Source organism: Falco biarmicus, chromosome 3, assembly GCF_023638135.1.
Source record: "Falco biarmicus isolate bFalBia1 chromosome 3, bFalBia1.pri, whole genome shotgun sequence".
Taxonomy (NCBI): domain Eukaryota; kingdom Metazoa; phylum Chordata; class Aves; order Falconiformes; family Falconidae; genus Falco; species Falco biarmicus.
In genome coordinates, this window is record NC_079290.1 from 109,098,711 (window position 1) to 109,169,748 (window position 71,038).

At 50.1% G+C, this 71,038-nt stretch overlaps 1 protein-coding gene across 7 annotated transcripts; it reads right to left on the reverse strand.

Annotated features, from left to right (window-relative positions):
- Positions 1–11,842: 11,842 nt before the first annotated feature.
- Positions 11,843–56,939, reverse strand: ZBTB40 (zinc finger and BTB domain containing 40). Of its 7 annotated transcripts, none has more exons than XM_056331440.1 (18): positions 56,797–56,939; positions 48,652–49,442; positions 47,908–48,038; positions 40,777–40,972; positions 40,100–40,242; positions 34,530–34,722; positions 31,482–31,618; positions 30,839–31,028; positions 29,780–29,913; positions 28,740–28,908; positions 24,065–24,469; positions 23,378–23,584; positions 22,415–22,579; positions 21,739–21,953; positions 21,002–21,164; positions 20,612–20,698; positions 19,425–19,645; positions 11,843–18,682 (listed from the first exon to the last, which is right to left on the reverse strand). In XM_056331440.1, the coding sequence occupies exons 2-18, from the start codon at positions 49,379–49,381 to the stop codon at positions 18,491–18,493; spliced, it is 3,678 nt and encodes a 1,225-aa protein (XP_056187415.1). In that variant the 5' UTR covers positions 49,382–49,442; positions 56,797–56,939; the 3' UTR covers positions 11,843–18,490. The 7 variants fall into 7 exon arrangements, 6 of the variants coding, with proteins under 6 accessions (XP_056187415.1, XP_056187413.1, XP_056187414.1 ...); XM_056331438.1 differs by having other exon boundaries at positions 47,908–48,041; XM_056331439.1 differs by lacking the exon at positions 56,797–56,939 and adding an exon at positions 56,420–56,564 and having other exon boundaries at positions 47,908–48,041.
- Positions 56,940–71,038: the final 14,099 nt, after the last annotated feature.

Genomic DNA, 71,038 nt, shown 5'->3' on the forward strand with positions numbered 1-71,038 from the left:
TACCCAGCCCTCCTCCACCCAAAACCCCTGCGTGCACTAAGCTGTGCTGGTCCAGGGATGTAGCTCCAGGGGCATGGACCGTAGCTAGCAGCATCGTCCTGAGGGACCACGCGTGGCCAAGGGGAGCCCGAGCTGCCCAGCAATCCTGCCGCTGCTCTGCCCCTGGGGCTCCCGTGGGCAATATCCTCAAAGGGACCTAGGGAAGAAAGGAGAGGAAAGATCTCCTGCTGCCATCAGAGGTCCCACTGGAGCAAAGGACCAAGGGTTTGACACAGAGTCTGCGGGGCTGGCAGCACACTCAGACAACTGCTTGTGAAGTGGAGACGAGCCAGGGAAGGCAGCCAAGCCTGTCCCAGGAGAGCCCATTCCTGCTCAAGAGCAGAAGCACGTCGGAGCCTCTTTGTTGTCTGCTGATGGGAAGGGAGAGTGACAGCCCGGTAGAGGTGCCACTGCCAGTTCAGAGCCTGCCAGGGTGCAACGCAGAGCTGCACAGTGGCACCACATGGGCACAGTGATGCAGGGCCAAGGTGACTGGTATGGTCAGGACAGCAGTGGGAGCTTGCAAAGATGGGGTTTTCACCCGTGTGGGGCAAACGTTGCAGCACTGAGACAGAGCATCAAGAAGGTGGGGTCTCCAACCAAGTGAAAGCTTCTTCCTTGGTGGGAGACACAGGGATGAGATGGGGTAGAAGGTGAACCAAAGCAATGGGACCAGCTCTGGAGACTTGGAGAAACACCTGCAGATGCTAAATGTTGAAACGCATCTCTCAGTCTGAGCCAAAGCAGTGCCAACGTGTAACAGAACATACACTCTTGCCATTGCTGCTGCTGCTGGGTGCAGGCAGGGAGCAACAGCCACAGCACAAAGTGGTGCCCTGAGCAGGCCCTGCCGAGGAACAGGCTTCAGACAGATAAGAGGCTGCAAATAATGCCTGAGAGCTCTTCTGTCGCTCTTAGCAATGACAAAGTTGTTGTTATTATTTTGCAAATATCCCTCAGATGTCACAGACCATCCTGGTACTCGTACAAGGGATCTGCTGCTGCAGACCTGCTTCCCTGGAGAGGTGTCAAGTGAAAATCCCATCAGACAGGACAGGGAAACTGCACCTACAGGCTCCCCCCAGCATCCTTGAGCAGCCAGAAACAAAATATGTTGATTCTGCTGAAACTGCAAAAAATAGTTTAAATGCAACATAAGTCCCTTGCACAACCCAAGCCAGAAGAGATGGGTTTGGACACCAGGTTTCCAGGCCACCTTCTGCTAGAGAAAGAGAGGCAGCTTCCCGATCCAGAGCAGTGCTTGGCTCCAGAGAAAGCCCTGGGAGCCCTGTCCCATGATCTCAGCCCCTCTGGGCTGTCTGTGAAAGCAGGGAAGAGGGAAAGCAAGGTCTATTAAGCAGATTAACTTTGTGCCAGGGCAGAAAGGCCACTGAAACAGCTGCTGTGCCACAGCTGGAGCAGGGACCCTGCCCTGAGCAAGGCAGACCTTGCTACCATGCAGCAGGTATCATTTGACCCTCACTAGCTGGGTACTGCCTCTCCCCCCATCGTTTCAAAGAGACAAAGAGAGGAGACTGTCTCTTCCTTCTGAAAGATAAATGCCTCCAGATTGTAGCCACTCGACAGGTCCACTGAAATTCATCAGTTCTGACTTGAAATGAAAGCTGTAATAAATCTCCCCGTTGAATAGGAGATCAAAGGCAGATCATTAGAGCTCTTGGATTACCCAGTGAGAGTGCACCTCCATCAGCTGCTGTGATGCTGGTTCCCCCGTGTCCAGAGCGACCCCTTCGACGGCGGAGCTTTGACTCTAATGAAAAGGACAGTTTCCCTCAGAAGAGGTCTGGGCTGTGCCCTCTCCCCTGCCCACCCCTTCCCTGATGCTGTCAGGCAGTTCTGCATGCCTCGTGGCCATGTCCTTGGCAGCCACGCTGGTACAAGCTGCCACACAGCACAGAGGGGGACATTACTCCACATGTTACACCACAGAAGACACAGCAGAAGAGTCAGTGTTGGCCCAGCCCTCAGGGAAAGCTCTTCACCACATTACAAACCTCCTGCAGCTTCTTCCCAGGAAAGGAAAATCCCCCCCAAGCCCTGGGAGCTATCCCTTGCTCTCCTTTAATTAAAGGCAGAGCTCAAGCTGCGAGGTAGAGCCCCTCAACACCTGGCTCTGTAGAGATGTGTAAGGACATTGGGCTGATTTTCCACTCCACTCTTGCTGTAAGCCTCAGTGAAGAGTTTGCTGACCTGTGCCCACCAGGGATCAGAAACAATCCTGGTCTCATCCCCTCCAAACCCATCTGTTGGTAGCCTATGACACAGCCGTGGTCTTCATGGGCCGCACAGGGAAAGTCATCCTCCTTCCCTAAATCCATGGGCTAACCCCTTCTCTCTGCTTGGACCATGAGATCCCAAACCCCACCAGTCCCCTGGGCTTCCTCCTTCCCTCATTTCAGCCTCATTAGCCATCTTCTCAGTGACACATTCAGGTTGGCATCTGCTTGTGGGTGCAGGGGAAGGTTGTGTAGCAGGAGCAGAAGGTAAAGGAAGCTTCAGACCGCAGGTGGTGACATTCTATCAGCCATACAGCTGCTTGGCCACCCTTCCTGGCTCCTTGGTCCTGCTGGGGATGATCTTCTCCCAGCCTAATGCTGATGTGGTGAGACAGTTGTGCCTGAGCCAGCTGGAGGGATGCTGGAGAGCAGACACATCAGGGTTAACCCTGTTTCTCTACATCATTTTATTTCTCTAACAGCATAAGGCGAGATGGTCTTTCCCAGTGCCCTGGCCAGAACAAGCTGGCGAGCAGCATCTGCTGTCCCTTGCTCAGCACAGGGGGGACACACCAGTTTGCTCCAGGTCTGGGTGCTGCAGAACTGGAACTGGGCTGGCAGGCTGCGTGCCCAGCAGTGCCTGGAGAGACGAGGAGCACAGCTGAGGGACAGGTCCATGCAGAGACCACACAGAGGGCTGAGGTTTATCTCCGTGCAAAACATGTTGCACGTGACAGAGTGAATTTCGTTCCTGGAGAGATTTTTTTTTTTCCCTACTGAGACCAGGTTTGCTGAGCTTAGCTCTGAAATGAGGGACCATAGTAAGTCCATTAGCTTCAGAGGAGTTATCCTGAGCACACAGTTCAGCCTGTGATCCCTCATGTTACAAAGGGCTCAATGTGGAGAGGATGTAGCGGTGGAAGGGAGACACCCTCTGCCACGCTGCACACAGGAGGACATGGCTGTGATGTGACAATCAGTACTAGGGGAGAAAGTGGGGTTGTGTGGGGCTTGTTTCACCGTCTGAAATGCTTGGTCCCGGCAATCAAGCTTCTCATGTCATAGTTGCCCTTCTGTACTGCAGGGTGGGGTATGGGGTGTCCTACACTAGCAGGTGTCTGGAAACACGGGGTACACATGTTGGGGGTGCCCTGTGATGTGGGGAGTCCTGCAGCTGGGTGCCCTGTGCCATACCCAACAACACAAGGTGTCCTCAGATACTGGGTACCCCACAGCACAGGATGTCCCAAGGATGCGGGTCTTGATACAGGACACCCAGCACCCTGAAAAGAGGCACTTGGGCTTGATTTTTCCTAGGGACAAGCCTGGCTGGCTGCAGGGAAAAGTCTGCAGCTGGGAAGCAAGCAACAAAAATCATCCTGATAATGGAGAAGTGACCCTGCAATTTGTAGCGGAGCTCACAGTTTTGGAAGCCCATCTCACCGCTTTTGAAGTGCAAACCGGCAAAACACACACACACACACACCCCATTGACCAGCTCACCCCCAAGAAAAGCCCACAGCCCTTTGTGTCACCTCCATCGCAGGAGGTTCCCTGGACCCCCGAGCAAAGCCCGCCCGACGAACAGTTGTGAAGATGAAACTGCTGAGCAAGATCAAACGCAACCCATTCCCCAGGCTCCCTCCCACCTCCTCCAGCTGTCCGGATAATCCCCCAGACTGAAAGGGAACCTGAACCCTCAGTGGTTTCATGCAACGGGAAATGGAGCTGAGCCCCCGAACCCCCTTTGTGCGGGGATAATGGTCACGGTGCCTTACATCCTCGCCTTCCCACTCCCCGCCGCCACCGGCCAGGAAGATGAGCTCCAGAGCTGTCACCGCTCGGAGCTTCAATCCAGCATAAACCAAACTTTTTGTTTAAGGTAGTAGTTAAAAAAAAAAAAAAAAAAAGAAAGAAAGAAAAAGAAAAAAAAAAGAAAAAGGCAAAAAGCAGCATATGTCTTTGATCTTGAATAAAGCTTTTATCACAGAGCCTTCAGTCCCGGTGAGCAAAGGGGATTATCTTTCTCTTGCACAAAAGTTCACCTCCTGGTGCAGGTCACGGGAGGAAGATTTCGCTGGAGTGGGAGGCGTTTTCTCCGGGGCATTCACCCCAAGTCCGGCAGGCAGCCGCTCCCAGGGAAAGCTTTTTATGAGCTAACCTACTGCCTCAAATCCTTTCAGATGCAAAGGGAAGAGAAAAACAAAACCAAAAAAAAAAAGCCCTCTGAAAGAAAGAAGCGGGTGCAAACTCCCTGACAATCGCTGCCAACCTCATTTAGCAGGAGAGACCCCAGCCCAGCATCCTGCCAGCTATCCTACAAACAGCCAGGACTCCGAGAAGTCACTTGAGGCTCTATCCTGACCCAAACCCCAGCCTGTGTGCAGCCAGAGCACGGGCTGAGTTCAGTCTTGCGTGGGGTACGGTCCGGGTTTGCCCGCCGGCTGTCCCCATGAAGCTGCTCCTGATGCTGGGCAGGCTGGAGCCACGAGGGTCATCTCTGTCCCCATCGATGGCTTCATGCAAAAGGTGCTGGCTGCCCACACCACGGGGAATTATTCTCCTTACCGACGCACTGGGCAGCCCCCCGCCTTCACCTCCCCTGCCCATGCAGCAGGCAGGCAGCGCCGTACAACCGGCCGCATTGCCAGTGCCTGGAAGCTGCTGCCTGCTCCCAGGATACAGCAAGAGGTGGGAGCAGGAGGCAGCATCACCGGGATGCTGTAGCCTGCCCCAGGAGAGCACCCATGCACGGCAGGGCTGCCTGAGGCGCAGCACCCACCGCACGTCGGGAGCCGCAGGGAGCCGGGCGCTGCTGGCCGCATCCGTGGCTGCAGCAGGGAAGGAAGGGTCGGGGGGGGTGGGAGTGCCGGGCTCCCCGCTCCCAGGACATTAATCCAAGTGACAAATACGCCTTGACATCAATTATGTTGCTTTCTTGTTCAGCCAAGAAGTAATTAACTTAAGTGAAGCAATTAGGTAAACTTCTCAAGTGAGGTTTGCAGTACCTTAAGCAAACAGCTAATTGGGCTGCGATGGGAACGGAGATAAAAAGGGGATGGGATGACATACCCAAAGGGGACCGGGGGGTCCCCAGGGGCTGAGGCCGCTGCAGCCATCAGTCCGAGGGGCAGATCCTGCACTGAGAATGTCTGCGGTGAAACATCCCCCCTCTCCTTCGTACCTCTGCGACACCCCACGCCAGAGCAGGTCGCACCCCCCTCCTCGCCGCCCCTCCTGCCCGTCTCAAGATGCAGGCAAGAGGAAAAGACACAGCCCCAGGGGTCTCCTAGGAGCAGAGGTAAGAGCCGAAGCGATTGATGGGGAACCCCGCCGTGTACAAGAGATTCGGACCATCAGGTCTCTAAGTGTTTGCTGATAATAGCAGGTGAGGCAGAGGATGGAAATGGATGCTCAGGGATGCTGGATTGCCCGCAGGGGCAGCAATGACAGGACTCTGCCTCTATCCCAGCCTCCTATACCAGAGGAGCAAGAGAAAGGGTTGGGATGGTCTGATGGGACAGACGGTCCCAGGGCAGTGTCCCATGGGAAGGTGGGATGGCAGAACAGACAGAGGTGCTGGGCTAGTGGCCCCCATGGCTCAGAAATGCTCCTGGACGTCGCCTTCTCCCAGGACCCATCATATTGCAAAAGAATGAAAACTCTGCAAAAGCTGCCTCGAGAAAGAGGGTCAGAGCAGCCAAGACACGTGCCAGCCTGCTGTCACCTGTGGAGACGGATGCCACCCCCCCTGGCCAGCACTGCCACGCTCAGGCAGTGGGTGCATCCACACACCAGCCTGGGTTATGGTACCTTTTCAAAGACTCTTTCAGATATTTCTTTTTTTTTTCTCCATGGTGCATCCAGCCCCATCTTCCCATCTTTCAAGCCACTGAACAACTCCATTTCCAGACTGAATTTCCAGATTTCAGCACAAGCCATGGCATGAGCCGCTTTTAAAGTTTGCTAAGGTGTTGAATCAAAATGCAACGCTATAAATGATTAATGCACCCCCATGTCACAATGAAGCTGGAATATTTTAATTGGTGAATAATTAAGTCAATACTCACAAATCTCAGCTGTCATTAAAAGATCTGCGTGCCTCTGTGTGCCCAGCAGGAGAGGAAATCTTGCAAGTGGACTGGATTTGTCTGCTGGATGTGCAGCCTGGAGTCCCGCAGCAGCAGCGGGACATGAGGGGCTGGATTTTGCAGCCCCGTTTTGTGATGGGCAGTGATGCAGCACCCTTTCCATGCTCCTTAAGCAGCATTACTGCTTAAGAAATAAGAAAAAAAAAGAAATAAAACCAAGCTAACCCGCTGCGTGGCTCCTGGGTAGGAATAACGGTGACCTGAGTACATTACAGCTTGGGTAAGCAACAGGTTGTCAAAGCCAATGCTACCAGGCTGCTTGCCTTGGTGCCACAGTTTTCCCCAGCCCCACTGAGGCCAGGCTAGTGCTAGCCCAGGTGGGAATGCCCTGCATGCGAGGCCAGGGAGCATCCCAGAGCTGGGGAGGCCCTAGAGAAAATCAGAAAGGGCAGATCTGGAAGGCAGTGAACAGAAGGCAGAAGGGCAAAGTTAAAACAACTCTGCAAATGCTGGGACGTGCCTGCAGGCAGCGAGTGCTGCCGCGTCCCCAGCACAGATGGAGCGTGTGGCTTGAAGCCGCAGCAGCAGCACTGGGGGGAGGATGGTCGGCTCTGCCATGGGAAAGGGGCACAGGTGACAAGCATTACCAAACAAGACCAGCTTCCTCAAAGAAAGGAAAGCCCTGGAAGGACAGCATCAGGCTGGCAAACAGCCACAGCCAGCACAGAGGCTGGACACAAAGAGAAGTGCCGGTATCTCCGCCTGCCCCCAGTTAGGATGTTCACCGTGATGCGCTGCTCGGGTGTGCAGTCCCACTGCCTGTAGGACCTACCTTGTGCCTTGCTCCCCATCAGGCTGGTGCTCCGGCCCCTTCCCCAGCCCCATTGCCCATCTCTGGACATGCTCCAGCCCCTCCGCATCCCTCTTCTAGCGAGGGGCCCAAAACTGAACCCAGGATTTGAGGTGCACTTCCCCAGCACCAAGTACAGGGGGACTATCACTGCCCTGGTCCTGCTGGCCACACTGGTTTGGATACAAGCCAGGATGCTGTTGGCCTCCTTGGCCACCTGGGCACACTGCCAGCTTGTGCTCAGCTGGCTGTCGGCCAGCAGTGTGCCCAGGTTCTTTTCCTGCCCTCCAGCAGGTCAACTCTCCCTCCAACTTGGTGTCACCTGCAAATGTTCTGAGGGTGCACTCGATCCCCTCACCTAGACTGTTGATAAAGATATCAAACAGGACCGGCCCCAGCACTGAGCCCTGGGGGACACCCCGTGTGACCAGCCATCAGTGGGATGTGACTCCATCCACCACCACTTTGGGCTTGGCCACCCAGCCACCTTTAGCCCAGCGCAGAGCACACCCAGCCCAACCGTGAGCAGCCGGTTCCTCCAGGAGATGCTGTGGGAGACAGGTCAAAGGTTTTCCTAAGGTCCAGGTAGACACCAGGTCCACAGCCTCTCCCTCAGCCACGAGGCAGGTCATCTGGTCGTAGGAGATGAGGTTCATCAAGCAGGACCTGCTTTATCCCCCGGCTGTCCTGCACGTGCCGCATGATGGCACTTGGGATGAGCTGCTCCAGAGCCTTCCCCGGCACCGAGGTCAGCCTGGCCGCCTGTAGTTCCCTGGATCCTCCTTCCAGCCCTTCTTGTACGTGGGTGTCCCACTGGCTGCCCGCAACCTGCTGGGAGCTCCCTGGTGAGCCAGGGCTGCTGAGGAACAATGGAGAGCAGCTTGGCGAGCACCTCCACCAGCTCCCTCCATACCCCGGGGTGGATCCCACCCAGCCTTATCGATTCATGCACATCCAAGTGGAGCAGCAGGTCACTAACTGCTTCTTCCTGGGCTGTGGGGACCTCATCCTGCTCCTCCTCGCCCCTGTCTTGCAGCTCAGGGGGCTAAGTACCCAGAGGGAAGCTGGTCTTGCTATTAATGCTTTCTTGGCCTCAGTCTTTAAATACCTCAGCCTCTTCGGCAATGTCCCCCCCCTGCATCCAATGAAGGATGAAGACTATCCTTGGCCTTCCTTTTTAAATGTATTTGTAAAAACACTTTTTATCTTTCACACAGGGGCCAGCCTGAGCTCTAGCTGGGCTTTTTCCTCTCTGATCTTTGCCCTGTATAACCTCGTGATATCCTTACAGTCCTGCTGAGTTGCTTGCTCCTGCTTCATAAAGAAGAAAAATGCCCCTTCTTCATACAGGGCTGGTCCCCTGAACCACAGGGGACCTCCCTGACTCTGGAAAGAGATCCAAGTGCCACACACCAGTTCTGGATCAGCGGCATAACTGGGAGGCAGACATTGCTCCCCCAGGGGCCTGGTGAGACAAACTGTCCACCTCGACTTGCCCTGCTCCGTCCTGCCTTGGCACTAGGATCACACTGAAGCACACACCAAAGGCCTCGTGCATTTGGTCCACTTTTTTCTCCAGCAGGAAAATGAAAGCAATGCTCTTGAGTTTAGGGTTTGCTGGATACTGCCCTGTGCCGCAGTAGGGAAGCCCAGCCAAAGCCACGGCCTCAATCCTTGGGGGAAAAACTGGAGAGCTGCAAAAAAAATTGCAATCAGAAAACTATGGAGTAATTAAAGTTGGAGGGGACCTCTGGAGATCGTCTAGTTCAACACCCCCCCCCCCCCCCCTCAAATCATTGCTGTGCTTTTTTCTCTCAACGTCACAAGGCACTTGGAGATGCCAGGCTGGTGTAGATGATTCATGCTGCAGGGCTTAACATCACGGAGGCACAGCAGGGCTCTGCAGCCAGCATTCTTCTGTGGGGCATCATCAACAGCGTCCATTTGATAGGACTTCTGCTTCACCATGTCTGAGGCCATGATTTCACAGGTGGAGCATCCCCGAGTATGGATGTCCAGAGCTGGCACCCTGGACACAAGGGGCCTGGAGCACCAACCAACCCCTAAATTCATTTCAACCTGGACCATACTCATAGGCTTTGCAGCAGCATAAACAGGGTTTGGCCCTCCAACAAGGATGACCAAACCACTTCCTTAAAAGCTGAGGGGGCTACAGTGCTCCCAAGGGAATTCTTTCCCCATCAGGCTGCTGCAGGAGTGTTTGTGTGGATGGCAGAGGATTTTCACCTTTGGAGCATGAGAGCAGTTGTTTCTGAAGACAGGACCCTGAGTGAGCTGGACCAGCGTGGCAAATCCCGTTTCCTCATCGATTTTCTTGAAGGATGCTCTGGAGGAAGCTGGGTGTATGTATTCGTGTGAGCAAGGGATATTAGAGACTCGTGCAGTGAGATTATAACTGACACCAAAGGTCGTTTTCTCCTAAACCCCTCTTTTCAGGCATTAACAACTTACAAAAAAAAAAAAAAAAATTCTTTGTGCTGGAGATGTCTCAGACTTCATCACAGACTAAAGAGTTTTTTTGGGAAAACTGAGACGAAATCTCCATGGATGTGTTCTGCATTATCTGAGCTTGGAGGGGAAAAAAAAAAAAAAAAAAAAAAAAAAAAAAGGGGAAAAATAAAAGCGGGGGTGGGGGGAAGCACTCCCTGGTAATACTGTTTGTCATAATCCTCTTCTTCCATCATCCTGCCCAGCAACAGCCGTTCTGCTCTGCCACTGCTCCTCCTACAAGATGGGCTGTGGATACAGCCCTGTGTGAGCATCCCCTGCACTCCCCTTTCCCGGCTGGAGCAGCCAGAGCGCGGAGCAGGGGGCTGGACCATGGCACCCGTGCATGCCGGTGGGATGCTCTTCCAGACCATCCCTCGGGCAGGCAGCTGGAAGGCTCTGCCCCCCTCCCCAGCCCACCTCCCTGCTGCCTCCGGGGACAGTTTCCAGGCCGGTTCCCCTGTGCTCAGCACCAAGGAGGCCAGCCAGCCATGCCAGGACAAGGCAGGAGGCACTCGGTCTCAGCAGGCAATTCTCCTGGCCACGCTTCCACGGGTCCAGGTCTGCCCAGCCCACGCACCCTGCGCGCAGAGCGTGAAGACCCACTAAAAGAGCTCACCGAAGGCAGGGAGGGACAGAATAAAAAAGAGGAAGCAACTGATGAGCGGAGACCTGCTCCAAACAAATGAGACCAGAGGATGGGGATGGCTCCCTGCAATGTGGGGTGGGAGACACCCCTGACCCCGGGCCTCATGACAGGGACCCTGAGCCAAACAGTTTTTCAGGTTAAACCGCCAGGCTCCAGCCCCCAAAGGCTTTCTGGGGGCTCCAGAGCATCAGGTACGGGTGTCCCCCCCCCCCCAGATGCTACCCGTCAGCTCTGCATCGCGGTGTGGTGGGCTCAGGGAGGGCTAAGGGCCAAACCAGTAGAGCTGCTCTGGGGGATCAGAGTGCTGGAGATACTGGTGTCAGCCCCAGGGGCCCAGCCAGTGTCCCCAGGGGTCAGACAGCCCCTGCAGCAACCCATCACAAGCTAAGGGCTGCATTCACCCCCCTGACCTGCAGCCACTGATCCCAACTGCTTTCAGATTCTTTCTCCTTCCCATTGCAGAAGACAGGCCAGCTGCTTTCACATTTAAACCAACACCAGTTAGATCCCCGCTTCAAATTACTGGTCCCAGTAATCCCCAGCACAGCCCAGGGGAAGGGATTGTTCCCAACAGGAGCCCTCTCCTGCAAGCACCTGGCCTGAGCACAGCCCCGGAATGGGCTTGGACATGGGAAAAGGAAATTGTGGTCGATGGCTTTGGCAAGGTCAGGTGCCAGCTCCCTGGGGGGGGAAGGGGAACTCAGGATCCCTGCTGAGGCTGCAGAGCTTTGGCCAGGGAAAAGCAGCCAGGCAGGCTGCAGAGGCAGAGATGCAGCAGTCAGCAGCACACCAGGCTGCCCCAGGGATGCTCGGGCACCCGGCTGGTCCATGGAGAAGCACAAGGACCCTGATCACCCCATCGCTTCCCAGAGCTGCTCCAAGCTGCTCAAAATAATCTCTCAGGCATTTGTAATTCTCTGCCAAGTGCTGAATCATCCTTCTGCAATGTTTGCATTAGGCATGCAGGAGTGGTAGAGCCTTCTGCAGTGAGAAACAGGAAAAGGGGGGGACGGACACACAGGTACTGACACATAAGCAATGAGCAGTATCAGCAGTAACGCGCTCTCTGTGCTCCCTGCTCTGCTGGCCCTCCTAAGACTTAAGTGGAGGAGGGGACCGAGCCTGGCAAAGCTTGGCAGTCACCTGTGTGTATCCCAGAGGGACACATGCAAAAAGAGTTTGGGCACCCAGCAGGGCTGATGGTTTGGTTTCTTCAGCATTGAAAGTAAGTTACTGTGAACCCCCGAAACAAGTGCTACCTGTCCTCATCCTCTGCTAGAGCTGTAGGCAGACCCACCCCCACCTGTGCAAAGCTCCTGGGATCCCATATCCAACCCCCTACCACAGGGTCCCACCAGCAGCACCAGCTCCTGGTCAGCTGTATCACCCATAACCTGAACCAGCCCGGCAAGTGAACGGCAACATCTCACCTCCAAAACAGAAAAGCCCTTCTCAAACCACTGAGAAATGGATTTTAAAAGTGGTTTGTTTATTTAGATTTTCAATAAAACTGACAGTATCCTGCACTGGGGGATTCAAAATCTTGTAACCTACCCTGGTTACGCACAAGGAAACCAGAACTTTGTGTGTTTAATAGATCTACTGAGATGTGGCAGATAGCAGAGGATTATCTGGGTTAGTCGATGAGAGAGGCTGTGGGGAGCTGCAGAGGGAATTCACTGCTAACAGAGACCAGTTTCGCTGCAAGGGAAACGCAGTGTTGATAAATGGGAGTTCAAGCATGCCATAGGGATCATCTGACCTACTCCTGTGTATCGCCACATTCACTATCATCTACAACCACGCTGGAAAAAGCTGTGTGTCGCTGGACAGCTCAGCAGCGACAGCTATTAAATGTTCAGAGACAAAAGCAACAACTTAAGGTTTGAAGTGCAATGGGCTAAACCAGTGCAGTATTATTATGGCATTAAGTATCAACTGACAGGGCTGCTCTGCTCTAAATACCGTCTCAACTGTAGCCGCTGAGCTAGAAGAAATGAAAATACAAGTTGGATAAAGAAAACAACCCACATGCTTGTAATTGCCAAGGGGGTCCTTCTGGTCATCCCCCCCATCTTTCACCCGGCACAGAGCCATCCTTGTGACTCCTGCAGAAGGCCAGAATGGGAGTTATTTATCGGCAACTGGAGATTTTCCAGATGTGCATCCATATGTAGTCTCTACAGACAGCAAAGCCCTGCACGGGGATCAGCTCGTGGCAAGTGTATATCAAAGATGCACCATCTCCACGGGATAAGCTTTGGGGAAGATACTCTGGGTGATGAGAGGCCAGGTGAGGGTGGGTGGAAGGCTGGGGTGAACCTACAGGGAGACCTTGTCCAGGTGAAGCACAGCAAAGTCAAGGAGTGAGGGTGGCTGGCAAGGACTGGAGCTCAACTCTTCCCTACCAAAGTGCTGGCCGAGAAGGCCGCCGCCACAGAGTAGGTGGCATATGGCCTTGGCCTCCTTGGGCAGAGAAAGCCAGATTCACATGTCAGGGAAAGCCATCGTCATACCCGTTAGCAGGTTCGGCACAGCTGGAGGGACGGATTATCTCCACAGGCAGTTTGAAACCTGAGGCAGAGCTCTGCTCACCTTATTACAGCCAAGAGGAGGAGAGCAAACTCCATCTCTGGCAGGAAGGCCCCAGTGGCTGCAAGACCTGTGGGCCAATGTGATTTTGCACAGCACCAAACTAGATCTAATCTGTCTGGACAGACCCATTTGTTGGTAGCTCCTTTGTGCTCCAAGCAAGGATGGGTACAACAGAGCCATCCTGCCCAGCCCTCCCCATCTGCAAGGGGTGCTGGGGCCAGTGGGAGAAGGTGTGGGAAGCACAAAAGAAGAACACAAGCAGCCAGCCGGCCCAGACCAGGTTTCCCATATGCTGCCGGGCTCTAAATATCCTTGATTCAGGGAATGAAGGAAATATCGGCCAACAAACCTGACCCTGAGCACCCCAGGAACAAGACAGGGAATGACTGCTCCTGTTAGAAGTGAAAAGGTCACTGTCTGGACTGCCCTCAATGCTGGCTATCTCAAGGGTATCCGAGAGGGGAAGGAAAATAAGGCAAATTAAGCATTTGTGCTCTGTACAGATGGACCCTTACTAGCAAGGATGCCCTTCAGCACTTTGCTAAAGTACAGAGATGGGAGTGAGCACAGTCCCCTGGCACTGGGGGGGTGACGGCTGCTACCAGCTCACTCCTTAGCCACATGGAGCAATTAAAGCTCCTTCACTCTCATGCAATAAGGCAGATTTTCCAGCTTGTGCTGGCAGTTGTTTCCTACACAGCCTTCAGTTTGTCATTGACTTGCCACACACTGCCGTAGATGAGCAGCTGTAGGGGAATGACATCTAGTTGCAGCAATGCTCAGAGCAGGGGGCAGCAGTAAACACCTTCCAACTTCTGCCAAGAGCAGCTACTAAAGCCCCCAAACATCACTCACGGCTCCGCACGCCTCCGGTTACAACTGGCACACCTCAGGATGCTCTCAGACAGCCTGACCACAGTCCTCTCTCCACATCAGCATCGCCTCTTCCCAGTGTCTCTAAATGTCAGGCTGGGTATCTAACTAAGATGCACACAGTTCGACACAGCCCACGTGCCAGGCGATGCAGATCCCCGCTGCTCCTTATCATTTCTCCAGGCTCTGTCTCACCTGCACACTTTGCCAGCAAGGACTTTCTGTTTCCTTGCAGGTCACAGAAACAGGTGCCATGGTGGGACCCTTGGGTGCTTCCCAGCCCCACTCCCTTTGGTAGATGAGAGCTATATATAGCAGCCTAACAGCAGGTGCTACACAGCATCCATGTGTCTCGTATTAAATGGACTAAGAGCTACACTTTATCAGGTTTGCTTAAATATGATTAGAAACCTGGGCAGATTTCCTGCTTTGAGGGATCATAAATGGTGCAGGGAAGCAAAGAGAGAGCTTCAGCTTGCACTCTCAGCGTGTGCGAAAGGCTGGGTGCAGACCCGATAAAAGGAATTACTGTTTTAAGACAGGAAATTAGGAATTGCGGGGACTTACTGCAACGAGGCACAGTACAGCTGACTGTGCTGGGGGATTAGATGCATTAACCGATGCTGGAGAGGCAGCCGAGCCCCCTCCATTAGCCAGCCTGCTCCTCCCCATTACAAAAGGTTCCCAAGCCCATATCCCAGGGAAGCACCTCTGCTCTCCCCGTCCACAGCAAACCACTGATAATCGGGAGAGGGAATTCCCTCTGGCTGCTGCAGCTTCTAATCTCTGCCCTGCGAAATGCTGCTTGGTGTTTGCTGAGCTGGAGGCCATTGGAAACATCGCTTCCCTTTTCCAGTGCTTGGAATCGCTGGGGACGTGCTGGCAGCCTACCAGCCCAGTAATGCAATCTGCCAAGACATCAGCATCAGCCGGGGTGCAGGGGCTGCCAGGGCTTGCCCAACTCACACAGGTTTCAGACCACAGGGACCTGCCCTCCTCCTCCTCTCCCTCAGGAGAGGCTTCAAGCAACATCTGAGCTCCCACCACCACCTCCATCCCTTGTTCCTGGGTAAGGCAGCATCATCTTTGCACCTAATCATAGATGGGTTGGATTCAGAAAAAAAACCCAAACAAACAAACAAAGCCCAGAGCATGGAATTTGCATATACTGTGCTGAAATAACACCTTGGGGCTCCAAAACTACACCTGCATTGGGAAATGCCAAGTGAGGGCTGCTGACAGTCGTTGCCGTATCCAGCGGCACCCTGCCTTTTCCAAAGGATCCTTCAGCGAACAGGACAGACACCAGGTCAGAATGAAATTCGTGCAGAAAACAGACATTTCCTAATAGTCACAAGCTTAGTCCTGCACTCTAAATGGCACCAATTAATGCAAAGAGATATATAATCATTAACTGATCTAATGGGATGCTACTCCCCAGGCTTCTGTTACAGGCACTCTGCTCATTTTCCAAAAGCATCTGGCACTTTCAACAGCGGGACAGCGAAGGGCAGGACAGTGCCATGCACCAGCCTGACATGACAGCACCTTCACTTCCCTACAGAGGATGGCACCAAGGTCAAGAGGGGCACAGGACCCTGCAAAACCCAACGGGTCACCCAGCACCTGGAGGTAGACCTGCAAAAATCATCTTTTCAGAAACAAGGATTTTTCCTTCCAGTCAATTTCTTCACATGACACTCTGTAGCTACATCTTTCAATCTCCACGTTTTATTTTTACAGAGAAAAAGATAATATGCAGCATAGCAAGAAATTGCTAGTGATCAGCACCTTCAGCGTTGTGCACACCAAGCCAGAATGTGCCCTGGGAAACACATCTTCCTCCCAGGTAGGACATAGGTGTTGCTAACACTGCAGTTTGCACTGACGTGCATATTTCATCCATCAAGAAGGAACTGAAACAGGGGGATCTGAGTTGTTACCTCCTCATAATGATACAGGAGATGCTTGATGGTCTCTGTACAGCTGCAGAGCTCTCACTGGGTGTATACTGCTGGCAAGGACTCTGCCAAGAATACATCCATGCAGGCTCTTGCTGGGCACAAAGGCAGGAGAGATGGCCCTAAACAGGAGACACGAGCCTGAACCATGCCTGGTGTGCGATCCACACTGTCCTCCTTCAACTGTGACAACACCTGGTAAACAGGGACCAAATGGATCAAAGCCAAAACACATCACTTATAGGCTCTTCCCTAGCTAAGCTCCCTCTGCCTTACGGGAGGGCTATAAATAAGGCCACTTCTCCACAAACCCTGCTAAATCTTTACTCTTCCTCCAGAGTTTTTCAGGGAGATGAGCTTCACCTGCAATGCTCCCTGCAGATATTGGTTCCCAAAGGGAGGCTAGGACATCTGCAAAGCATCACCTGGACAATTCATCCCCTGCTCCAGAACACTGACACAGCCTGTGCAGGACTTCCAGCCCCGCCAGAGCCAGAAAAGGGGGAACAGCTTCCGTCTCTACCAGCCTGTGAGACAAAATCCACTGCTTCCCTCCCAACACATCTGCTCTGAGACCATCTGACAAAAGACATACTGGCTTGTTCTGTCATTATCCCCATGCTCATTCTAATCACACACAGCTCTTTTGTGTCCAGGCAGGCATGAGATGGTCTCCAGCAGCTCCCCTCCTCCTCTCCTCCTGGCCAAGGCAGGTCCCAGGCTTTTTCACCACTTCACTAACAGATGTTTTTTACCCTCTCCACAGGTGGCCACAGCCTAGTTTCAGGCTCTTCTTTAAGCAGTGGTATCCAGGATTTGGAGGTGTCCTGTCCAGGGCTTGGAGTTGTCCTTCAGCTTTGCAGTGGCTCAAGGGCAATGCACCTTCCAGCCCCGGAGCTGGGGAAGGCCTGGGAAGGCTGAAAGAAGCTCCAGCAAAGGTGAAGAGGCACCTGGCCAACAGCACTAATCCTCAAGACCTTGAGCACCATCTCCTGGTCATTCCTGGATTCAGTGACAACCTCGGCTTCCTCCATTTCACCATCACCACAAAGCCTGGGGGACAAGCCGTGCATGCAACCGAAGAGGAGAAAGGTGAGAGCCCTTCAAGCCATGTGCAACACCTCAACAGGGTCGTACCCTTGCTGCCACACACACACGCAATGCCATGCAGAACATCAGCTGCACCAAGCCCCTCTCCTGGGAGCACCCCTTGCTGTTTGCTTCTTCTCTTCAAGTTGTAACGGGAACAACAAACTCTCACTGGCACAAATGCCTCGGCAGGCTCCTGTGCAACCCATTTCTGCCTGGAGGCTGGGAGCAGCCAGCACAAGATGCTGCTGGAAAACTCCAATCTGTTCATCTCCTGCGCTCCTGTGGCTCTGGGCAGCATGATAAAATGGGCACTGCTCACCACAGGGTCTCGGGCTGCAAGATGCAGCAGGGATCACTGCTCAGTATGTAAATATCGCAGTGGCAGGGCTCAACCTTTTGGCATGAGGGAAAGGAAGATAAATGCTACCAGTCCCCTCAGAGCCACAGGAACCCCGCATCTATCTAATTGCACTTCATAATGGATTCAGCAAACCATTAATTATCAGATTATATTTTAGGAAACTGCAGATAAAAAGCTTTATGAAATTTAGCCTTAAAGGGGCCAGCGTGCTGCAATGAAGCTGCTGCATCATGCTGGCACCAGAGAAGCAAACTTTACAGTAGGTATTTGAATGCATTTTACAAAGTAATGCCCTGTGTGCCACCGGGAACATCTATGTGCAGTCACAGCAGCTATTGCACACTCAAATACCTTCATCAGTGCCAAGCCACTGATAACAGTGACGAGGGGCCCTGAGATGCTGGCACAGCTTCTTTCTCAGATGTGGCAGCTTCAGCATGTCCTCAGTGGATTAGAGAAGGGGTGGGAGATCTCAGGGCTGTTTGCTCACAGAGGGGACATGGATGCCCAGACCTGCCTGTGACCCTTATTTGTAATGGACAGCCGCGGCAAAAGCATGGATGGGATCAGACCTGTGCTACACAAAATACTATCTAAACAGCCATGAAGCCATTCAGCACAACTCCCAAGAAGTCTCTGCTGGAGCAGAGAGGTCCAAATGTCAGCTTTGCACTAGAGGACTTTTCTAGGCAGCACAGCGGTACAGGGGGAGAGCAACAGAAGAAACAAAGCAGCCCTTACTCACCCTGCAGAATAACAGATACCTGCGAGCACATCACTAATTCAGCCACAAAAATCTCCAGCTCGAACTCTCAGGACAGCTTTTTCTTTGGTTTCACACACCCATACCACCCCAACTTTGTCCCACACTAGTGCCCTCCCTTCCACTCTGTTCACAGCAGTGGAGGAACACACATGAACACACCCAATTCCCATCTTTCCCCTCTGTTGCTTTATTTCTCTTGAGCCAGGAGAGACGGGTGGTCCAGCTCACCCGAGCTGGTAGCTGCTGACTGCAGGGAGATTTCCCAGGCCCTTGTGAACACCTAGAAACCTCTCCTGTCCTTGGCCATGCTGGGCTTGCTGCATGACAATTCTTTTGCAGCATCACATACGTGGGGCTGCTTTCCCAAAGAAACCCTGAATCTCCCTCATGGAGCAGCACATTGAGGTACAGCTCCTCAACGAGTCTAATGGATACTGGGCACCACACATGGGCACCCGCCACTCACTGTCACTTGGTTTCTTCACAAATCAGAGTGACTTTGTCATCAAACAAGTCCTCCATAGTCACAGCCACCAGCTCAGAGCCAGTTTGGCTCACTTGGGATTCGGGCAACGTCACAAAGACTTGGGAGCCAGCAAGTTGGGAGTCATCAAAAGAAATTATATGTTCTGCTGCTCCTTGCTCCGACGTCTGAATCACCTGCATGAAAGATGACGTGAGAGTCAGACGCTTACAGCACCACTTTCCCCACAACCGCTTTCCTACCCACATCTTTCCCAGCCTCAGCTGTGGTAATAACATTTATCTTCACACCAGAGGTCTGCAATTACAATAGGCATGAGACTAATGGGAAAAACCAAACCACACACACAGATGATGCAAAAGAGAAGACAGGAGAGCAATTTAAATATTTCTCTCCACAAAATTGCTATAATTTAGCTCCATAAGCAGTTGTAGACAATAAACACTCTGTGATTATCGACTGGAGGAATGCCAGAGGAATGCCAGCCCAAGGAATCTTGCATACTGGGCTCCCTCATCCAAGGAGCTGTCCTCCACTGATGACTGAGATAGAGTAGAGAGAGTCTGGGTTCAAGCCCAGCATTTGGCCTCCAACAAAACAGCCATAATCCCACAGGGTAGGTCATGTGGGCTTTAGTAGCCTCTGAGTAATCAGGCACCTCTGCACACACCCTCCCCGCCTTGGCTCCTGAAAACCAGAACTGAGCTGCTTCCCCTCCAGCGAGTCCACCTCACTCTAGCACAGAAATCCCAAAGCAAGGTGGGCTAGGGGGCTTGCATCCTGGACCCCTTTAAGAAGGGGGAATCAGGGAGCAGAAGGGGTGACAGGAGGCAGAGGGCGGATTTGGGCAGAATAAGCAGGTTGGATGGGGAAGATGGATAAACAACTGCAGGGGGTGCAGCAGAGAGCTGCCTTTACCTGCACGATCTGGGCTGTGGTGGCTTGGGAGAAAACCACCTTGGGATGCTCCGCGCTGTAGTGCCCCTCCAGCTCGCCCTGGGATGGAAAAAGCTCCCCGCAGAGCTCGCAGGTGAAGGTGCTCTCCGTCTGCTTAAAGTGCTCGCTGGTGACGTGGCTCTGCAGGGCCCCCGGGAAGTGGAAGGATGCTGAGCAGTACAAGCAGTGAAATGGCTGGGAGCCTGGGGGGAGAAGCAGTGCCCTGAGCTGGGGCTGCGGTGGTCAGGGTCAGCCCAAGGGCACAGGGAGCTGCAAATAGCCAGGACACACAGAGCTGAAACCCACCAGGGACTCGGGGCACAGCATGTGCCAGTGTCCCTTCTCCTAGCTACACCCGTTTGTCAGTTTATGGCTGTTCAGGTCCGTTTTAGCTCTAGCTCCCCGCAGCAGTGGCATTCAGAAGCCGGGCTGGTGTACCTGACTGTAGCTGTGGCTGTCCCTTCCCACAGAAATCTCTTCTTCCTGTTTCCTTGCACCATCTGTCACTGCTCCTTGTTGGTCTGGCTTGCACCACCCAGTTCAGCTATTGCAAACCCATCATCCACCCCAGGGGCTCTCCCCTCTCAGAGAGCGCTCTGTCTAGGTCTTCTCCTTCCTTACTCCCCAGGCTGCTGTTGGCTGCCCCTTTTAATGTCTCCTGATCCATCTCCTCTCCTGCTATCCTATGCACAGCCCTGCAGACCAATCTTTTGTAGCAGTCCGGTCTGCCAGTTCACTCTGCCCTCACAGCCTTCAGCTTGCACACTTACCAAAGGGCCCTTGACAGATCTCCCCAAGCCCAGGTCCCTCTGTGATCTTTCTGGTGCTTAAGTCCCTTTTTTCCCCCGCCGTCTCCCACTAGCTCTATCCTCCACAAACCCCAGTGCTCAGGATTCAGTTCCTCATTTCTCTGTGCTGGTATCTCGTCACCTACACTTAGCTCTCTGCTGTAACAAGCAAATCCAGAACCCTTCTTGATTCCAGTGGCTCCAGAAGCTTAACAAGCACATCCCAGCCTCACTGAAACCAGTGCTTTTCCAGTTTTTTCTGCATTTTCTGTTTCCTTACCATGCCCATCTTCACTCTCCCACTTACAGCTTAGACATCACCCACTGAGAGGAGCAGTCACTGCTCACAAGGTAACATGAACAACAACAAATGTGACAGACCTGAGTGCCTGCACTTCACATGGACCTGCAGGAGAGCCAGCGTGGGGAAGAGCTCCTTGCATGTCTCACACTCATGGAACTTCACATCTGCAAACAAGGCCAAGAACAGAAAAGTGTGTTCCCAGGGTCTTCTGCAAGAGACCTTCTGAACCAGAGCTCTAATATTTCAGCAACACCACACAGGAGCATCCTTGGAGACAGGGCAGCAAAAGGAGAGCCAGTGAGCTGCAAGATGCCGAGATGAGACTTGGCAGAAGACACTGCTACAGGATACAAAGAATCTACTTCGATTTGCAGGCAAATGGGATGTGCAACCTTGTCCTATCAGAGTTATTAATACATCTCTGCCAGTCACCATGTGGGTTTGCTCGCTAACGAATGGGCCATTACCTGTGTGCTCTGCCTTGACATGCTTTCGGTGAGCAGCAGTGCTGGAGAAGGTTTTGTCACAGGAGCTGCACTGCAGGGAGGAGAACTTGGAGGAGCGGTGATTCTGAGCTGCAAAGACATCAGGGTGGTGGGTCCGGTTGTGATACCATAACCCTGACAACTGCTGCAATGATAAGGATCAAATCATGGTTATAAACCAAAGCTGTTCCAGGGCATCACGACAGCAAGAAACTGCATGGAAAACAACAGTAACAGTGGGGTTGTGCTCAGGGGGTACAAGACCTGATCATCCTCCCACACAAGACTAACACCTCACTTGTTTCTCCATTGCCCCTGAAGAGCTGAACACTGCTGAATCCCTCATCCTCATCTCACTGCAGGTCTCCTTTCGGTGTGCATTTTTGTTCCCTTGTAGGAATGTGCTCCCACACACACTCCCACTGAAGCACACCATTTGCAACGTGAGTATTTTTATTCCTACGCTTCCTGCCAGTTAGAACCCTGGGTGGAAGAGATTCCTGAGGGTCGAGGCAGGCAGGTAGCCCTTTGCAGTCACGGCCCATATCTCTCTTCATGGACCTGTCTTTTCCCTGCACTCTGCCTCCTCTGTGCAATTCTTCCCTCTGCTGACCCCAGACTGCTGCACTCAGTGCACATGGCCAGAAGAAATCCTGGCACAGGAGTGGGCAACGGCAACCTCCAGCACATGAGACCAAATCCTTGCTGCACCAGCTCACCTGGTAAGCTTTGTCACAGATTTCACAGCTAAAGGGCTTTCCCCCAACATGGGTCACCATGTGGCGCTCCAGGAGTGACGGGGCACTGAAGACTTTAGAGCAGGTAGGGCAGGGGTGATACTCCCGGGAGTGGGCTTCATGGACATGCTTGCGGTGCTCCTGCAGGGTGGCAAAGCTCATCCGGCACTTCTTGCAGTCATAGGGATCTTCAATGTCTGCCACCCAGGAACACAATAAAAACCACAGGGGGCAAAGAAATCAAGGAAAAAAAGAAAAGAATTAAGAGGGGAATTCACAGAGGGAGGAAAGAAAAGACAAAGAAATGCTTGTTACTTCCCAGATGAAAACTAGCACTGGAGTTTTGGCTTTGCATTAAAGATGTTGCTGCTCCTGCTCACCTACAGCTTCCCATGATGGGTTCCCAGCAGCTTGCTGTTTGCTGGAAGCCACCCTTAACATTTTCTTTGGGATAACCCTACTCACAGCATCAAACCACTAAAGAGTCTTGCTTTTCTTGCGAGGGAAAAACCCCACCATGAGACAGCCAGCCAGCCTGCAGACACCAGTAACACCTGCACAAGCCTCTGCTGGCACAGACGGGTCTGCCATGACCCTGCAGAAGCCATGCCTTGCAGGCTGGGCTGCCCAAGCCAGGGAGGCAGCTGGCCACACTCACTGTGGAAGGTCCGGAGGTGGATAGAGAGCCCGTTGGCCTGGCGAAAGCCTTTCCCACACTCCCGGCAGACGTACGGCTTGTCCCCCGTGTGAGTCCGGACATGGCGCGACAGCTCAATGGACTGGGCGAACACGGCGTCGCAGTACTGGCAGGCGTACATCTTCCCTGCAGTGACACCCAGGGTGAAAGCCTGCACCTACCAGGACAGCAGCTCTGTCTGGACTAATTCCGAATTTCAAAGGGAGAGGGAAGAGACCGTAAAGTGGACAGGCTTCCCTGGGGTAGCCAGAGCATCTCAGCACAGGGTCAAAAGGGCCCTAGAGGTGGTGGCAAAAACCACACCTGCACAGGGAGTATTAAATTACTACAGACCTCAAGTATCCAGAGGTACTACATACTTCTGGAAGTACTACACACTGGTGTGTCTCACATTCAGAATTAATTGCCCAGCTACATCACACTTATGCAACAGTAGGAAACACCCCCAAGTGTACTTATTACAAACACAGCGATGCATCCTCTGTGCCCATCAGCTGGAAGAGGCATGCCTAAGCCCCAGTAGCACATGGGGCTGAGTGCAGGGGCAGGAGAAGCACTGGCAAGAAAAACTATGTGAAATTCAGCCAGAGGTAGGGGCAGGAGAAAGGAGGTTAACCCGAGGGAGGAAGAAACATTGCAGGAGTCTAGATCTGACAGGCCAGAGAGGAGCTACTCAGGAGAAAACAAGGAAGGCAGAGGAAGAGGAAGATCCTCTTGATGGACAGCTAACTGGGTCGCTAAACAAAAGACCTGTACAAGGGGATGGGGGAAAGGCAAGTGGGGAACTGCAGACAAAACCATGCGGGTAAAGGAAATCTGGGAGCAGCCTGTTACACCCAGGGGTCCCCCAACGGATGCAGCAAGCAGCCAGGAGGCAGATGGAGGAACTGGGCAAAAGGGGTGGATTCTGTGGGGAAGGCTCACCCTCAGCATGCTTCTTCTTGGTGTGGTAGGCAAGGGCTGAGGCTTGCATGAAGGTCATCAGGCAATGCTTGCACATGAAGGGACGGTCCCCCGTGTGCAGCCGCAGGTGGTTCTTCAGCGTGGAGTTGGCTGCGAACTTGGCCCCGCACTCCTCACAGGAAAAGGGCTTCTCATCAAAGTGCTCCGTCAGCTTGTGGTACTGCATCCCTGGGGGGGGGAAGCAGGAGACCAAGGTGGCATTGGTGGAACCCAGTGCCAGCCCTGCCTGACCCTGCTGCAGAGGAACCGCTCCCCCCCAGCCTGGAGGTCCACCAGCCCACCTGTGACACCGGGGGTCCATCGGTGTCCTCCAGCCCAGAGGCCACCAGCATATTGTGACAGAAACAGGGCGGGCAAAGAGACTCAACTCCTCTTACTCATCCTGCTAAACCACCCACAGAATCGGAACAGCTTGATTATTTTTGGAGGCTTTCAAATTTGCCAGTAGCCCCACTTTTCCTTGATGAGCCATGTGGAAAACCAATTAGAGAAGAACTAATCAGAAAGCGGTTGTGCTCAGTGGGGCAGGAGAAATGAGCTGAGCTGCATTTCTCGCTCACAGAGCTGCAGGGAGGAGGAGGAGGTTTCAGACTCTCTATTACATTATCCAGATTTCTGTCTGAACAGCCTTTCCCCCACCAACCCTACCTGAGGCATGAGCAAACTCTCGGCCACAGATGTCACATGACACGGGGAGGCGCTTCTTCTTCTTGGCCACCCCCACCACCCCGTGGACCTCCAACTGATGCTTCTCCAGCTCCTTCTTTGTCGATTTGACCTCGCTGCAGTCCTTACACTGGATTTGCTTTCCTCTGGCCACTCTACAGCGTTTCATGTGCACCTTCAGGCGGCAGTAGAAGTGGAAGGTCTTATCACAAGCTTTGCAGACAAAACTCTTCTTGGAAGAAGCTTTTTCTTGGTGTTCCTTCAGCTCCTTGGCACTGGCACCTCCTTCTTTGTCCTCACCTTTGCCCAGAGCTTCAACTTGGGATTCACTATTCACCTTCCACTTCCTGATCCCAGGTTTCTCCCCGCCTCCCTCAGTCAAGAGACCTATGGAAATGGCAATTCTAGTTTCAGCGGTGACCAGTAGGACTGGGCACCAGCCTCTCAAGTCAACTTTCTCCTGTCTCCAACACAGACAGTTGTCCCGGCACAGTAATAACAGACACACAGAGGACATGCTGTCCCACCACAACAGTGGCACACGGCTCTGCCCAAAAGCGGCCGTGGCCACGATGCATGAAAAAGTGGTCCTTTACTTTCTCCACCCACACATACCAGGGGCTGGATGAGATGGCAAGAGCTAGGGCCAGATTCTCCACAAAGCTTGCTCCTCAAACAGGAACAACTGTTGCTTCCAAGCACCTACCTCCTGCTCTGAGACATGACGTTACAGCAGTGCTTAAATGTTTGAAGATCTGAGCCTCAGGTATGATACTGTCTAAGTCTGCCATTGAGAGTGGATACCCAGCCATTAATTACAAGAAATCTCAGGAACACTTCCCAAAAGCAAACTCTTTGAAAGGGAACAGATAATCTTGCTACGACCCTTTTCAGTCGTCTGGTTAGGGCCCCGAGGTATTTTAAATCGCTCATTACATTCACTTCTTATAAAGTCTAATGCTTTTCTGAGTCCCTGTAACACTATCATCTCAAAAAGCACACGCTGGAAAATTCACCTAGGATCTCAATCTACAGAAAAGACCCACAGGGAATGTACGTATGGAAGAAATCAAAATACAAACAGATATATTTGGCTTCTTTGCTATAATGAGAACCATGCAACTGTGTGGCCATGGAAACCAGCGCAGACTTCTCCTTTTGCCCATACACAGGAAATTCAGCCTGTGTTTGCAAAACTTCATTTCTGCCTTCCTCACCATGGGAAGAGCTCAGCAAAGCGTCCTCCCTGCACAGCGCTACTGCCCCAGATTTCCAACCAGTTAGAAACCAGATGACATATTCCAACAGACTTGGAAATCTTAAGATGTCAAGTGTGACCCACCACCCTGTGAACACATCAAGGCAGAAAAATAGACAGAAAGACTGGTGTCCAGTTTGTCCTGCTCTGTCAATAGCAATATGCATCTTTCACCTCTAAAAGCCTCTTCTCACATCCCTACAACTAACACTGTCAGTTTTTCTGAGCCAAGTGAAGAAATATCTTTTAGCCTCCACGAAATGTGAATGTCAAAAAGAATCATCTTGCTGGGCAGGATGAATGTGGAGAAAGATATAAGCACTAAGGAAACCAGGACTGGAAATGTCTAGAAGTACCACGGCAGCAGGGCTGTACCCAGAGTCAGATGAACAAAGAGGAGTTTTAACACAACATGCACGATAGCTTCTAATGCAGAACTTTTACAGAGGAGAATGGCATTTTGCTTGCAGACCCTCCAATTTAATGATCCCAGGGGCTGACTCAAGCCAGGTAGATGCTAACTGTCTTTTTTAAACACAAGACTATGCAGAGGAAAAGCCTTTTTGCTAGAGTTCTTGACGCATTTCTGAGATATGAAAGTGAGACTTATCTTGACAAACGTGATCTCCAAAGAAGTGACTGTACAGAGACCTGGAAAGCAGATGGCTAGAGAGGAAGTTATGGAGTTGGCTGGAAGAGCCAAACCTTGTCCTTGCACGCACCAGCTGCCAACAGTGAAAGTGCTCTGACTACAGAAGGGACCCAAGGAGAAGCCAACAGATTTCATATTGTACCTCCACCAAAGAAACCAACACATTACTTCGATAATGCTGACCGTGGCTGGCGATGGCCGTGGACAGTTCCCTCCACAGGGAGGCCTAGTGTCTTCCAAGTGCTTCAGCTCACCTAAATTAAGCATCAGAATGTATTTTTTTCAGTAGACATGTAAAAATTGTTGCTTTCATGTATAAAGGTAATCTGTACACATCTCCATGCAGCAGGCGTTCTTCAGAAATGTAAGACCTCCGTTTCAAGCGGAAGCTCACATCCCACAAACATGAAGCCCAGAGTTATCATTCATATCTCTTGCCAAGAGACACATGGCTATCAATCCATAAAGCCACCTGCAACATTTAGAGCTGGTAAGCAGTGATATGAGAGCTGAGGAGACTGACCTGGAAATTAAGATATGGAAGCTCAGCATAAAGATCCATAGGATGCCAAAAAGGGGTGGTAATTGGCAATCTTCCTCTGGACATTTCATACAGAATACGTGTTTTTGCCAAGTAAATACCATTTTTCCAGGGCTCTTCATTTTTATATTGTTTCTTGCTTGATTTTGTCTCAACCTTGGCATGAAGCCCTGCAAAGACACTTAGTAACAGCAGTCTGCTCTCTTTGGTATTAGTGCCAAAGAAGCAGGCATCTGCCAGAGCAATCTAGCTGGCTTCCCAGGTCCCTCGCTGGCAAGCACTGCAAGGTGTCGCAGGAGCTAAGGTGGGCTGCACATTCACAGGTATGTGCAGTTGTTGTTGGCTTACCTCCTCTAGAGTCCATTGGGCATCAGCCCTGGCACATGCCATGGTCAGACAGGGTCAAGGAGAGTGGGACAATGCCTGCAGCATCAGAAGGTGACAGAGAAGGAATGGCAGATAAGAGGAAATCACCTTTTCTCTGGAAATCTTCATCAGAGCCATGACCAGGTGAAAAAGCCAACTGGATTGGCGGCAGCTCTTGGTGGAGTTAGAAGAGAGGGACCTAGATCTGAACTGGGCATGAATGCTGGGTCTACAGTGTAGGACATCTCCCAGGGAGACCACTAAGGCCATCGAGTCAAGAAAGGGGAGCAGAGCATGCGCTGTCACCCTCCAAGCCCAACAGCTAGAGCAGTAATACAGATCCTCAGTTTATTCTATACGTGCAGTGCTCCCAGTCACCCAGTCCCATCTACCATGTCAACAACGTTTCCTCATTGCTCAAGAAAGCAGGCAAGCTAACAAATCTGGGGTGCAGAGAGTGACCCAGGGGCAGGTCACTCCCTGCCCCTTCCCAGCACAGGGGGAACATCAGCTTTGCCTTTCACGGTCAGACACAGAACAACGGTAAGTGTCAGAGCCACGGGGCTTGTGTTCATTCAGAGACTGATCGTGGCCTTGATCTATATTTTCAGACAAAGCAATTAAACCTTCTACCCCTAAAACAAGACAAGACATTAATAACAAGCTGCTTACTCTAACTACCTAGCAATCTGCTAGTGTTTCCACACTGTGCTGTAAGCTAAGCAGCTCTGGCACCACGAGTAAATAGGGATGAACTGAGCTGAACCAGTGCCTGTACTTGGATAAAAACCACACTGTAACATCGCAGTGGACTCTGCGGCCCAAAGAACCTGGATGCACTGAACACAATGTCAGAAAAATGTATGTGAGCAAACAGAGCAAGCAAATCACATTTGCACCCTTTTCAAGAGACTGAAAACCTGCAGTTAGCTTCCTGGCTCTCTTACCTTTTTCATTAAAGCATGAAATTCTGTTAAGCATTCTTCCTTCGAATGACGGATGCAGAGACAACAATTCAGCTCAGCAGGCAAGCATCCCACAGCTCAGGGCAGGGTCTCACACATGGTTATTGCTATGCATTTGTTTCTCAAGTTCACCAAATTGCTATCTGCATATGCTTCGTTCCTACATTTGCCAAACTAGTACAGTATGTAACATTCCCCTACTGCTGTGGGACCCTCGCAGGGGATCATTTGCTTTGTAAAGTGTATACATAGCAAGACCAAACTAAGGCACTATAAGAAAATTAACTCAGAAAATAGTTTGGGACTACAAACTGCAACATCACGGTCATCTCTGCATGAGACAAGTGTGCTCTAATGTGACCCTTCTGCAATCAGCCTGTGAAGTATCCACACACACACACATATAAAGTCAAGGCATTGTAACAAGTCCAAATTCATACAGATCCAACAGTACAGGAAGAGCCAAAGAAACCCCACAGCTTAAAGGTAATAATTCTAAAAAAGAAACCAATATAGATACCAATTACGTAACTAAGTTGTTTAAACACCTCCCAGAGCAAGGGCTGGGGTGGAGAAGTGCAAATGCAGTTAGGGAATACCAGTATGGGGTCAGTTATGGTCTCCACAACTCTCGTAACACACAAAACTTCAATATGGTGCATTTTACCAGCAAGAGAAATGCACACTCCAGTGTCTGGATCCAGAGATCGCCCTTGCGAATCCTCCTGCAAGTACAACCACGACACCTGGCCAGGGGTAGTTCTGTGAAATGACCTCAGGCCACCAGGACACCGAGGTCCCCTACCAAATTGCCCAAGACCCCCATAACTGTCAGTAAAAGTTCACAGAAGGATGAAAGCCTGTGCTTTTCTTACCCACGTGCCCCAGCTCCTGCATCACTGGCTGCAGGTCCGGGAATGACTCATGGACATTACACAGCAGCTGACAGATCTTGATGGCCGGGACAGACTTCTCCTGGGCTGTGCTCAGAGCTGCTTTCAAGGAGGCCTCTGAACTTTCCTTCTGAGCAGAAATACTCAGTAGCTAGAGAAGTAAGAAGAAGAAAACATCACATGACAGAGATTTTGGGCTGTGAAAGGTCGGGATGGTCTGGGAGCGAGGGCAATTCCTCTTTTGTTTCATCTCTACTGCTGGGAACTTGCTTTCAGAAACCAGCAGATAAACCCCTTTCCATACAGGTCTTTGCCCCTCCACAGATGTATGTGCATGAGCTTAGAGAATTTCAGGATTTTAAAGTTTCAACAAATTCTCAGACTTTCCATTTTGGTATTAGCTCACTTAAAGCCACCTTTCCATAGAAAGAGCAGTTCCTCAGTGCCTGTTGGCACAGAGAGGAGCTGTGCCTGCCCATATCTACCTCACCCTTCCAGATCTCCAGCAGCAGCCAGGCAGAGCAGGAATGAGTGACCACAGACTGCCTGGTGGAAAAGGCCAGCTCGTTACTAACACACACAGCCCATTTTCCTTGTCACAGTAAAACCAGGCAAGGCACTCTGGGACACTACACAATCACGGTACCCGCAGTGCATTGCCTAGGAATGTTTCACTCCCATATGCCCTCAAACGGCCAGCTCAAATGGAAACCCACTCCCTGGCAGCTCTGCTTTCTGCGGGACTTAAGCACCCTTGCAGAGCTGAAATGGTTTTATTGTGTTTGAACACTCACATTTTCACCAACCGAGAATCTCGCCAGCAATTTCTTTTACCTAAAGACACCTGCAGAATTTATATAAAACACCCAACACACTCTCACTGCAGCAGAGGGGCACTACTCACCCACTATTTTGGGTGGCTTCCCCAACCTAAATAACATCCCTTGATTTCAAAGCACACTAAAGGCCTGTCCATGCTCTGAGCCCTGAACCATGGTGGCTCCGAGAGTGTCCCCTCGTACCTCTTTTACTGCTTCTGTGAGTCCTGCCTCCCCTGGAGCCAAGCCCTCCAGGTCCGCTCTCTGCTGGATGGCCTCCGAGATCAGTTTGCTGTGCCGCAGGATGATCTCAATGGCTGTGCTCTCGCTGGTGGCCACTGAAGATGAAAAGAAAAAGTAAAGGTATTTAAAAACACAAAACCAAGGAGAACCTGAAAGCCTTAGTTTCGCTTAGCTTTGTCCAGCCGCTCCTGGAGCTGTTAACAGCAGGAGTGACTTCTACAAGGCAAGCTTTGGTAATACTAATTGCAGCACTGACATGCAACATAAAATACTAGCAGACCTGACTTCCCACTGCTTGTCTAACTTTGGATGAGATCAGGTTTTCCAAAGCATGTTGATGGAAGAGACGGTGACAACCTCAAAAGGCAGGCATGGTTCTCCCAAAACCCAGTATTTCTTCTCTGCCCTAGTTACAGACATCCCATTCTGACTTGGGCAGAGAAACTGGGATTTCTAGGCACAATTTGCCTCATCCAAGGATAGCCACGTAAAAAGCGTCTGGATGAACCATGCACCAGAAGTGCTTGTTTCTCAGGGATGAGCACAGCCCACCCCTCCCGCCCCGCAAGACCACCAAACTGAGCGCTCCTCACACTTGCATGAGATTTTGACAATGATTTTGGGGGAAAAGCACGGTTTAGGTTTTAAAGTAGGAAAACTCAAAGCCAGAGGCTGAGACTTTGGGGAGGACAGGGTGCTGGGCTGCACACAGACCTCTGGTGAAACACATGCTTTCAGGCTGATGGGCCTCCAGCTGGTTATTAGCACATGATGGTGGCCAGCTCTTAAAAGGTTTGCTCATTACAAAACCTGAAGACACAGAGGCACAAGCAAAGCAACCACATTTGCAGACCAAAGTGCTTTTCCAACTGATCAGCTGTTCCACTGAGGACACAGGTGTTGAGATCCATTGGAATAAAAGAGGTTCCCAGCCAGGGAGAGGGTGGGGAGTTAGAAAGCAGCTCCTACCAGCAGTGGGAGAAGCTCAAGGAGAGTATGGGGGGACACCAAGGCCATTACCTGCTTGGAAGAAAAACTCTGCGCCGGGTTGTTTCCGGATCTCCTCCATGAGCAGGTTCAGCGGTGCGGGTTCCCGCACAGCCAGCAGCAGCTGCCAAACGGCAGAGACCGACAAAGACCGCTCCTCCAGCGCTGCCGAAACGAGGGAGGCAAAACCACCAGCCTCACGCTTCACAACCTGCTCCATCGCCTTGGAAAGACCCACAGTAAGGCACTAACAAGGGACCATGTCCATCTACCCTCTGTCACGCTTAGACACGACCGTGACTCACCCCAAACGCACATGCCCTTTCTCTCACCCTGCTGAAGACCTGGTTTATGGTATAACCCAAGTGGTAAGCACTCAGAAGCCCAACTCTTCACCCAAACACATCAGCCATTTCCTCAACTCGCTCCAAAGCTGAGCGTCAATCCTCAGTGCCCAAATCAGCCACTCTTACCTGCCAGTCTTCAGCTTTATATACATTACCTGCTTCACTGCTGCTACAGAACACTAAGGAATCATTAAACAGTCCTGATGGAGGACTGACCAAAACCAGGCCATGACTGAGAGGGAGTAAATCAAGTCCTCAGGACTTGTTAGGGATCCCAGATGGGGATTAAAGCTCAGTATCTGCTTGCACACGTGCAGGAGACTGCTTACCTCTCTCTCAGCAGGAGCCAGGCTCTGTGCAGCAGAGATGCCCTGCAGCAGCGTCTGGGTGTCTGTGAGAAGCTCCACTAAGTTTTCTCGGTATCGTCTCAACAGTTTGGCTCCATAATCCTCTGGGCTCCATTTGGCTAAATACAAGTGAATGAAAATAAGGAAATAAGCTCAATTTCCAGCATCTTCCCAAAGGGCTTCAGAGCTAGAGACTGAAAAAACCAAGGCAGCCAGCTCTCCCTGGGTCACTAATGCTCAGGGCCTTACGTTCAAGCACACGTGGATTCACTTGCAAGCAGAGGATGAACACAACAAATCAAAACTTCTCTGAATCAAAGACAATACAGAATATTCTCTGCCCACACATGCCTACAAAAATAGATCTCTGGCACCCAAATGCCTTCCAAGTCCCAGTTCTGGTCTGAGCCCAGAAGAAGAAAATCTCAGTTTTCAGCCACATTCAGCAGGGAAATGTGGCCTTGTCTGTGAAGACAACACCTCAAGACGTTCACCAGCCTCTTCTGATGCCCTGGAATCAAGGAGACCCCATTACTGACTCTTAATTGTAGTTTCATTGGAAGACGTCTGTAAGTGAGATTCTTTGATGCACTCCACCAACAAGGAGCTCTCCAACATGCTCTGTCTCAGCAGTCTGTAACTATCAAACATACTAACATTTTACAAACACCCAGATGGTCCAAGGTAATCAAGAACTTAGCAGGCTAAGTTGCCCTTGGTAAATACGTTAAGGGAACACAAATCAGACTCGTGATTGCAAAGCAGCAGCAACACCAACACCCTTTTCTCTCCCTTACACCAAAAAAATACAACTTTTAACTGAATTCCTTCCTCCTCCCATACCTCATTCCAAGCTGGGTCTGCTGAGGTTTGCCCTGATGAATCTGAGAAAGGATGCCTCCAGAGTAACACCACTACCCTTTAAAGACACCCCAGTATCAGGACACAATGGACTAATCCAAGGAAGAGGAACAGTGTTTATTCAGGATAATGAAGAAACTTGGGCAAAATATACTGTAGACCAAAAGTAACATATGATTGTACTTGTCGCCAGATTAGTTGATAAATAAAACTGGAAATTGCCAAATAGATTAATCTGAAAAGGATTTTTTCCCCCTCAGTGTTGGAGTTACTAAACTGGAGAAGATGCGTAGTTATACATTTGTAGGAGAAACCAAAATAAAAACCTGTAGTTCACCCAAGACATCTGTGCACGTTTTTTTCTTTGTGTGCTTAGGTCTTTTAATCATTGTGGTTCGGTACCAAACAGAATGATCTATTATTTGCACAGCACTACCTGGGAGAAAAGCAGCTAAATACTGGATTTTCTTTTCACCAAGCAGTGTGTCTCTGGGACCCAGATGACATATGGTGCCAACTAAGAAGAGAAAGCTCTCCAGGATGGTGAAGGAGGCAATGGCAGGCTGTGGGAATAATCAATGGAAGATTCTGAACTAATATAAAATACTCCCTGGACAAAGACTTCTTGAAGACATGAGTCTACTCCCCAGCAAAGCTAAGGGAACCTCATTAAGCGCTTGATCTCCATAGGGCTTAGGTATGACTTGGATGTACCCCACATGGATCAGGGGATGGTTTACAAATAAAAAATATTTTCCCCCTTCTCCCATTGGAATGTTTCTGATTTTATTACACAAATTTGAGTCATTACCAATGCACTCTTAAGCTTTGCTGCCGTACCAAGGTGAGCTCCATATCAGGCATGCCCTGCACCACTACGCAAGACATCCTCCTTTCTGTTAGCAGGACAGCACAGGATGTCAAAGGCTGCCATCAGTGCCTCAAGTCATTCCCTCCCTCTTAATTTCCACGATAAGAAATGTTTGTGCTTCTGTTTGTTCAAGCTGCAATTTGAGGAGATTCAGCTCTATGTAATTAAGGAATGCTCCTCCTTGGAATGGGTATTACCACTAGATAATTAACCATGTTGGGAGTCTGGTGTTTCAAGAAAGCAATCATGCTTAACAAATGACAAAGCAAACTGCCTGTCGGGAATGTTTGCTACAGAGGAAATTATCAGCATTATGAGCACAGTTTTGCTTTCTATGAAACACTCATTTACATTTCACTGCATGTTAATTTAGTTTTTAATTTTTCTGTGACTTCAGAGGTGGTGAAATTTACTTCTATCCAAATTGCTCAGGGATGTGCTTAAACCCAGCCAAACTTGGAAGGCTGTCCCACCAGTCAGAAGATAAGGACTCATGAGTCCCTGAACGACTGTAGGCAGGCAACAAACAATAAACCCCCACCAAAACAAAAAGAAGAAGGAGACTAGCCATCCGAGATAATGATGTCTAATGGAAACACTGATGGGACCTCCCATCAGCACACTCTGCTCCACACAGGAGACCACGAGTCAGTGACTACGAAGTTCAGAAACACTGCCTGGATCAAGGACAGGAGCACAGCCCAACTAAATTCTCCCCACAATGTCCCTCAATCACAAGGAATTCACAAAGACAGCACCCAGGTAAGACACTGTCTGTATTTAATGTCAACGCATCTACGACTTTAGGGAAGTTTTAGGAATTTGCTTTCAAAGCCAGCAAGTACCAGAAGTTAAACTCACCAATGGATGAGTTTGGTAAAGATGCCTTCACCTATTAAGCATTCATTATGTGAAAATTGTTCTATTTATTACAGACCCACATGCTGCTGCTTCCAAGTGACTCAAAATCAAAAAGTAATTTGACACTGGAAGTCTTTTTGTCCTGTTCTCCAGACAGGACATCCTAGCTTCTACCCTATCAGTGCCAAATTTAAGGAAGGAGCCCAACAGGCTTCTGCCCCACACTGCTTATTTCATCGCAAAGTGGGGGCCTTCATGCTAGCATCACCCTCCTACCCTAGTGCTCCCAGAACACTTTTGTTTGAATAAAATGGCCATCCCAGTCCCTTACATAAAAGTAAAATTGTAAGAGCATACAGAAGTCCAGACAAGCACCCAGACTTCCAGGCAACTCCCTGAACTGAGCCCCCAGGCTCTGAAGTGTAGTATACCCATACCGTCGCCATCAGAGACATTTGCTGTTGCTACCAAGTTGTCCAGCAGAAGGTGGAGACCAGGGAACGATGCTTTCACAGCCCCTAGAAGTTTGACCAAACTTTCCACTTTCAGGGTTTTCTCTTCATCCACCTTCCTGAGCAGACTGTCCATGGCTTCCCTCTGCGAGCTGCCTTCACAGCAATCCAAAACCACCTGCAACAAAGGAACAGCCAAGAACCTGCTTGTGAGAGCTTCCTACAAATTCTTGGATCTGAATAGAGATCAGAGAAACTGGAACAGTGTCACAGTACTGCAATAAATCCATATCCACCGCTTCCACTAATTTGATTAACTGGGAGGTGTTACGGGATGCTAGTTACAGGAACATCTAAACATGTCCAAGTGCATCGGACATGTGCGACCTTGAAAACTACCCTGGTGGGTTCTTCCACCAAGTCTGGCTACTTCCAAGTGGCTGACAAGCAAAAAACATTTTTTCAAGGGAAACAGAATAAACTTAAAGACAGGGTTTAAACCAGTACTTCATTTAATATTTTTTAACCAATACATTTTAAAATTGCAGTCTCTTTTCCCTCATCTCCCCAATTTTTATGCTTGTCATTAAAAGACAGAGATGAACAGAAAAAAACCCCCCGACTCATTATTTAAATAAGCATCCCATTAATCGAATGATTATTTCTACAACAAGGCCACATGAGACATCACTTATGTGAGATACAGTCACTATAGCTCAGAAAAGCTCTAGGTATGCCAGGATAACACCTGCAAGGCTCCTACAAGGGAAAGCCAGGTGACAACTACAGGTTGACCTCCTCTGCAAACAGGTGTTCCTAAGCATTTGAAACGTGGAGCTCTCAGAAACTCTGTAGGTCACCAGCCCAGCTCTCTGCTTCATAAGCACTACGTTATACAATCCCATTAATGAAATTATTAAGATTTGTCCTGAAACTAGTTACATTTTTGCTCCCTTTCCCATGGTTGGAAAGCTCTTCTACAGTCTCATTCCCCTGTTGATTCTCCTAATTTTCAGCTTAAATTTATTCATAGCCAGCGTATACCCATTTGTTCGTGTGCCAACATTATCTCTTAGCTGAAAAAACCTTGTAAACTCTCTGAGGTGTTTACCTTACCCTTCCTCTCCAATTTCTTTAAAAGAGCATGATCATATATTCCCTCTCAGTCTTCATTTCACTTGTCTAAATAAGGCAGCTCCTCTCGTCAAACAGCTTTTCCACTCCTCTGATCTGACAACTGCAGATCTGTCTCAGCTTCAATACAAATTCACCTTTTTTGAACAAGACTGGAACTGCACACAAATTTCAGATGAGGTCTTAATTCTTGGTTCTCGTTACTGCATCCAAATGATCCAAATGCACGCCCTTCACTTTATACTACCACGTCATTCAGTTCTCACTGTTTAGTTCTCCAGCCATGTAATTCTTCTCCCTCTTGCAGATCCTACTTTGTGTGGAGAAAAGATCCCCCCCTTTTGCTCATCAGCAAGTTTTGCTAAGCATGCTTTGGTATTTTTGTGTCAATAATATTAGTGTTAATATTAGGTAAGTGTCAAGAATCCCACTGGCAGCCTTGCTCCAACCTGTCAGTCCCGCCTTCAGCACAATCTGTAGTCATCTCCCAGTAAGATACATCCTTTTTTAATATCATCGCTTCCTCTAGTTTAACAGTTCCCTCACATGAAATTCAAATGCTTTGCTCAAGTCTAGATTGAGGCAGAAAAAACACCAAAACATTTTTATCTCATCAAATAAAGATTCCAGGTCAGGCAGAAACAATTTACTTGAACACCCTTTGCTGCATTTTATCCCACTTTTTTTTGCATATACACAGTGCTTCAGCTCCACGTGCCCTCCAGCCTGTCCCAGCACATATTCCTGTGCACCCACTGAGCTGGCTGCCTGGAGTGCTGCTTCCCTTTCCCACACACATCTGTACTGGTCGTCAATTGTAGGGACCACTCTCAACTTGGAAAATACGGTAATAAACCTTGCTGCCACTCTCCTAGCCACAGATACCAGCTCTTCCAGCCTGCCGAAGGATGTCCTTTGAGTTGTGATTGCACTTCAACTGCAGAAAACTTCTGTTTCTCCTAGATTGGGCCCCAGGCTCAGCCATGAGTCTTCAGGTCATCTCCTCTCATTATTCTCTTTCTTTACTTGATCAGACAAATGTTTGTGGCTTGTCACTATATATGCCATGATGGCCAGCAGCCCGACATGCTGCAAGACTCTCTTCATACCTGTAAAGTACATTTCTTTGCCTGTCAGGCATTTCAGGCATTCCTTGCAGGTCCTAATACACTTCCTCAAGTTACTCATTCACTCAGGTCTGTAACCTCTCATACAAATTCTCCTCACTCATTCAGGATGCAAACTTCACACAGTTCTCCTACCTTTAACATAAAAGAAACTAATCCAACAGCTCCTCCTGCGCTCTTAGAGCGGCTGATCTCATTAATTAGTGTCTCTCATTTCTAAAGATCTCTCCTTTTATAGCCAAACTTTGTTAGTGAACCTGTTGACACAACTTCCCGTCTAATTCACACTGAGCTGACTGGATTGCTCGGTCTGAAGTCCTCTTTTAAAAGAACACAAGAAGGGGTACAAGAGCAGCATCCTTTTGGGGAGGCTCACGCTGTAACTACCACTGCTCCCAGGCAAGTGCCAACAGGTGCAGAAGTGATGTCCCTGGCAGTGGGAGATGCAGCGCTGACATTTTGAGATTCATTTTAACAACACTGGGTGAGCCAGTTGGAAAACATCCCCCCCATTTTGCTTGCAGCCGGACTTCTCCATCCCCTAGTGTGTCCAGTTACGATCACTCCTGCAACGGCCAGTAACCTTGAGTTGTCATTGATACCTGTCCTAGTTCTGAAGTAGTTTGGTTTGAGCATCAAGCTGTGTAGGCACTGGAGCCAATGGGTATTTTGAGCAATGGGCTTTCCCCTCCCCAAGTCCCCTCTAAAAGAAAGCCTGGACAGAAGAGGATGGATGTTTCTACCAGCTATTCTGAAGCTCCAGGTTCAGGGCTGTACTGTGGACTGTTCGCTCTGAACTCTGCAACAACCTAAGTCATGGGACCCCATGCACGAGAGGTTACCTTTCTTCCTTTGTATCCAAGTTTACTTCTTTTAAGTGATAATCTGCATCCAAGCCACCCCCCAAATCCTACACTCTACCTCCTCACATTACAGAAACAGTAATAAAGCCACAAATCTAAGCACTCAAAAAATAGAAGGGCTAGATTAGAAGTTCCCCAGAAAAAGAGCGATTTACAAAAAGGCTTCACAACATATCATGTGCAGATTTTCCAGTAAAGAAAAGCAGACTTGCTCCATGCACAGCTTGGACCAGGTACAGAATGAACCCAGTTGCCTAGAAAAAAAAAAAAAGGCTGTTACATGTAAAACCGGCACTTGTCTTGCTGAATAAATGTGTAGCTAATGAGGCAGTGATTGTGAGAAGAAAAAAGAAAGACTCTTCTTTATGAACCCTTGGAGAACTAGATCCTATCTCTGTCGGCCCAGAGCTCTAGTGCAATGCTGGAGGAATCAGGTAAGACAAAACTTTCAAAGATGGCTGCTAATTCCATGTTCATTTTCCCAGTACCGTACCCGAGACACCAGAGATCTCAACTGCACATATGCCACAGGCCCACCGTTTTAATCAATTTAACTTCTGAAATAATTAAGCACCTTTCCACTTGGAGGGGCAGGAGAAATAAACAAATAAATCAAGCCTGGAAAAAAAAGGGAAATGCCTGAGGTCTGCTCTGCCTTATTTTCCTGTGTCACAGCAAGTAAAAAGCTTTGCACCCATCCTCACTGGAGTGCTCCCCAAATACATTTGTTATCTGCTGGGAGCTTGTGGGCTAAAACAAGAGCATGAAGGAATCCCATAGAGAAGAGAAGGATTTTGTATTCGGAGCAGGGTTTGGAGGCTCTGCAGCAAACAGAGCATACAGTGATGGCAGGGGATAAAAAGAAATACTGAATAACACTATACCTTCACCAAAAGAGGCAGGAGTCCCGCAGTATACAATGATGCAATTAAATACTGTATCCTGTGCCCAAGGAACAGTATTTTGATGGTAGAATGGTTTTGGTTTATTGTTAGGGCTGGGTTGGTTGGGTTTTTTTTTTTCCGATGGGAAGGGAGATAAAAAACCCCTGCATTTTAACTACCTAATTTCATGAAGATAAAAAGAAGAGTGCAGGGAAAAGGTGCAGCCTTTAAAAGAAAGGCCGTACTGCAGCATAAACAGGCATATATGAAAAATCCTAATCCCCCCACTGCTGAGGCAGCTTTCACAGCTAGGAGCTCAGCTCCAGGCACCCCCACGCTGGTCTCTGCTGACAGCCGCAATATCCCCAGCAGATGCTGAGTCCTTTGCTGCATTCACGCTTTGCTCTCTCCTCTCACATCGCCATTCCAGGCTCAGCCATGCTGAGCTCATCCCCTTTTGGAGGGGGAAACTCATCAGCTACCAGTCACATCCTAGCCCACAAGGACAAGGCAGATGCCTTTGTTGGCAGCACCTTCTTTGGCCCTCATGCACAGAACTGTGCCCACACTCAGGGATGGTCCACAGCAGACACTTGGTCAGGGACCATGTGAGCAAGACATTAACTGAGGGATGTATGAGATGGGCAGAGGTTCTTGGCCCACCTGTTGTGGCTCTAGCCAGGCTCACTCAGACAGAAAGCAGACATCATTCATGCCACTGGGCACAACAGTGCTTTCCACTCACTATAATCCTGCATCGAGGGAACAAACTGACGTGACAAACTAGGACAGGAGGTCTGCAAGCTGTGTACTGAATGCAGCACGCTAGGGCACCCTGCAAGTTCCAGCTGCACAGGCAGGGTGTAGCCAGCTCCCCCCCAAAACACAAAGGAAAGCAGGTTATATACAATATTCTGTCCTTCATGGCTTCTGCAAATCAGCACACAACGCAGTTGCTTACAGGAAAGCAACAGTCATCGCCACCAACTATTGCATTCAACACAAAAAAAAAAAACCAACACAAAAACAAATCAGTCAGTGGATGTGTTACTCTTGCAGGCAACTGTGTGATAAGAATTAGAGTTAAAGCTGGGAGAGTCAGCTGAAAGGTAAACTGATGACCACATACACAAGGATGTAACTGAAGCAGGCAGCATACAGCTATTAGCGGTTCTGCTGAAACCAAACTCTGCTACAGAGCCTTCTCCGGGCTCACAAAACGCATTTTCAGGGCCTACAGGGAGTAGCAGGTACCTGCTCTGCCCCAGGCTCTGCTTGCAGGGCCAGTCTGACACCAGTGCCAGGCAGCATTCATCCTGGTCTTGAGGCTGCCTTTGTAGCTCAGCTTTCACTATTCCCACAGTTCAGCACAGAAGGGCCCGAGACACACACGTGCAGTCTGTGCTGCACAAAAGGGAGGTGAAATTGCCAGGTGAGGCTAGCATGTCACTTGGTAAAGCATGCGGTAAGGCATTGCCTGGCAGACACACACACACACCCCACACCCACAGAGTTTTCCTTATTTCAGATTTATTTTTTGTTTTTACCCGCTTCTCCGAGGCGGTCAGGAATCCCTCTTCTGCTGCCTCCAAGAACTCCACGATGGGGCTCAGCTGTGTCACGCTCTGGATCAGCTCCTCCCTGCGTCCCAGCAAGCGAGCAGTCAGCATCTCTCCCTCGTCTGTGCTCTCTGGGGGGAAAAGGATTCAGAAACACAAGAGAAGAAACAAGTCAGTCTGAAGGAACTGACAGGCTCCTGAAGCGAGTGAGACTCTGTGAAAGATCTAAGTGAATAGCAAAGCTCATCCCAAGCACAAGCAGCAGAGGAAAACCACTTTACTATTCTCTTTAAACTCTATGAAAGGAAAATGTCTCATTTATCTAACAGAGCACAAAGCCATAAAGCAAGCTGGAGGTTAACACCAGGTTTGCAAGGCCACTGCTTTGTGTCAGACTCAAGTAAGAAAGGAGCTTTCAATCCGGAGGCTCAGCTGTGCTCTGACCCACGCTAGCTGCGCAGCCATCGATCCAGCCCTCCAGGCAGCAATGGGGAGAGCCCTGCGCTGCCTACACCCCGCTGCTGCGGGCTGGAAACGCGCCAGGATCTTGGCCAGCATGTGATAACCCTCCTGCATCTTGAGTAAAGACGCAGGGTTTCTGGAGACCTGCTTTGCCTGTAAGGTTGCCCACTCACTTTTGCCAGGGGCTGCACCCAATTCTCTACCTGTTTGCCGCAGGGCTTCTCCACTGCCCTGTTCCTTCTCCAGCAAAGCTGCTCTCAGCTTGGGACTCACATCTTGAAACAGTTTCAGTAAAGACACGAGAGTCTGAGCATCCAGGGTCTGAGCATCCTTCACTTTGCTCAGTAGCTTCTTGTATACCGACTGTTCCCCCGCCTCTGCCAGACAGGCAGCCACAGCCTACAACAGAACAGGGAAACGCACGGAAGGTTTTAACAAGAGTCAACGGCCCTACACAAATGAACACAAAAACCAGAATCCTGGTGGGGTTTTTTTGTTCGGGAAACAAGAAAATTAAACGACACAAAAATAATCGCATAGACACATACCACTGAACTCAAGCTCCTGGCTGTGGCCACCAGCCCCAGGGAGGAGGGCAGCAAGCCCTGCCTGCCAGCCCTTCCCTTTATTGCAAGTCCCACAAACTGGACCTGGGTTCCAGCACCAAACACCTCTTCATTTCTTCCCCTAACAGCCAAAAAATGCCAACAAATCTAAGAGACCTAATAAAACATGGTTTAAGCATCGCTACTTTGGAAGCCCAAGGCTAGGACAGAGGATACTAGATTGCAGCACAGAGCAAGGAGAGATCACTCGCACAGAAAGCAGAGAGCATCTGAAGTGGGACTTTTAGGAATCTCCATTCTCAAGTCACAATGGAGTTGCACCTCCTAGGGAAAGTTTTGGAGAAGAGGCACGCAACCTCCAAGTGTCATGGGCTCTCAGCATGCCTGGTAATCATGCCCAGAGCTCCAAAATCTACTCCAGTGACCCGAAACAGCAACTAGAGGCAAACATGCCTGTGCAGTTACGGAAATAAAAAGGAAAAGAAATAAGCTGTAACTCTTGCTCCCATTTCCCCGGAGCCCTTTAACGCTGTAAATATTGCCCCTAAAGACACATGCTCCCCAGCTCTCCAGGAGAGATGCCAGCCTTTCAGAGCAGACATCCTTTATTAGAGACTCCAGGGATTCTATAAAAGTACCTTTGAAGTGAAGAGCTTAGCCCAGCTCCAGAGAGAGCGGCCATTTTCTGCTGTCATTGTCATTTTTATTTCTATGATAAAAAGACTGAATGCAACTGCTTGGGGCCGCACCAGGGGGATGGTGGACTTGCTTTTCCTAGCAGGTGTAAATGCTCATATATTAGGGCAGCGTGACAGTACAATGACCTATTGCAAAGAGTATCCACAGAGGGGAAGCTGCAGGAGTCCCAGCTCTTAGCCGCTAACGGCGTTTTTCCTGCCGAACAGAGAGACATGGACATGAAGGGCTCTGTTATAAAGGAATAAAGGAGATGCTGCAGACGTGCTGAAGAACAAGCTTAAAGGTATTGTTTTAATGCAAACATTAATTTGTAATGAGACTTGATAACCAGATCATGTTTGTTCTCAAGGTTTGCGTACCTGCCCCCTTCAGATCAAAACGGTCTTGTAAAACACAAAAGATCTTGACTCTCACCATCCTAAAGGTGCTCAGCCCCCTGCCAAATACATGCTTTTACTAAAATGGATGAAAAGTAGCTTGCATTGTCACCATATTTATATTTTTAAATTAAAAACCATCACAGCATTGCTACCCAGAGCTCTGGGTAACATCCCTTCCTCAGTGCATGGATCTGGTTAATGGAAATGAGTTTTCAGAAACTGAAAGGCTCTGCTATTTATAGTCTCTTTCCGGAAGACCTTTCCTTGGACACATTGCTCAGTGGGAACAACAGCCTTTTAGCTGAAAGAGCACATAGTGCATTTCAGACTTACTTTGAAGCACTAACAATTCCCAAAGATCCTGGAAAAAAATGGAGAAATACTGATATTAGCTGGAATCCCAGTTTCCACTTAGTCATAATGTGCCCACACATTACAGCCTGATCCATTAGGCTTTCACTGCCTGGGACACTTGCAAAACCTTTGTGGCCAAATTGGCACAAATTAGCACACATCCAGCTTCCAGATCGCAGCAAGAGACCCTCTCTCTGAGCAGGGAAACCAAGTCACCAAGACCTGGCTCATACTTCAGCTGTGCCACCGAATAGGTTCAACATCCATCAAGAAGTTTGGTCCCAGTTGAGGATGTCAGTTCTGGTGGCCACAACACTCCTAACCCAGTACTGCAATGGTCACACTCCATGAAACAGCCCTCCCAGTTCATCCCAAACCTCCTCATTGCCACAGCAGCTCCAAGGCAAGCTCTGAACAGGAATCTCTGAAGGTCACAGCCCCAAGAGTAGGTCTCCTATCTACATATAATCACATCTCCCACATTTTTCCAGATTTCTTTCCTAATACAACCAATTCCTACAGTGCTGTGTCCCTCCGCTCACTGTATGATCTCCTGCTCTACCCTCACTGTTTCCTGCTCCTTCCAAAGCACCCTGCTGCTGGGTAGGAAGATGCACAAGGCTGCTCATGCAGAGCCACAACCTGCTTCTGCAAAGCTCAAGAGCTGAGTTAGCACTGTGGCCTCCCAGCCAGACGCTCGTTTCTCTCCTCACACCAATCCACAACATCCCCAGTAAGCCAGTGCCTCCAAGACCTCCACCTCCCTCTCCACCATGATTGTGAGATTTAAGTGTTTTGAGTGAGGACAGGGATCCTTGGGGAGCAGCTGGTGGCGGACCCTGCAGGGAGCAGCCCTGAGCCTGGGCTGAACTCCGTTGGTGTACCAACCTGAGGGATGTCCTGGGACCCAGAGAGGATCTCAACCAGCTGGGCAAGAAACACACATCCCACACAAGAGTGCAATGGCCCACAATTGAGACTAAAGAGGGATGTGGGGAGAGAGAGGGGGCAGGTCAGTGCAGCCATTAGCCCAGGTGGCCACTGGCCTCATCCCTGCAGGTGGGCAAGCAGGGTTATGATTTTTTGTGCCTTACCCACACTCCTGATCCCACTGTTAAGCGCGCATCTCAGCAAAAAAAGTCACTTCAGTGATGATTACTGAGAGATCTCCTTCAAGCATTGGCTTTAGAGTGAATGCAAGCACCCAAAGGGTGGTGAGGAGGGATCTGCAAGAGACAGACTGGAAAGCAACCTGGTTTTAGGGTGACAGAAGCAGCTAGCTCCCTTCAGACCCCCCAGTCACAAGCTGGGGGACATTCAGTTACAGGACTCACCCCTGAACACGGTAAATCCTGCGCCCATACCTCAGTGACACCTCCAATACCAGGGAGAGCTGCACCGGCCATTCAGTGAGCTGCAAAGTCCCTGACCGCAGGAGGCTGTGCACCATGGGCAAACCTTCAGAGACATAATCATCAGTCCTCTGTGAAAACAAGCATCCTCGTTTTGTTTTGGGGTTTTTCCTGGTTTTTTATGTGTGTAAGGTGAAGAAAATATATAAAAGCCATTGGAAACCTGCACAAACAGAGCTGCTGCCCACAGGGCCAGTAGCGTGGACAGCACAGGGACTGACTCTACACTCTGAACCACAAAGAAGCTCCTAGGCTATGAGTGCACCATGAAGTCAATCAACTATCACTGTGCATACAATAATCATAAAAAAACCCAACTTTGTTCCCATTTGTCATTCAGAAACATGAAGTGTTTTATTTTCAAGCCTGCATTTGTACGTGACTAATGAGGGAGACCCCAGTACGAGGAAGGCTCCATGCAGAATGTTGGCCTCTGCTTGCTGCACACAACAGGAACAAAAGCTCAGCCCAAACTGCTATACAAATACCTCAGAACAGGGGAAAAAAAGTTCTCCAGTTCTGTCACCACAGAAAAAAAAAAATGCTCATAAGCTATCACTTCTAATCAGGATGCAGAAGATAACAAGAAACTTCTTTCTTCTGCTGCATCCAGAAATCTCTGCAGCTGCAAACAAAGCTGACAATAACTGGACAGGCCTATAGGCAATGGAAATGACCCACAAGCACAGTGACATTTATCCTACGTGGGAGAATCAACACTCCCCCACTTCATCTGAACCAAGCAGTAGAGGGAACAAATGAGCTGTGCAATAATTTGAATTGAGTTTCTCTAAGAGAGCACAGGAAGATAAGACTTGACACCAGCAAAGCTCTTCTACGCTTCCCCAAATTACTGCAATTTCAGTCTTGTTCTCATTTCCAAGCAGGTTTCATCCAAGCCAGAACCAAATTAGATAGGAATAGTTTATGTGAGACACACAGAGAGATTCTAAAACAAAAACAACCCCAAAAATCACATCTCCCTAAGCAGAAAAGCAACTTATTCACATTTTTTAGCCTGGAGAGCAGAATGTAACATCAAACTTACAGAGAAGCAATAATTCTCACAAAAGCAAGCCCTGCACTGCAAACCTCCTTGGGGAAAAACCCCATGACCTAACAAATCTCCACTGGAGGCAGCTGGCAATAAAGCAGCAACACCGAAGGGGAGCAGACAGGAGTGCTGCGGGGAACAAGGCACCCATGCAGGGACAGGCTCACAAGTAAAGGAACAGAAATACAAAGGCCAAATCCAAAGCAAAATCTCACTGAAACCAGGAGCCTGAACACCAGGACAGCCTTGGTGTCAACAGGCAGGCTTGCAAAACCCCCACAAACCCTCACAAACACCCATGTTGCCCAGGCTTTGCTGTCCAAAACACATCTCTGCTTGCCTACAGAGATAAACCACCCAAAAAAAAAGGGTCCTGAGCAGGACATGCACAAGGGATGGTAGACCCCCCTGCAGCAGGGCAAGCACGCCCAGCAAGACTGCTTAGTGCAAAGAAACAGCATCTCACTGGCTTCCAGACCAACTTTTACTTGCTCCGAGGCACCTAAGAGACTTCAAGCAAATGACTAGCAAAACAATGCAAAAAAAGGGGGGTGTGGGGGGGAAAGGAGTGAGAAAAAATATAATCCATTGACTCCTACCACTGGCACAGTCTCAGCCTTAATTACGCAGCCCAAGCTGGGCTCTTCAGAGCTGAACTTGCACTTCAAGCATGCCTTCAAAACCATAACCACTGTGTTTCCCCTGAAGAAAACACCAGGCCCTTGTGGGGAAAAGCTACTCTGTGCTGGAAACAGAGCCTAGACGTGGTGTGGGTGCCCAGAGTCCCGCATGTCCCAGAGGGGAGCTCAGAGAGGGACAGATCTGGCTGAGCCCTTGCTTACAACAGGCTGCAGTCTGTCCCCACCACTGCCCTGAGGCTGACACTTTTCATGCTTGTCACAGCTGAGGAGTGATTTTTCAGGAAGGCTTAAAGAAAATCCATTTCTCATTTATTCAGCGTTTATTTATAGCTGCAGAAAAATTGTCCAGTTGCCATTTTGTGGTCAGACACCCAAGCAGTCTCTGAGCTCCACAACCTCTCGCTTGGCTCCTGCTGCAACAGCTCATTTGGGAGCACAAAGGGCCAGGCGCAGGTCTGCAAACCTTACCTGCTGGGTCTTGAAGGTGCTCAAGAAAGAACAGTTACTGCAAAGCAATAGAAAATGGGGCTGTTATGCAGAGCAGAAGCAAGGCAGTACACCTGGCTGCTTTGCAGGTATGGTTCTGCCTTGCGACTGTGGAGACAGCACAAGCAGGCAAGGGAAGGCACTCTGGCACAGGTGATCCCTTCTGGCATGTCCATCCACATCACAGAGTACCCTCCCCAGCTCTGCTCCAATTGCCAAAGTGCAGAAGAGGTAAACCTTAAATCTGACATATTTTGTTGATCAGGGCAACAAACAAACATACAAAACCCTAATGCTTCTCAGAGTGCACAGGCATGCTGAGAGCAATGCACTCACAGGTGCTTGTCAGCCCAGCCAGGCTTGGGCTTGCTGCTACAAACACGAATTAGGACCACATCTCCCTCCTAAAGCCCCAGAGATGTTAAGTTCAACACCACCAGGAAGGTCAGCAGCTAAGGGAACCAGGGCTTCCCTCAATGAACATTTCAAGGCTCATCAGAAAAGAAACCTGTACTCCACAACTCAAGCAAATTCTCCTCCCTGCTGTCATAACTTCTTTTTTTTCTTCCAATAAACACATTGCCTTTGTTTTTTAAAAGCAGAATGTTTCCACAGCCAAAATGTCCCATGTCCTATGGTCACGCTGGTATGGGAGGAACCAAGTGACTTAAATCCAGGCAGCTTCCCAGCCAGCAAGCACATGGCAATCTAGAGAGCATCACAAGTCCCCAACCTACAGAATAGCATTTTCTGGCTTCAAAAGGTCCACAAACCACAGAACCATGAAGAGCCAGAACAGTTATATTCTCATTTTTCCATATACAGAAAAGGTACACAGGGCAGTTCATGCAGCCTGGTATGAAAAATGCTCTATCAGAAACAGCCAAGGTGAGGAGAGCAAGCACAGTGCCATCTTCACCCTGTAGCAGCCACAGATGTTTTTTGTTTGTTTGGGTTTTTTGTGGGGGTTTTTTTGTTTGTTTGTTTGGGGTTTTTTTATGGACCTTGCAGCATCATGCAGCCAGCATGACTGCCTGCTTGGACCCACCACAATAATTTCCAAACTCCATGTCCTCCTGCACCACTGCCACACCAATACGGACATAACCTGCTGTTTCTGTGGTGGCTTTGAGCTGGTACAACAGCCAGTGTCTGGCTACCATTGTTCAGAGCCCAGAGTATCCTTCAGCATTAACTAAGCACGAGATTCAAATATGCCCTCCAACAGCAACTAAAGCATCATTCATCAACGATGACTGCTTTTAAAGCAGCACATTGCCAGGAGAAGTGCTGCGGGGTGTCACCCATAACCTCCCCGTAACGCTCCCCACGAGCAGCCTGCTATACACAGAACAGAGCAGATGCTCCACGGCAAGCCCTTGCCGAGGGCTCAGGAAGTCTATTTTGGGATCTCATATGTCAGTCGTTTACAAGTCGATACAGTTCCCAAAGCAAATGTCATAACAGGAAGAAAGAAACCAGTGCTGGAGCTCTCCCACAATAAAATGAAGATGTTGTCAGGGCAGGACGTATACTTCTTCACCTATGTGCACAAGCAGCTCACTCTTACAGGTGCTCCTCTTCAGGGTGTTGCTCAGGTGAGCACTTGTTGCCCTCCAAACAACCAGGCACCAGAGCCCTAGTTTCCCGTGAAATAATTTCATAAACGGGGCACAAACTACTCCAGCCCTCTGCAGGGTGAAAAAAAAACTCGTACCATTTATGCAAGTAAACACACCTACCTCCTTCTGAGAGGCATCAACTTCTCTGCACTCTTCCAGTCTTTTCAGCACAGCCTGGGCATCAGAAAGGGCCTCAGAGAAAACACTTTCATATCGAAGAAAGAAATCCAGTTTACAGCTTTTACTCTCTGCTGCTGTGTGAGAGAAACAAGATCAGTTATTTGCTAATTGAAGGGATTCACAGAAAGCATGATGTGATTGAAAGGCATCGGTTTGTAACCAGCACATTGGCTATAATAGGGAAACAGTGACTCACAAATCCCTTCTGAAGATACCACACAGCCTGCAAGGAAAACCAACAGTTTATTTAACACCAGTTATAAATGGAACATTTATTTTAAACCCAGTACAGCCTATTTTTTCCTCCCATGCTGAACAGGAGTTTAAAGGATAAGGTAGCATTAGCAGGCAACTCTCTTACTGTTATAAAGATTGCCTTATCAACCTCATGTACTGAACTAACGCAGATCTCACCGCATGTCAGATGCAATCACATGCATGGGTGAGAAACTCACTACTGCTCTGGTAAAGTGATGAGCATTAAGCAATTGCAAAGGCTAAAGGAGAGTATTGCACAGTGCCAAAGGAAGGAAGTCCCTGCAGAAAAGGGGAACATATTGGCGCTGCTCCCATCCCATGATAAACTAAAAAGCACCAAGGAAAAGACCCCCCATAACAGGACAATATGAGTCAACAGAGTTTGAAATAATAGGTAATGCTGTGTCCAGACCTGTGAAGTCTCACCTAAATCCCTCACTCCTCCTTCCTCCTCTGGAGGCTCAGCAAGTTCCTCTTCCACACAGCCACCCTGCTCAGCACAGGCAGGCTCATCAGGATGAGAGCCTGAATCCTCCTGGAGGGATCTGGAGTCACTTGACATTGCATCCTGGTGAACCCAGGTGTGATTCACGGTAAGTTCCTGGCCAGGAGGAGAAACATCTGCTTCCATTTCTGCTTCTACAGGGCCAGGAAAAGGGGAAACTCTCTGAGGGAGGAGGGTATCTATTTTTCCTTCATCGGGTTTTCCAGACTGGGGCAGGTTATTGGCTTCAGCGTGGTTTCCAGATGAGTCTGCTGCCTGGCTGGAGACTTCTCTCACTACCTGGTCCTGAGTAGAACAGCTGATGAGGTCCCTGAGGAGGTTTTTGCAACTAACAGCCACATCAAACATCTGCAGACTATCTGCCACAGCAATAACTTTGGTGAAATTGTGTTTCCCCAGTGGGAGCTTGCCACTGTACATCATCTCCAGCAAGAGCGCAAACTCCTCAGGGGTCACTACAGAAGCATCGATGGAGATTGTATCTGTGCTGTCCAACAAGGATTTGAAAAGCAGGCTAGCAGCAGACAAAACCACTTTGTGTGCTCTAAAATGAACATTTCCAATGAAGACGGTGCAATCACAGAACTGTTGCTCTTTGCAGAGAGCGTACAGCTGCTGCAGCAGCTGCTTGCTGTAACTGGGAAGCTCCATGCCACCAGGGTCTACTGGCCTCCTCTCACTGTGGTCTCCACACTGCTTTCATAAAGCCCAGCTAGCAGGGAAAAAAAAACCAGAAGAAAAAAAAAAGGATCCTGTTAGCACTTTGCTCAGAGTCAGACAGAAAGAAAGAGTAATCAAAAAATATTTTTCAGTTTACACCTCCTAGTAGTTTACTATACTGCAGTTCAGTGGTTATAGTAAGAGGCCCCATTCTGAACTCACACTCCCCAAATTCAGCAACTTGGCCTACTAGAACTGAAGAGCCTAGATGCTGTTCAAATACAAATGCTTCAGAAAGAGCTTGGCAATGAGTACTGAGTCCTAGGAGCTATAAAAAGGAAGAAGAGACTCCCTGATGTGCCTCCTACCATGCAGCTCAAGGAAGCGTGAACACTCTTCGTACCAGGTACCACAGTGCCAGGCTTCGCCTGCATGCAGAAGCTGGAGCTGATGCTGAATTCAGCAGCTGGTTTGAAAAGGGCAGGTGGGGAAGTAGTGGAGGAAGACCTGTTCAGGCCATCTAACAAGCACAGAGGAGAATCTGAGGTGTTGGTTTTGACCCGCAGAGCAGCAAGTGGTTTGGGACCACTTTTGCTCCCCACATGACTGCTAAGATCAGCAGGGGCACAGGACAGTTAAGAGAGAGTGGTCTGCTTGCAGCCCAGGGCCTTCAGCATCTCTCTTCTCCGCACACCACAGTCCTAACTCATCGATTTACAAGCCTTCTACCCCAAGCTGTAATTTCTTGCAGAAGTCCACAGCCCTAATACCATCTACCAGAGCCTCCCGTTTACTTTTTCCGCCCTGTTCCAGGAGAGAGAACAGATAGGACATCTGCCAACAGAATTTTTATCTGCGGGATATCTGCAGGTTTTTTCTAAGCTAGACAAGATAAAGATGTTACTGCCTTGTCTACACACTAGGATGCCTAACACTGGTGCTGGCAATGATGCTGAAACAAAACAGCATGAGCATTAGTGGAAGAGCATCAGATGGACACGATTTACACTACCCTTGCTTAACATCTTTGCACCCAGCTTCCCACTCTCTTGTAGAGAACAAGAGTAATATTGCCTGTCATAAGGGCATGAGCTTTAATGAGCTGATGCTCATATACCACCTTGAAGCGCTGCCTCATACAAAAGCAAGCTCGGAGCAACTCCCCACTCACACCAAACTAAGTTGCAAGCAGACACTGGGCACCGGTTGAGCTGGTGTCTCACTCCCACGAGGCACCAACCCTTCTGGAGTTCAGACTTTGTGGGAAGCAGGACCTCCTGCCCACAGGCAGGCAGGACTCCAGCTGTCCTTCCGCATGGTGCTGCCTTCGGTGGCTGTGGGAAGACAGGAGGAGCCAAGAGACATCACTTCATAGCAGAGCTACAGACAGCCATACCACCCCTGCACGAGAGCTCCCCTGTGCTTTAAGGCTGAAGTACTGTGTAACTTGCCTTTCAATCATTAGGATAAGATCACAGATGGTTTTGACATCACCTCAAAGCAGAGGTGTCACGCTCTCCATCTGAGTAGCTTTGAAGCAAGAGCAGAGGGTAGATGAATCCTTTTCTGGAAGGCTGGGAATCCTAAGTAGTCGTCAATACCCCACCCTTCTGCTTCCCAGGAGCCAGAGCTTCTCCAAGCGCATCACAACCGATGGCTGTCTGCTCTGCAGCTCATCTCTGCTGCTTTGCAAGTACCAGATCCACCCCCTCACTCCTGCACAGGGCTGGCCACCTACACTTCCAGCCTATTAAACACACAGGCTCTGCTATCCTCCCACACCATTGTAAATCATGAGTAACCGAGCTGCCATTGTCAGAGTTGCTGCTGGCCGTGGGAGAAGAAAGAGACCCGTTTCTTTTGCCAGACTCAATGTAATGGTAGTTTTAGTCCACCCACTCCTTCCCCAGAGCTGAAGGACTTCCAGTATCCAAGACGAAATTGGGTCTGCTGGTTAAATAATAATAGCTGTGGCTCTTCCTACAAAAGGACAAGCAGGAAACATCAATGTCCTGGAAAAGATGTCTGCTCACTTTGCCATGAATAGCCTTCTGCATAAACCCACCACTTCCACTGTGGCAAGCTGCAAGAAGCAGCAGCACCGTCTGCTCCCTCTGTTCCTGGCAAGAATATAGAAGACATATTTGCCCATGACAGCTCAAAACAGTAAAGCTCTAAGCAGCCTAGCAGCACCTCCCCTTCTTTATTACAACAACTCAGAGCAGTGGAAAATGTGTCCCAAGCAATTAGATCAGACATATTTGCTAAAATTTTTACTTCTTTAATTACAGGGACCCAAAGATCCAGTACTGCCAAAGAGAATAGACATTTTTTAATGAGGGGTGATGGCCAAGACCATCCTCAAGGCAATTGCCCCCCACTTAGAACACACTTCAGGCTTTTATTCAAAGCTTATGGCCAGAAGGGACCACCACCAGTAATCTTATTTCTCATCTGTCACTGCCTCCTAGATTTCCAGACTCAGTAATTTGGGTTTGGCTAAAGCTGCTCTTCCAGCAAGACGCCCAGTCATAAGAACTGATTTTCAGGGGGAGGACCCTCCACTGCCACAGTTATTCCAACATTAAATTACATGCCTTGTTTCTTACCCGAATTTGTCTGGCTTCATCTCCCAGCCACCTTCTAGACAGCTTTTGGGAGATATGGCTGTGGGACTGGACTGAACTGGGAACCTCTCTGAGAGCAGCAACGAGCCCTAAGAGAGCACGAGCTATCTGCCTCTGCCAGCACCACTGGTAAGAAAAAGCCATTTGCCACTTTTTCAGCTTAAAGCTGCTTCTCAGCATCCTCCTTGGAGCCAAGCTCACTGGAGACTTTTTATGAATTTCAAACTTAAGGTAAAAAATGGTTTAAGCAGGTTGCTTGTGGGGCCTCTGAGACCTGAGCCACACAAGCACTGCCCTCTTCCAAAATATCATCTTACTTGAGTCAGAGACAGATATTTGCTCATCTTAGCTGCACAATAAATGGGCTTTGCAAAACTAATCTTTTGAGGAACATCAGGGGACATCTTAAGCTCCATCCTGCCAGCTTCCCAGGGAGAACACCAAAGGTGGCTTAGAAGTTTTCATTCCACCGCTTTCCAGTGAGACAGCAACCTCAATCAATTTGAGCCAAATTTTCAGAAGTGCCTAAAATTCTTAATGCTGTACTTGACCACGTGTCGATAAATGTCCTCCTGCCACCCTTAAGCAACAGTTATCATTTGTGACTGCTCTCAGGACTCCCACTTCAGCAAAGAAGCCCCTCCCCCTGAACATCCCAAGTACAGGAGGCCCAGAATGGGTCTGCACAAACATTATCCTCTCAAACATTTCAGCTCTTTCTTCCTCTTCCCAGGTATTTCTGTCCTCGCCTACCTCCACAGTTTGAGGGGATTGTGCCTTTTTCTTTAAGCTACATTAGAACAGAGAAAAGATTTGCTGATAGTGACAATGCTTCTTCACAGAGGAGGAGGAAATAGGAACACCCGATTCCATCCACATAACTGAAAAGGAGTTTCCAAATTAAATTACTTTTCTTCATTATTCATATAATTACTTCCATCTAGATTCAACAGATTCAAAAGCCATCCACGTCACTAGGTTCATCAAAAGATAATTGGAATTTAGGACTAAGCACTTCAGCAATTAGATGCTACAGAGATAGGTGTTCCAAAGATGCACAAATGAGACCATCCCTCCCTTGCAGTTACGATGCTGCCACAGTACCCTCACACCATCAGAAAGGCCATCACAAGGCACAGAAAGAAATTTAATGTTGCCATGACCTTAGAAAAAGGATTCTGTATGCCACTCACTGCTGTAATTAAGGGCTTTTACAAGGTGCTGGTCAACACACCTGCTGGCATTAATGAAATAATGCCAAAAGCTACTTCCTGCATTAATTAGTAGCATCTCAGTGGCCAGCTTGAAGATGCATCCCATGTCTGAAATTATTCCTTGGAATGCACATGGAGCAGGCTTTTTTTAGCGTTAAAAAAAAAAATAAATTAAGAAGCCAACAACTATTGCTGCACTGCTAAAAAATTAAGCAATACCCTCACACTGCTTTTTAAAGGCACAAACCAGCAGCCTTGTGCTCCCTCTGCTGCTAGCACACTGCAACGCTCGGACGGCTAATGAAGCTTCCTAAAAGCAATCTGCATACACAGTGCAAAAATAGAAGCGATCAATTCCTCTGCAAGCTCCAAAAAGCTAAAACAAAGCAGGCAGAAAAAAAAAATAAAGTGGACAGAAAGCGATAAGCAACATGGAAGAATCCAACCTCTCTGTCTCAAGTAAATGCCATTTACATTAGAGCTGACTGGAGGGTCTCGCAGGAACAGCCCACCAACCCTCCTGTTCCCCACGCTCAGCTTTCTGCCCAAGGGAGCTAAATCCAAAGTGGTCACTGAAGTAAGCGCAGGTCCTGGCCCAGGAAGGCTCCCTGTCCCTGCGAGAGGAGCTCACCCTTCCTGCACATCCTCAAAAGGCTCGTTTCACAAGACCCATGTACATCAGTAAATGCAGCAGGACAGAAAGCTGAGATTTGTTCTCTCATATTCCTTGGCCCTGCAGTCCTCCCGGGGTACGACAGCAGCCTCCAAGTGATGGGCAACTTTCTGGTTTTAGCTCTGAGGCATTAAGGACAACAGCCTTAAAATCAGAATCTGAATACTTTTTGTGCGTGTTTACCAGTTTCCTGTTTTCTTGTTACTAAGATGATGACCTTACAAAGACGGTTATTCGAAAGGCAGAAAATCACATATTGCAATTCAATTTTCTTACCTCTCCCACCAAAAATAATTCAGTCTTTGAAGTGCTGAAAGAAGCTGAGGGATCATTACCTTTCTTCGGGGTGCTCTGAAGGGCCAGAGCAGGCAGCTTTCCCAAAGGAAAATGTAAAATCCAGTATGAGGAGCCAGGGCACACCAATTTGGTTTTCAATCTATTTTGTTTCAGTTCAGAGCATCAACGCAGACAGATAACAGAGGAAAATAAGCAACACTTTGACTAAATTCAGCGCTCCACAGTCTCTAAAGGCAGTGGAATATACCGCTCAAAAAACATGCAATGCTTTGGCTATCTGTCTGCAATGATGCGCTGACTAGAAATATAATAGATTGAAAAACGAACAGTTGTGCTCTAACTCTTATCAGCAAGTTTTCCATTTCTCTGCAAACCAAGGGCTACCCCAAGAAGAGAATGAAATCACACAGTGGAAAACCAGCACCAACTCAAAGCAACAGCTGAAGTTTGCTCCAGTTGTTGCTCATCCATGTTTCACTGTGCCCAAGAACACCGGACGTGCTAATTATATTTTGCAGGTTCCCATAACATCCTCAAAAAACAAAAGCTGGATATCTGAACTCTTCTTTGTCAGGTAGGTTTACATCAGAGCAGACTGCATGTTGCAATTTATTAGCAGGTTTTTTTAAAAAACAAACAAACAAACAAACAACCCCCCTCCCCAAAAACACGACTTTGACCAGCTTTTGCAATCCATTTTGCTGTCCGCAGAAGCACAGAAGACATTTGTTCCCGCACCCAGGAGCGGACAAGGCACAATGCACCCATACGGTGCCTTGGTCCAAAGGCCTCTTCAAGTACACGGGGAGGGAAAAAAAATCCCCACCTTTAAAATGACACTTCTCAAGCATTGGTCAGCCAAACCAGGGACCAATTCCCTCAGACCTTGTAATAAAAGTACACAGAATTACTTTGAGCTGAATCTATTGAGACAGAAAGCCAGGAGGCAACTGGATTTCCAACCACTGTCATCTATAGCTTCAGCCCATCAGAGAGGCACCCCCCCAGCCCCAAAACTCCATTAAAGCACAAGGACCTACAGCAACTCTTCAAACATGAGCGCAGCTGCTTTAAAACAGACAGAGAAGGATGCTGCAACATAAAAGCCTAACAGCGTTTACCCCAAGAAACCAACCCGCTTCCTCCCGTCGCCTGGAAGGCTTCTATAACTGCTGAGCTGTGGTCTGGGCAACAATGGACACATTCTCAGCACCTTCTTTAAGCAATATGTTTGGCAGTTAACTCAAAATATACTGGAAAGAAAGTTGAAACAAGAATGAATGAGCAGGTTACAGAAGCTGGGGTGGTCGGCTGGGAGAGGACCTCTGTTCTGGTCTGTACTCGGACAGGCTGCTCCTGCAACTCCCTGTCCTTGGACTCGAGTTTGAAACACAAATTACTCCTCAAATGCAAGACACCTGGTATCTCTTAACCAAAAAGCTGCAGAATCATACTGCCTGGTGTCACATTGGGCCAATAATCCAGGTGTGCCAGCCTTCCTTTCTATCACAGGTGAAGAATATACTGCCAAGACACCCCCGCAAGCCTGGCCCCCTCTGGGGAGGAGGTGGGCTTTACTGACCAGCACCCACCGCAGCACATTCCCATAAAACTTCTAACTCGACCTGGGAACTGGCTGCTACAGAACAGGGCAGGAGCTCTGTCAAGCTGGTGACGACACAAGAAACTGGCTCAGACTGCTGATTTCTTGGCACAGCACAAAAAAAACCCTCATTTATTTGTCTCTTGGTGTCTTCCAACCCTCACCTCAATGAACAGATGTAATTAGCGGTCCAGAGAAAGGAGAGGAATCTGCTGTGGCAAAAGACGTGGAAGAGCAAGATGATTCTCTTCCATGCCTACCTTTAAAGAAACCCACTTTCCGGAGAGGTTCACAGGTTCTCCTCAGCAGGGTACACAACTCAAAAGAGGCCTTGAAGCACAGCTAATGAGAAACATTTTTGGAGGCAGGGGGAAAATGTCAAGGGAATCCAGCTGCCAGGCTTTGGCTCACAAGTCGAACCAAAATTCCAGCAGAAGCATCACTGCTTTTAAGCAAAGGTTACCAAAAGAAAAACCCTGCCTTACTTCCCATACAGCCATGCAATCAAGCAGCTCCCTTTGGCAGCAGGTACACGCGTAGTGTTTTAAATAAGAGGGATAGCGGTCCTCCCATATTTTTTTTCCCCTCTTTTTTGGCCACCCATGGTGCACCTACCAAGCACACCTTGACTGAACACAGCGCTGCCGTCGGGGGCCACCTCCCGGCCGGGCTGCGGGCACCCCTCAGCCCCCTCGCAGGCTCCGCGGGGGCCGAGCCCACCCCACGGGTGAGGGCGGGCGCTGCCGGTCCCACAGAGCCAGGCAAGGGCCCCCTCCCCAGCACGCCAGAGCCCCCCCGGACCCCCCGCTAGGGCCTGGCGCCGAGGTGGGGCAGCGAGGCCGGAGGGGCAGGCCGGGGGGCCGGCCGGGACACCCAGTGGGGTGGCCTGCAGATAGGGCGGCCTGCAGATGGGCCGGGCCAGGCCCTAGGCCGCCCCCACAGCGCGGCCTCCAAGCCCCCGGCCCGGCCGGCGCCACCGCCGCCATGGTTACCTTTATTGGGAGCGGCGCGGCGGACACGGGAACAATAAAGCTTCAACAACAGCCGCCCCCCCCCCCCCCCCGCTCCACCCCTTCAGCGGCGCGCTGCCGCCAGCCGCCATCTTGAAGCGGCAGCGGGCCCGCGGCACGTGATGGAGGCGCCGGGGGGGCGGGGCGGGGGGCTGGGCATGCGCAGTGCTCTCGCTCGCTCCCGCCCGCCCCCGCGCTTCCGCCCACTCACCGCGGCTGTGAGGGAGGGGGGCGTCATGGCTGCTGCTGCCGCTTGGGCTCCCTCTCGGAGATCCCTCGGTTAATAAAACGGCGTTCTCCTGGGGTAGAGCTGGCGCCCATCTCTTTAGGAGGGCGGTGACAGAGTGCGGGCCCTGGGCGAGCAGCTTGGTGGCTGTGAGGAGCCTGCTGGGCTGAGGTGGGCCCCGAGTGGGAGCCCGGCCTGGCTCTGGGTCACCCACCCGTGGGCAGGGTGAGGGGAAGGGAAGGCTTGAGCCGGTCTGGGCCTTCCAGAGCAGGAGTTATGGGCGTACTTTGGAGGTGCTGGCTGTGAGAAGAGAACAGGGCTGAGGGACACAATCCTGGCAGTGGGATCCCATCTTCCTTCTGCTCTGTCAGCTGCTTGCCCAGCTGCTAGCCCTTGGCTTCGTGGCACGCTGCTGGAATGACTGCCCGATCACTTCTGTCAGCCATCTCACCACTGTAGTGAATGGGTGGGGTGGGTGGCAGGGACCCCCAGGGTGTATGGCCAGCCTCAGGAAATGCAAGGGGCAAAGGAGTCACCAGATGCTGAAGGCCACTGTGGTTTTCAAGGTCCTGGGTGTGTATGTACACCACGCATTAGCCTAGGTAGGGCAGGATGGGTGGGAGCAGGCTGTCCTTGCTGAGCCTGTGTGCAGGCGTTGTGCTCTCAGGGCAGAGGTGATGAGACCCTAATTTGTATTTCTGTACAGATGCATGCTGGCATAGCAGGGATGCTCCTTGTTCCTCCCCAGGACCTTGGTGTGTTTATGTTCCCCATCTCTCGGTAATCTGACCCAGCTACAGGCCAGAGGGTGCCTCTGGGTGCATTTCATTTCAGCAGGCTGAGACCTTCCAGATGGCCCCAGTAAGTGGGACTGCCCCCTGCCATCAAACAGCAGTGCAGGGAACAGTCAGAGGCCACCGAGTGTCCCTGCTGGCCTCGCTAAATCACAGCTGTGTGTGGATCATGCCCTGGCAGTGAAGATGTGATCCCTCTCCTGTGTGTTAACGTCGAGTGGGTGTTTTCTGCTTTCTGTGTGGTCGTACAGTGCCAACGTGCACACCTGAAAGCTGCTGGTCCCTCTGTGCACAGCTGTCACAGTGCACTGGGGAAGTTTTGCCTGACTCATGTCACTGTGGAAACAGAAAGGTTTTGGCTCTATTATGCATGACTTTTTTTTTTTTTTTTTTTTTTTTTCTTAAAAAATCGCCAGGCAGTGCCATGAATAGCAGATTCAGGCATTCCGTTTGTATTCCCAGGCCTGGAAGGGGGTTATCTGCTGCCATCTGTTGATGGATTGAGAAGACGGCCTAATGAGCTGACTCATTTGCATAAACAAGTGCTAATTTCCGGATAAGCGCGTGGAGGCAAGTTGAGTAAGATCTTCGGCTATGCTGCTTTGAGACGAGGCTGTGTGTGACCTGGTAGAGAGCAGCAGGCAGGCAGAGCCCGAGATTGTGGGTCCTAGTGACTGTCAAGCCCTCTCCGCAGGGATGCAGATGAAATTCTGGGGCTGGCATGTGGTCAGGCAGATCAGCTTGCAAACAAATGGGTATTAATTAGAAACCCACAATGTCATGATGAGACCTGCTCTGCTCTGGGGCCTCTGTGCTCTGCCAGGGAAATGCCTTTTGGCTGGGATCCTCAGCCATGAGTGGCACAGCCAGCTATTCTGGTCATTAGAATGGAAATGGCATTGCAGCAGCAGGTTTCAAGGTCACTTTTGATCAATGCAAGAAAAGCAGGACAGGCCATTTTCCTGTGGAGGTGTGGAGAGAAGTTCCTGGGGGTCCTGCTCAAACTATGGTCCTTTGCTGGACTCCTGCAAGTAGTTGTCTCTGTTACAGCTATCAGTTCCCACTCCACCAGTTTTCTCGTAAGTGGTCCTATTTATGCGGCAAAGAGATCCCTGTGAAAAAGTGCTGTACCCAGATCTGGTTATTTTTATCCCCAGGCCAGTGATGATCAAAGCAAGTTGATGCTAAGCCCTGAGAAGTCACTAGTAGCTCTTGCTCTGTGGCTGCTGACAGCAGCAGACCTGAAGGTGATGACCAGGTTGTGTCAGATGAAAAACTTGTTCCCCATCTGCTGCAGGGAGATGCTGGCACTTGCCAGAGAGCATCAGTGAGACAAAGGGCAGTGAGCACTGCCCGCTATGTTAGAGAGACCGTCCTCATCGCTGTCGGATCTGTGCTTGCTGGCAGGGTCACCTCCTGCTATCTGAGACAGCACTGAAGCACAGCAGAGCAGGAGCAGGTGCCTTCTCCAGAGCAGCAAAACCTTTCCTGCAAAGTCTGGGATGGCAGAGAAGAGCCCCCATATCTGGCACCTTGAGAACCAGTCCTTGGGGAAGAAACTTGCAGCTCTGGCACTTAAAAGGGGTCCGGTGGGGCATGAGGTTGTAGCTCTATGTTTGTGAGCTGGACGGTGTCTAATTTGGCTTTGTGTTGTGGTACTTCCAGCCAACACTTGGATAGCAGCTTTTCACCAGAATCAGAGAAAGGAAAAAGCTGAAAGCCCATCACTGCCCAGATCAAGGCACCACAGCACAAGGCGATAAAGGGGTGGCTTTTTGCTGAAACCAGCTCTGGAGCCAAAATCGCTGTTTGCTTGGCAGTGTCTGTGATTCCAGGTGGACTGACGGCGTGATGGCAGCCTGCTCAGAGAGCAGCTAAAGTCCCCTGCCTTGGAGGTGATGGACAGTGGTGTATGGAGATGACAGGACAGTAGCATGATAAGAAGTGATAGAAAAGAATAACAAATGTGCTTTCAGAGAAGCCAGGCAGGCTTTCCTTCAAGGGCTGCAGGTGGTCAGAGGGGATGGTCCCATGATACTTTGGCTACAGGGACAAAAACAGATTCAGAAGTTCCCTTCCCCATGGGCCTGTTCCTGTCCCCTCCACTGCTTAATGGGTTTGGGGGCCACACAGTGTAAAGCAAACCGATGCCATGATCCAGGCTAAGAGTAGCCTCCCCAGACAAGGAAAAAGGTGAGGAAACAGGAAACAAGGACAATGTCCCAATATACCATTGTCAGTTCTCATCACAGTGACGTCCTGTTGTCCCTTGGAACCATCTTAATTCTCACACGGCAAGTACTGGTGAGTGGAGGTGTACCATCTCAGCGTTTTCTTTCTCCAGAGTATAGGACTGTAGGGTAAAGCTCCACCACATAACTTCCCAGGGAACCTGCAGGGGAAGACCTGAGTGAAGTGAACTGTTTTTTGAGTTCACCATCCAACCAGGGATCACTTGTGTGTCACACAAAGTGCGCATGGACAGTGTCTCCAGCTCCCGCTGTCTCACTGGGAACAGGCAGAGGTCCCACAGATCCAAACAAGCCTTATCTCTTGTTCCCCAAAAGAGCTCTTCTTGCTGAGACGCAGCCCACTGAAGGAGCGAGGACTGCCCTGCCTTGCTGTGCCAAAACTGTCTCCACACAGCTTGGAAAGCTCATGGCAGGGAGTCAGATTGGGGTGAAATACAACCTCCCCTTCAAAGCTGGGACACTGAGACTCATCCTCTCCTCTCCAGAGGAGGTCGCGTCTTCTGGAGGGATGGGTCCAGGAGGTCTGGCTGGATGGGATCACTCCAGTGGTCAAATCCAAACCACACAATGTTTTCACAAGCTTTGGCGTGTGCTTCCTTTGCAGGCAACAGAGAGTACAGATCTGCTGTGGATGCTCTTGGAGCATCTCTTGGTGACAGCTGGGCTGTCACATGGCGCAGATCTGCCCACACCGGGGAACAGAAGGAAGACAGGGGGATGCAGCCATTTCAGCGTAGGGAGGCAGGGACAGCAGTGGGGCAAGCTCAAGGCCATGCAGTCACGACTTTCCCTCCTAGTTCCTGATCTCTCCTCTGCACTGCAGCCTGGGTGGTAGCAAACTCCGTCCCTGGCTTGTGGCTTCTTCTTTGAGCACTTGAGGGCACTGTTGGAGTTTGGAAAGAGGCAGATTTCTGGCGTGAGAGATTTGTTTCTCATACCATGCAGAGACACATCAGTTTGCAAGGACTCTCTCTTCCACTGGAAACCTTGCTGTTCACAGGGCTTTGTAACTTTGGCATGAATGCCCCGTCTCGGGCAAAACCTTTCGCAGAAAATACCAAGTGATGGAGGCTTACCTTCCTTTTTCTGTAAGCATTTTTCCCTTCCATCTTTTTAACCTCAAAGTTTTTCTCTAGAGTGTCTGGTTTCAGGGAAAGGGGTGGGCTGCACAATCTGTTCTGGAAGGAAAGCAGTGAGTTTGATCAGATGGAAATACGCTTTACCTGCACAGGTACTTTTCATTTTCCAAAGTGCTGTCAATGCAAGGACTTGCAGCCTGTCCGTGTGCGAACACAGATCTCATTGCTCTTGATACCGGCCTCCAAGGGAGCCAGCAGAGCAGGCTGTGCTCTGGGGTCAATGCTAGAACGGCTCAGAAGGACTGCACACAGCACTCTGCTGGGAAGCTGTGCCAGAATAATTATTTACATGTGCTGGCATAAAGTAATTACTAATGGAGCGGAACACCATGCACAACCCCTCCAAGCTGTCCCAGAGGAGACACTGGGAGTTACCAAGCAAAGTGCACTCTCCGTGTACCAAACTCCAGATTTCCTCTCCCCCTAGTCCTTCCCCCTCCTCCCAGGGGAGCAGCTGTTTCATGGCAGAGCGGTCTCTGTCCCCACTTTTGCCCCATCCTCTTGCCTTTGCCAGCACATTCCAGGGTCGTACTCAGAGATTGTCAGCTGCCCTGTTACTCCAGCTAAACTGCCCTCAAATCTGAGCCCGATGAGGTCTTTTGGGGAAGGGGACGTTCACATTAAGAAGCAGGGACTGTAAATGGGTTTGGAGCATTTCATTGCTGTGTTTCTTCAACCAAACTGAAGTTTCACTTCAGAGGTAGACTACTGGCACCCAGACTGGCTTCCTAATGCCCCTTGTAGTTTCTGTTTCACCAGCTTCTTTGGCTTTTGACTTCATCGCTTTTTATTGAAATTATTCCCAAAGGTTGCCATCTCCTTGGCATTTGCCTTTCCTGCCCCTTCTGTGTGGCATGTGGGGAAAGATATCTTGTGTCCAGGTTCCCACAGGATGTCAAACTGTATCCACTCTGTTGCTGAGTGTAGTGGCCCCGTGTCTGAGCAGAACATCTTGAGAACATCAGGCTTTCTGAAGTGCATCTTCAGTGCATCTTCACCTTCACCGTCAGATTATGACTTCAATGGCCTCTAGAAAGTCCAGTTCCCAGGCTCTGTGGCTGCAATAGCAGTGATCCCCTATCTGTGATCCATTACTAAATGTGATCACGTTTCTTCCAGTCTTTTCACAAACAGGTTGGAGTTTCACGTGGCTGCAGAGATTCCTTTCAAGATGGGGCAGAACACTTGCCTTCAGCTGAGCATCAATATCCAGCCCTGGCAGTGCTCCAGGCATGCCTTCATCCTCAACTCAGCATGCCTAGGCATCTGTCCATGATGTCAGCTCTTCCGTCCCCTGGTATTAGTGCCTGGCCTCTTTTAAGCAAAATCCCACCCTAAATGTGACCTAGAACTCACCCTTCACCTGCTGGTAGGAGCTGCTGGTATCTGTCACATTGATTTTCGGTGATCTTGCCAACCTTGCTGTACAAATTATTGTCCTGTCTCAGTACCTGCTTCTGTTAGGATCTTTGTAAGATCCCTTGAGCCTCTCCTTCCAGCCATGCCAGTTCTGTTACAAGCTAAAAGACTGCAGATCCATCTGCACATCTGGTGCAAGGTAAGCCTAGCTCATCTCGAACTCTTTTTCTCAGAGGTGATCTGCAAATCTCCTCTGTAGGGGCTTTTTCATGGTGACCAGGGATTGCCAGCAGCTGGAGGGTTCATCCCGGTCCAGAGGACACGGTCAGCAGCTTCTTTTCGGTCTGAGCGCAACCTCCTTCATGTCCATAGATGCTCTGTTAGCAAAGCCACAAGTTTCTGACTTGGCAGGATCCTTGCTCCTAGATCTGCAAGCTGCAGACTGCCACTGGTCACTGAGCACAGTGCAGTTCCTCACTGCTGCCCAGAACCCCACATTTTGCTGTCCACTCTATTCCCTTGTGTCCGTTGCACATCACTTTCAGCCAGCGTGTCTCAAACACCAGCAGCTACCACTCCTTATCAATCGTTTCTCATAACTGTTCTTTCCTCTGTGTTAGATCTGCTTCTCTCAGCATCTCCCCTACATGTTCTCCTTTACTACCTCCATGGGCCCATGCTGATGCAGAGTTCCCCACCCCAGAATCAAGTATCTCTCTCTTCTCCTGTGTCTTGGCTTTAGGTAAAAAACAGTCTGATGGGGTTTTTTTCTGATGACAGCTCCCATCAACACCTCTCTCAGCTGTTCTAGTGCTTCAAACACCATTCCTGGGCTGAAGAGTCTGTTCTTCCAGAAATTGTATCCCCATTTAGATAATAAAGGGTTTTCCTTTCATTTTCCTGTCTTTACTCCTGGTGGCCAGCTCTGCTCACAGCCTGTTTTTCCTTCCATGCATGTGCATGGGCTTGTCTGCGATCCAGCATACCCGGTGGTCTGGGTCCCTCCATGTTGTCCCTTTGCTCCGTTTCTAGGTGCTGATTTGTTTTCCTATTAATCTTGCTCCCTCCCTTGCTGCAACTCTCCCTAGACTGACCGCTGCCAACATGTTTCATGTATCATGTACAGCGTAATAACGCGAGGGAAGGGGACTCCATGCCTGTAACCCGGTTCTCTGTAAGAGCTATTTCCAGAGGTGGCAGGTGCTGGCGGGGCTCCAGTCATGCACTCGCCTGCTGATTTAGCTCCTTTCCCTCAAACTGCCCTCTGTGGCACATGTCCCTCTGCACGTCCCAACCCAGTTGCTGCATGGACCATGTTCCTGCTGGGGCAGAGACTCCCGCCAGTCCCCTTTTTGGCCCTCAAGCATGCACTGGCAGCTGCAAACCAGTGCCTGCTGCTGGTTAGGAGCGACAAGCAAGCTTGGCTTTCCCACCACCGTGCTTTGCTTTTTCTGCTGTGGGAGCAGGGGGTGGAGACCCCTACAGTCCCCTGATGGTGCCAAGGTAGTGCCATGATTTGGATCATGAGTACCTTTCCAGGCTGCACAGTTGAGCTGCAGAACAGAGAAGGGCTTGGTGTTCTCTGTCACTCAGCCATGCAGGTAAATCTGTGCCCTGTGCACCTGCCTGAGAAGCATCTTGCTTCCGCAGATTTCCATCACAGAGGAGCAGTGTCCCAAACGCTTCAGAAGGGTCCTTTCTCATGGACTGGGACCTGTCCTGTGGTGGGATCAATGAAGGCAAGTAGGAGAGGTCCTGATGGCTGGCATTTAGCAAGGTGGAACCTATTCCTAGCTGATGCAGGCACAGCAACCTCCAGTCCCTATGCTATCCCTTGGATATCCCAGTCCAAATGCCAGGCAGAACATTTTGGGAAGCAGTGTTGCAGAGGACGCTTTTTTATCAGGGGCAATCATGTTACAGAGTTGCTGGTAACCATCTCTCCCCCCAGCTTGTTGTCCCTGCCATCTGCTGACACATTTGTTTGTGCTAAAGATCGAGCTGTGGAGATGACTTGGGGGTTAAATATAACCCCCATCTGCTTTCTACAGCCATCCACAGTCAGCTGGATAGGAACAGTGGAGGAGATGGCAAGGTGTGAGAGAAAGAGAAATTATCAAAATCGTCTTTGTCACCCAATAAAACATGTTGTGTTACTCCAGCTGTGGTGACAAGGGGCAGGGGGACTGCCAGCCAGTCTGGTAGGAAAGGACACCAGTCCTGATCAGGGCTGGGCAAGTAGTGTGTTTGCTGGCTGATTTGTGGCCTGGAAAATTGCAATCGAGAAAACACAATTCACATTGACCCAAAATGGTTATTTCTTTGCAGTTTTCCTTATTGGCTCAAACTTTAGTCACGTCCATGAAAGCTAAGGCACTGACCTCCAGACTTTTCTCCATGTGGGCAACACAGGCTCCTGGGAGGAGGAAAGGTGAGCTAAATCCTGGGCATAAGAGGATGGAGACAGTCTCCTGTGTCCAGGGAGTGCCTCATGCTCCCTCTGCTACCTTACAGGAGCCCCCAGCTGTTTCTGACATGGGAAGCAGCGTACCACTGGCCAACGTCACTTGGTAACTTCAACCCGGCTGGGTCAGCGCTGGCACCGAATTTCCTCAAAAATTCATTATGTATTCATGTGGGAGGAAAATTCAGCCTCCGTGTGACCTGCCCCTGCCCAGCAGCCTCCCTGCACAGCCCAGCCCTCCTCCTCTAGCAGCCTCAGCCTGCCCTGGTCCCCTGGGGAACAGCAAAAATGACTGACTGGCACTATTAATGCACGCAGACCCGGCTGGGGCTGCCGCAACCCTGCCTGACCCAGTTCCCGTATAAATCACCAGGTCATGGAAATCGCGGCATTTATAAATATTGATCCTGTCTTTGGGGAAGCTCACCATTTCAGAGAGGGAGGTTTGTCTAAATAGCATTAAATAGAGATGCTGGAGTTATTTTTGGCTCTGTCAATAGCGTGGATCTGTGTGACTGCCCTGTGCATGGGGCTGAGTGTACCAGCCTGGTCCAACTCCCTGCTCCTGCTCCTCTCTCCCCTGGGGCTCCATGCCTCAGTGATACTTTTTTGGGGTCTTTCTGGACAGACCAGACCTGGAAAAGGTCTGTCTGTCACAGAGCTCTTTGTAAGGGAAGTGCTTTAGCCCACTGACTGTTTTAGCCCTCTCCCCACACACTGGGGACAGGTTGTGCACGGCCACCCCCCCCACCCCTCCAGAGCTGGCTCAGGGCAGCAGTAACACTGCACCGGCTGTACAGTATACTCCGTCCTAATGCATGGTACCCAGCAACAGTCATCCTTTGGGAAAAATACCCCTGGCACCTCCTCTGTGCCTCCCAGGCATCTGCACCGTCTGGAAAAGGGAGGGGAGACTCAGAAACAGGGTGGCAAAAGGTTTCCAGGGCCTTGCAAAAGTCCAGAAAGTTTGTTGATGGGTTATGTGACTGAGACAGTGTTTCTAATCGAGCCTGTGAATCGAGCTCAGGAGGTATTTTCATCCAGCTGCAAAGGGTGAAGAGCAGCAGATGTTCTGATGGGCTGGGACACTGCTTTTGTGTGCCAAGGGTCACTGGGTGAAAACCAGAGACCTTGATCTAACCTGATCTCCTGGGATGGGGAACCTCCAGAAAAAGAAAGTGATTCAGTCATGGTAAGTGGTTGCAAATGTAACCATACTATCCAAACTCCCCGTCCCTGGAGATAAGGGCTCTCATTTGGAGCTAGAGGCATGTCCTACCATGGTCCTGCCAGGGTGCTGGACCCTAAGGGCCATGTAAACCCTCACAAGGCACTGCTGATCATCTCTGTAGCAACAACTGCTTAAATATTTGTGGGGATAAGACTGCCCTGGTTGGGATATAGTGCAGATAAGACACAGGTAACCATAGCAGGCTAGCAGAAGCAACCAAAACCCATGCTTGTCAATCTCGGTCGCTCACAGGGGGAGCTGTGAACCAGGATTCTTCCTCGCTATAGAAGTTCGGAGATGTTTTTCTCTTTGCCCTAACCTGGCAGCTGTGGACATTTCTTCTTAAGACTGACCTATGGGTGGCTACCTATGGGTAGGCATGGGGACAACAGACCAGATGGATGGTGAGCATTTTGTGATCTTCCCAAGAGAGCTCCCAGCCTGGCCAGGCCCCAGGGACAGTGCGGAGCTTCTCCATCTTACTGGGATCTGGTGGGGATTTTGGCAAATAAACTGCAAGGAAGCACGAGCAGGCAGGCACTAGGCCAGGCGCAGGAGGCTCTGGGACAACAAGCATCCCAGAGATCCCCACTACGTAACTCAGAACAGCTAGGTATGAGCCCACCTGCCTTCCCTTCCCAATGCAGTGGGTCTGCTGCTCCAGCAGTGCTGTAGCATGGACTGGGAGCAAAGCTGGACTGAGGAGACCCCACTCCTGGGACCAGTAGGGATGAGTGATGGGCCAGTCCTGCTCTCCCCGACCTGGGGTGGATCCTCTTCTTGTGCACAAAGGGAAGGTCTGATTCTCGCACCTCTCAGCCAGCACAGGGACCTGTCAGAGGGGCACCTTCCTGGAGGACTGTTCATCTCTCTGAGGGTGTGACATCTCTGGTGAGATGGGGTTTGAGGCATAGATTGCACTGGAAATCATAAGGCAAGATGAGCCACTCCTATCAGGCAACCAGGGCAAGCTCTGAGTTGGTGCACACTTGTTCTGGTCTCTTCTTTCCCCCTGAGCTCTGCATCTTGCAGCCCCTTTTACCTGGGCAAGGCTCTGCATCCCTTCCTGAGGAGGAAGGCAAATTACTCCATGCATCCCCACGTGCCCCATTCCAGATGCAGAAAGGCCAGTCTGCAGCACTAGGCAGCACTAGCCAGGTGGTCCACTGGTGATGCCTGTGGCCAGCTAGGAGGAGAGCACCACATCGGGCAGGTCCCTGGGTGGCTTTAGGGCTGGAGCCCTGGGCTCAGACAGCTCTTGTCCCAGGCAGCCTCCAGGAGGAGGCTAACACTGGAGGCTGGAGTTGTCCTCCTGGGCTTCCCTGCCCTGCCCCAGTGAGTAGGTAGCAAGTACAGGCAATAGCTGTGTGCAAGGACCCTGTTCTGCACATGCTGCCACCAAACCGTGAACCCATTTGTCATTTCTCAGCCGCTTTGCTGACTGGCAGTAAAGCTGCTGCTCTCCTGCCGCAGGGCTGAGAGCCTCCCTGGGGTGGGGGGGATTATGGCTTAGCAAAACAGAGTAACTTGGGGCAGTGGAAATTCAGCCTTGGAGTGAGTCAGAGGCGTGAGTCAGCGGGTCCCAAAGCACAGGCGGCAGCATCCAGCCTGGTGCAGGGAGAGGTCAGCGTCCCACTCGCGCTGCGCAGGATCTGTGCGGGCACAGCCGAGGGCAAGCCTCCACCTACCCGCGTGGGATGCAGAGGTCTCAGAGCCGTGGGGCAGGGCAGATGGGTATCTCCTCGCCCACCACCCTCTGCTCCCTGGGATCAGTGGCCATGGCAAAGGGACTCTGCATGAGTCATGACCCTGGTCAGTAGGACACCTCCTTCCCTGGGGGGAGAGAGCCCCCAGGTCCGTGCTTGCCTGAGCTGTGGTTCAGCATGTTGGGGAGAGCGGCACCAGCTCGGGTGAGCCCCTTCACTGCAGTCCCTGGGCCTTGGTCCCTGCACTCTGGAGTGGTTGATCTCTGCTGGCTGCACACCTGGTTTTCTGGGAAGAGCAGGCACCTGGATGCCGTGCTGCCCCGTCCTGCCCCATCCTGTCCCATGGCTTCCTGCACGCACGGTGCTGGTTGTGATGGACCAGAGCCTGATGGCTGGCTGTGTCCTGCCACCAGAATCCTCACTGGAGAGCTGCCGCTGTTGGGCACCAGGCTCAAGAGCCAAGCGCAAGCTCTACCTGGGCTTTCCTAGGGTGGGAACACACAAACATGGGGCCAGGAAGGAGCAGGAAGTGTGGGATGAACATAAAGTTGGGGAGATGTTTAGCTTCATTGCTGTGCACGAGGTGAATGCTTTTGCAGAAGCTGAAGCAGATGAAACACAGAGGAGAGCTGGGTTTTATGCATTCATTCATCAGTGAGCGTTTCAGGAGACGGGAAAGTTTACAAATAAATGCTTGCCTTCTCTGTCCCAAAGCCCTTCTGATGGTCTGAGGGACCATCACAGCCACACAGACTGCATGCGGCTGTACCAGAGCTCTCTCCTTCAACCCCAACTCTGGAAAAAAACTTCCTTTGATGCAGCTTAACCTTTGCAGTGAGCCTTGAGAAGAGACTCTTCAGCTGTGCTTCTGCAGAGCAAAGATTTGGGATCTCCGGACAGCTCTGGAAGCAGGATGAGACACATCAACCATTCTCCTGCAAATGCTGCAGGACCACATGCGGTGTTAAATAAATGCATGTTTATGGTAAGCCACCAGGGACATCAGCCTGTGAGATTTTTGACCTCAGTCTGAGGTTGTCTTCACAATTTTGCTGTTCCTCAGCCTGAGGTTAAACCGCAACAGCCTTTTCTCTCTGCAGAGCTGAGACAGTTCCTGAGATTTTCTTTAGTAGTAGGTCACTCGCATCTTCAACTTCCAATACAGGTTGCTGGAGCAACGCTATAAAGAGCAATACCCTATAAAGAAACTGTAAATCCAGAAGGACTATAGCCAACACCACAAACAAGGCATTTGATATTTTTAGGATATATTTCCAAGTAGCTGAATGTTCACTCACCACAATTACAACCCCTAGAGAAGTTCTGCCAGATCTTCTCCAGAGCTAACCAGAGGATAGAAACAAACCTGGAGGCTCTAACTTTCATATAGGAAGGGCAATACAATTTAAAATTAAAATGAACAAGGGGCTGGAGCAGTTGTCTTGTGAAGAGACACTGAAAAGGTTGGGATTCATGATTTTTCAGAGGAGAATACTGTGGGGGATATGACTGAAGTTCTCAAAATCCCCAAGGTGGTGAATCAGGTGAAGATGAAATCAAATCCCAAGGGCAAGAACTAGGGGCAGTCAGTGGAACTGGTAGGATATCATTCTGAAACAGAGAAAAGGAAAGATTTCTTCATGCAGTGAGTAAAACTTCAGGAATTTACTGCCACAAGAGGCTGTGGAGGGAGATGCTGTCAGCATGGTCAGAAAGGGATTAGACCAGCTAATGGACAGCAGGTCCATAAGGGAATATTAGAGGGAACAAGCAGGGATGTGCCTTCTGCTGTCCCAAGCCCAGGGACCGTGGATGATAAAGTATGAAGTGCTTGGGCTGCAGAAGGCTCACCCAAAACAGCATTTCTATTGCCCCTGCTAGATGCAGGACGAGCCATAGCTCTGACCCAGTAAGGCGTCTCTTATATTCCTATTGCCTCTAATTCCCTATTCTAATTTTCTCCTGCAGGATTTTTCCATCACTTAACACTCAGCTAATGGGGCGTCTCAGCAATGGGACTGAGGGATGTGACATGAGGATAACCTCCACTCTCGTCACGGGGAGGGCAAGCTCTTATTGATAGGGAGGAAGCACACGGGGAAGTGTGTGCTGTGTCCGTGTCCAGGCATCGAGACCATCCACATTCAGACACAAACACATAACACCCTTGGCAGCTAGATCCTTGCCTGCACAGCCCTGAAGTGCCTGTGGCTCGTGCTGGAACCATGGTCTTGCTGTGCCTCTCTCTGCTGGAGATGCAGCCCAGGGGTGGGCCACAGCTCCACGCACATCCTCACCAAGAAAATGCAGGCGGTGGATAGAGCTGCCCTGGTCCAGAGGCAAGAAGACACATCCAGTCCCATCATGGGCCCAGTGAGGTCTTGCCAGTGTCACACAAATCCGGTACGCCCATCAGCAGAGGCTGTGTACCACATGTCGTACAGACACCCATGCAGGCCACGCAGTTTTAGTTCTTTCTCCTCAGGGTCTTTGCAGAGGCAAATAACCCATGTGCTTTTTCCAACATATTTCTCCTAAATTATTGAGATTGCTTTACAAATGAATCCCACCTGTGCAGGAGGCATGGTGCGAGGTTCAGGCAGAGCTAGGACATCATAATAATGAATCATCTTCCCACCTGACTAATACAGGTCTTAATCTTACTGCAAGTGCTCCATTAGAAGAAAGTACTCATTAAAGATACGTAGGAAGCAACAAGAGATGGGTTAAACAGGTTGGGCTGAATTAGGATGAAGGCTCCATCTCCATCTCTCAGTTCCCAACATATCCCTAGCTTCTCAGAGAAGTAATTCAGAAGTTCTCAGTCCTTCCCAGGGCACAGAAACTGGTGCGTAAGGATGCAATTGTTTTTCTTCACATCTCCATCAGGATCCAGGACTCCTCACAGCCTTGGTAACGTGCTTGGATAAACCTTGTGTGCGGCAATGAGCTGAGGGCTACAGTTTAAGCCCAGGATTTCAATGTACTGAATAGTTTGACCAAAGCATCCACTCTGGCTTCAAGCATGAGGCGCATTTTGAAATGCAACTGGT

Excerpts from the sequence above, each read along its gene's own strand:
- ZBTB40 (XM_056331438.1), bottom strand. The coding sequence starts at position 49,381 with ATGGAGCTTCCCAGTTACAGCAAGCAGCTGCTGCAGCAGCTGTACGCT. Across the intron at positions 28,909-29,779 it reads TCACAGAAGCAGTAAAAGAG|CTACTGAGTATTTCTGCTCA; the intron begins GTACGAGGGGAC and ends TTACTTCTCTAG. Across the intron at positions 21,954-22,414 it reads CCACCTCCGGACCTTCCACA|ACATTGAAGATCCCTATGAC; the intron begins GTGAGTGTGGCC and ends CCTGGGTGGCAG.